Source organism: Bos indicus x Bos taurus, chromosome 19 (assembly GCF_003369695.1).
Source record: "Bos indicus x Bos taurus breed Angus x Brahman F1 hybrid chromosome 19, Bos_hybrid_MaternalHap_v2.0, whole genome shotgun sequence".
Lineage (NCBI taxonomy): Eukaryota > Metazoa > Chordata > Mammalia > Artiodactyla > Bovidae > Bos > Bos indicus x Bos taurus.
The window spans coordinates 8,684,823-8,753,529 of record NC_040094.1 but is presented as its reverse complement, the minus strand read 5'-3'; the positions used below and the strand labels follow the sequence as shown (position 1 = coordinate 8,753,529).

Genomic DNA, 68,707 nt, shown 5'->3' with positions numbered 1-68,707 from the left:
TATGCTGTATAACTGAGTCGCTTTGCTTGCAGCAGAGATTGGCATAACATTGTAGATCAACTATACTTCAATAAATGAAAAAAAAAGAAAATAATGTTTATGCTGCTGTTGTTGGGTGGAGGGTTCTGTGTCAGCTGCTCAAGTTGGTTGATAAACGTTCAGGTCTCTTACACTCTTAAAAAATGGTATCTGGCTGTGCTGGGTCTTAGTTGTGGTGTGTGGGGTCTTTCAGTTGCAGCAGGTGAGCTCTCACCTTAGTTGCGGCATGTGGGATCTAGTACCCTGACCAGGGATCGAACTCAGGCCCCCTGCACTGGGAGCATGAAATCTTAGGCACTGGATCACCAGGGAAATCCCAGGTCTTTTATGCTGCTGCTAAGTCACTTCAGTCGTGTCTGACTCTGTGTGACCCCATAGACGGCAGCCCACCAGGCTCCCCCATCCCTGGGATTCTCCAGGCAAGAACACTGGAGTGGGTTGCCATTTCCTTCTCCAATGCATGAAAGAGAAAAAGTGAAAGTAAAGTTGCTCAGTCGTGTCCGACTCTTAGTGACCCCATGGACTGCAGCCCACCAGGCTCCTCCGCCCATGGGATTTTCCAGGCAAGAGTACTGGAGTGGGGTGCCATCGCCTTCTCCAAGGTCTTTTATATTCTTACTGATTTGTGTCTACTTGTATTAATCACTGGGAGAAGGGTGTTAAAATCTCTGAAACTTTGAATGTGTCTATCTTTCCTTGAAGTCCTATCAGTCTTCATTCTGTGTAGTTTGAAGTTGCCTTGTGCTTAATCGCTCAGTCATGTCTGACTCTTGGAACCCCAGGAGGAGCCTGCGAGGCTCCTCTGCCCGTGGGATTCTCCAGGCAAGAATACTGGGGTGGGTTGCCATTTCCGTCTCCAGGGGATCTTTCCAACCCAGGAATTGAACCTGGGTCTGCCTGAAGCTGCCTTACTAACTGTATAAATACTTAGGATTTTGATGTCCTTTTGGTGATTTGACCTCTTTATGAACTGACCCTTTTTACACTGCTACTATTTTTTGCTCTGAAAAACCACTTTTTGTGATATTAATATAGACAGTCTAATTTTCTTTTGATTAATGTTAGTGTGACATATCTCTTTCTCATTCCTTTGCTTTTAACCTGTGTCATTTTATTTAAAGTGTGTTTTTATAGACAGCGTGTATTTTGGTCTTGCAGATCTGACAGTCTGCTTTTAATTGGTATGCTTAGACTATTTACTTTTAATGTAATTGAGCATGTAGAATGGGAAATAACGCTGTGGTCATCTCTGGGGAAAAAAATCTGTCATAATCCTCTGAGTCACTTCTTTCTCCTTGAAAACAGATGAAACCGTGTGACTCATATGGGGACTTTAACCCGGCCAAAACCCAGGCTGGGACTTGAACCCACAGTCTTTTAACCGAGATCACACCTGGTCTCGGGGCTTAATGAATCTGAGGTTCTTGATGTCTCATCACAGAAAGAATTCAGTGAGAGACAAAGTGATCAGTAAGAAGTGGATTTACTTAGAAAAAGACACCACAGTGTGTGGGCCATCTTAGAAGGTGAGAGAGAGCCTCGAAGTATGGCATGGTTAGTTTTTATGGGGTGGGTAATTTCATAGGCTAATAAGTGGGAGGGTTATTCCAACTGTTTTGAGGAACGGGTGGATATTTGCAGGAATTAGGCCACCACCCACTTTTTGGTCTTTGATGGTTGGCCTCGAAACTGACAAGGTGCTGATGAGTGTATCACTTAACACATGCTAATATATGATGATGAACACATGATGAGGCCCAGGGCCACTGAAAGTGATATATTCTGCCAACCAGAACCTAGTTGGTTCTAACCAGTTTTCAGCACATACTCAATGGCTATGTCATTCTTTTAAAGGTTAGGCCATGCCCCCTTCCTTCCTGTTTCACTTACACACTGGTTTCAGCTTGCCAACACCTGTAATAATTTAGTATTGTTCTATGAAAATATTGTTGTTGTTTTGAGTATAAGGGAACATTTATATATATTTATAATTACTCAGTTTGCAACTTTACATTCATCTTTGTGTAAAAGATCCAGATACACATACAAATGGCATTTGACTTTTAATACCAATATCCATGAATAATGTTAGATTATCAATCACCCTCTGATGCCACTGGGACTATCAGATATAATAACCCTTGAAGTTATAAAAAGAATCGTGTCACCTATTTAGAGCACAAAAACTAATTTCTTAAAATGCCATGCCAAAATCAACGTTTTGTTTTTTTTTTTAACAGAAACTACTTTAAAAAAAAAAAGCTCAAAAATTTATTCCCACTTTATAAAACAGTCATTGCTTATCTGTAAGAAATGGCATCTCTTTATACAACACTTAGAAAAGGCTGAATGCAATCTGTGCTGTGTTCCCTTTTTGGAAAACTGTAAGTTTTAAAACCTGTAAGTCTAAATTTTCTAATGGTGTAGGAAGTGCCAACTATCTTTAGTCGGAAATAGATTCCAGTGACGTCATTGCAACACAATTCTATGAAGTGTAAACAAAAAAGCTGCATTTATTTTCCTGTTGTGGGTTGCTGCACAATTTTGTGCTATTCTGTGAGCAGCCCTTTGGTCTATTAAATAGGAGCCCCACCTGTTAGGTGGAGTGGTTTCTGTTTTGTATTTCTAACCCTAAATGATTCATAATGACTCATGATTCTTTACGCCTAGCTGTTTAGTATGCCTCGTCAGATTTGCTTAGCAGATTGCAACAGTGGCACGCAGTGACCTTTGTCATCTTTCTGAAAGGTAGCCAACTATCAAAAACTACGGTGGTATTGGGCACTCTTGAACACTTTTAGGAAATAGTAGTTTCTACCATGAGGAAAAGAAAGGGTAATAGAAGTGATGATTCCTAATTTTATGTCAAGATGGAGACTCAGAGAAATGGAAAAGTAGAGGTTGGAATTCTATTCCACAGTCATCTTTTCTCTTGTGTGTTTTTAATCTTTCCCTTTTCCCTCTGCTGCATGGCAACCCACTCCATCTTCTTGCCTGGAGAATCCCATGGACAGAGGAACCTGGCAGGCTACAGTCCATGGGGTTGCAGAGTTGGACACGACTGAAGCGACTCAGCATGCATGTATGCTGCCAATTATGCCATTACATTTCTTTCTTAAAAAATTTTTTTTTATTTTTGACTGTGCTGTGTCTTCATTGCCTTGCATAGGCTTTCTCTAGTTGCTGTGAATGGTGGCTGCTCTTCGTTGCAGTGCATGAGCTTCGCGTTGCGGGGCTTCTCTTGTTACGGAGCTTAATAGTTGCGGCTTGTGGAGCACAGGCTCAGGAGCTGCGGCACACGGGCTTAGTTGCTCCTTGGCATGCAGAATCTCCTTGGTTTAGAGATCTCACTTGTGCCCCTACATTGGCAGGCAGGTTCTTACCCACCGCACCACCAGGGAATTCCCCTGCCACTACACTTTGTAAAAAGCACCAATATTTAATGAAAAATTGCACTAACTTGCTAATTCTGTTGTAGCCCAAGTGTTGCAGGAAAGGGGACTCCTTCCAGGGCCCGAAAGTGGGCTCTTATCTAACACTCGGAAATGAATTGTCTGAGGAGACACATGTGCTGACAAGGCAAGAGATTTTATTGGGAAAGGCACCCGGGTGGAGAGCAGTAGGGTAAGGGAACCCAGGAGAATAGCTCTCCCATGTGGCTCGCAGTCTTGGCTTTTACGGTGATGGGATTAGTTTTTGGGTTGTCTCTGACCAATCATTCTGACTCAAGGCCCTCCCTGGTGGTGCACGCATTGCTCAGCCAACATGGATGCCAGCGAGGAGGATTCTGGGAGGTGGTCAGACACGTGGTGTCTCCTTTTGATCTTTCCCAAACTCTTCCCATAGGTGGTGGCCTATTAGTTCCGTGTTCCTTACCAGGACCTCCTGTCATAAAACAGCTCTCGCAGTGGTTACTCTGGTGCCTGGCCAGGGTGGGCGGTTGCAGTCCGTGTGCTTCCCCTGACACAAGGGTCTGCCTGCCAGGTCATGGTTCATCTTCAGCTGCTCCATGTAGGACAGCTGCTCCTCTGTTACTGAACACAAGTACACGTGCCTGATGCACAGTGATGTTACCGAGCCCAAGCTTGCTCTGCTCCCTGCACAACAGGCCAGTAAATCATGAGGTGAAGTGTTGAGGCAAGAAATACAACTGTATTTGGGAAGCTGGCAGACCAAGAAGGGGGAGGGCTAGTGGTCCCCCAGGAACCATTTTATTGGGGTCTGGATGCCAGTTTCTTTTATAGAACAAAAAGGAAGACGAGAACGTAAAGTAAAATGGCAGTTAATATTACAAAACATCTCCTGGCTTGACCAGCGTCAGGGAGGGGATATGTCAATTTATTCTTTTCTGTAGCTATTTCACGGGTGGGCAGGGTCAGATGGTCTGTCTTTGAGATAAACAAAGTCACTTTAGTTTAACATTCAGACAGAGGGGCACATTTCCTGGGGCAGGCCATCATGTGTGATCGTAATAACAAAAGCAATGAGAAAAAACTCAGAGAGACAGATCCAATACAGAGTCAGATTTTGCTCTTCCCTGCTACAGTGAAGCCAAATAAATGGGAACGTCAGAGTCTGGAGCAGAGAAAGGTTTATGGCAGTGTCAAGAAAGGAGAACGGGTGGCTTGTGCTTGAAAACCTTGACGTCCCTGATGGTTTGGGAGAAGGTTTTCTTATAGGCAAATTTTGGGGTAAGCGCTGCAGGCCGTGTGACTTTCTTCTGATTGGTTGATGGTGAGGTATCGAGAAGTTACTGTCCTCCACCTTGGTAGAGACCTTTGTTTGAGCAGAAGAACTCAAAGATACTGTTATGTGTATTCATCAGGAGGAATCAGGACCCTGCCCCGAGGCTGTACTATTATTTATTGACTGCTCCTCCTCTGTTTCTGTATTCCTTCCCTTCCCTGATTAGCAACTGTTTGAATCTGCCCTTTGGAACTCTGGGAAGGTTAAGGAGGCTGAATGAAACCTATTGCCTACCAATAAGAACAGTGGACACAGAGAGAACTTGCACCCAGGAGGGTGTCACAGGGTTGTGCTGTGTCACCTCCGTATGACCTGTCCTGTCCCCACTCTCCCCCAGGTACGGCTCTGGTTCACTAGTGCGTCCTCACCTGGAACCCTGGCCCACCACCCCCCTTGAAACAATGCTCCTGTTGCTACAGTGGCCTCATGGACAGGTGACTTATTCTGTGAGCATTTTTTGAGTTCCTGTTATGTGCCAGGCATTGTTCTCATGCTGGGGACACAATGGAAACAAACAAACAAACCCCAAACCCCTGCTTTCATGGATCCTACACTCTAGCAGAGGATACAGATAATACACAAAGTATTAGCTAAGGATAAAACTACTATAAAGAAAGTAAGGGGAGAGCAAAGCTCTATACGGTCAGCAAAAACAATATCTGGAGGTGACTGTGGCTCAGATAATGAACTCCTTATTGCCAAATTCAGACTTAAGTTGAAGAAAGTAGGAAAAACCGCTAGACCATTCAGTCAGTCAGTTCAGTCACTCAGTCGTGTGTGACTCTTTGTGACCCCATGGACTGCAGCATGTCAGGCTTCCCTGTCCATATCAGCTCCTGGAGTTTACTCATATTCATGTCCATTGAGTTGGTGATGCCATCCAACCATCTCATCCTCTGTCATCCCCTTCTCCTCCTGTCTTCAATCTTTCCCAGCATCAGAGTCTTTTGCAATGAGTCAGTTCTTTGCATCAGGTGGCCAAAGTATTGGAGGTCCAGCTTCAGCATCAGTCCCTCCAATGAATACCCAGGACTGATCTCCTTTAGGATGGACTGGTTGGATCTCCTTGCAGTCCAAGGGACTCTCAAGAGTCTTCTCCAACACCACAGTTCAAAAGCATCAATTCTTTGGCACTCAGCATTCTCTATGGTCCAACTCTCACATCCATACATGACCACTGGAAAAACCATAGCTTTGACTAGATGGACCTTTGTTGACAAAGTAATGTCTCTGCTTTTTAATATGCTAAGTTGGTCCTAACTTTTCTTCCAAGGAGTAGGCATCTTTTAATTTCGTGGCTGCAGTCACCATCTGCAGTGATTTTGGAGCCCCCAAAAATAAAGTCTGTCACTGTTTCCACTGTTTCCCCATCTATTTGCCATGCAGTGATGGGACCAGATGCCATGATCTTAGTTTTCTGAATGTTGAGCTTTAGGCCAACTTTTTCACTCTCCTCTTTAACTTTCATCAAGAGGCTCTTTAGTTCTTCTTCACTTTCTGCCTAAGGGTGGTGTCATCTGCATAGCTGAGGTTATTGATATTTCTCCTGGCAGTCTTGATTCCAGCTTGTGCTTCCTCCAACCCAGCGTTTCTCATGATGTATTCTGCATATAAGTTAAATAAGCAGGGTGACAATATACAGCCTTGATGTACTCCTTTTCCTACTTGGAACCACTCTGTTGTTTCATGTCCAGTTCTAACCGTTGCTTCCTGACCTGCATACGGGTTTCTCAAGAGGCAGGTCAGGTGGTCTGATATTCCTCTTTAAGAATTTTCCAGTTTGTTGTGATCCACATAGTCAAAGGCTTTGGCATAGTCAATAAAGCAAAAGTAGATATTTTTCTCGAGCTCTCTTTTTCAATGATCCAACAGATATTGGCAATTTGATCTCTGGTTCCTCTGCCTTTTCTAAATGCAGCTTGAACATCTGGAAGTTCATGGTTCATGTACTGTTGAAAGGCTATTCAGGTATCACCTAATTCAATCCCTTACGATTATACAGTGGGATAGATTGAAGAGATTAGATCTGATAGACTAAGTGCCTGAAGAACCATGGACAGAGGTCTGTAATGAGGTAGAAATTGCTAGGCCATCAGTGTAGGACTCTGAGACCTCAGTCTTGTTTTCAATAAACATCTCACACCATTAACCTAAAGCTGTACCCCTTGTCCTGAATTTCTGGAATGTGTCCTTTGTCTGATAAATTATCAGCACTCAGATCCAGGGAAAGGCTGTGATTAACTTCTGTTCCATGTGCCTGAGGGAAAAACAACTGGTGATCACTAATCTTTAGCCCATACCTCTGTTCCATTGTAAAATGGCCAGGGGGCATTTCTTCAATCCGAGGATTAAGAGAAGCCATAGAGATATTAAGTTGACCTTTAAACTGATTGGTTAAAAATGACCTGTTTTAAGGAAAGGAGCCAATCAAAGATGTACAGATTAATAATGGTAAAGATATAAACTGTTGTAAGTCCCACCTTTGGGGGACTCTTTACCCCATCTCAGTGTCTGTGCTGAGAGTTTTGCACTTTCCTTCTCTTTAATAAATCCTATTTGCTTGTTACGTTGAGTGTTTGTGTGTTCTTAAAGTTCATCCTTCAGCTTCATGAACAAGAACTTGGATTCCTATTTCATCAACATTGTACAAGAGGTGGTGATCAAAACCATCCCCCAAGAAAGACAATTGCAAAAAGGCAAAATGATTGACTGAGGAGGCCTTCCAAATAGCTGAGAAAAGAAGAGAAGCTAAAGGCAAAGGAGAAAAGGAAAGATATACCCATCTGAATGCAAAGTACCAAAGAGTAGCAAGGAGAGATAAGAAAGCCTGCTTAAGTGAATAATGCGAAGAAATGGAGGAAAATAATAGAATGGGAAAGACTAGAGATCTCTTCAAGAAAATTAGAGATACCAAGGGAACATTTCGTGCAAAGATGGGCACAATAAAAGACAGAAACAGTATGGATCTAACGGAAGCAGAAGCTATTAAGAAGTAAGATTACACAGAACTATACAAAAAAGGTCTGAATCAACTGAACCCCCATGATGATATGGTTACTCACCTAGAGCTAGACATTCTAGAGTGAAGTCAAATGGGCCTTAGGAAGCATTACTACAAAGGTAGTACAAATGATGGAATTCCAGATGAGCTATTGCAAATCCTAAAAGACGATTCTGTTGAAATGCTGCAGTCAATATGCCAGCAAATTTGGAACACTCAGCAATGGCCACGGGACTGGAAAAGGTCAGTTTCATTCTAATTCCAAAGAAGGACAATGTCAAAGAATATTCAAACCACTGCACAATTGCACTCATTTCACATGCTAGCAAGGTAATGCTCAAAATCCTTCAAGCTAGGCTTCAGCAGTGTGTGAGCTGGGGAACATCCAGATCTATAAGCTGGGTTTAGAAAAGGCAGAGGAACCAGAGATCAAATTGCCAACATCCATCCATAGAAAAAGCAAGGGAATGCCAGAAAAACATCTGCTTCATTGACTATGCTAAAGCCTTTGTGTGGATCACAACAAATTGTGGAAAATTCTTGAAGAGATGGGACTGCAGAACTACCTTACCTGCCTCTTGAGAAACCTGTATGCAGGTCAAGAAATAACAGAACTGACATGGGACAAAAAACTGGTTCAAAATTGGGAAAGGAGTACATCAAGACTATATTGTCACCCTGCTTATTTAACTTATATGCAGAGTACATCCTGAGAAATGTTGGGTTGGATGAAGCACAAGCTGGAATCAAGATTGCAGAGAGAAATACCAGTAACTTCGGATATGCAGATGAGATAATCCTAATAGCAGAAAGCAAAGAGGAACTAAAGAGCCTCTTGATGAAGGTGAAAGAGGAGAGTGAAAAAGCTGGTTTAAAACTCATCATTTAAAAAATAAAGATCATGACATCTGGTCCCATCACTTCTTGGCAAATGGATGGGGAAAAAAATGGAAACAGTGTCAGATTTTATTTTCTTGGGCTCCAAAATCACCTTGGATAGTGACTGCAGCGATGAAATTAAAAGATGCTTACTGCTTGGAAGAAAAACTATGACAAATAGACAGCATATTAAAAAGCAGAGACATCCCTTTGCTAACAAAGATCTGTACAGCCAAAACTATGGTTTTTCCAGTAATCATGTATCGATGTGATAGTTGGACCATATAGAAGGCTGAGTGCTGAAGAATTGATGCTTTTGAACTGTGGTGTTGGAGAAGCCTTTCGAGAGTCCCTTGGACTGCAAGGAGATCAAATCAGTAAATACTGAAGGAAATCAACCCTGAATATTCACTGGAAGGACTGATGCTGATGCTGAATCTCCATGTTTGACCACCTGATGCGAAGAGCTGACTCATTGGAAAAGACCCTGATGCTGGGAAAGATTGAGGGCCAGAGGAGAAGGAGGTGACAGAAGATGAGATAGTTGGATGGCATCATGGACTCAATGGACATGAATTTGAGCAAGCTCTGGGAGATAGTGAAGGGCAGGGAAGTCTGGCGTGCTGCAGTCCATGGGGTCACAAAGAGCCAGACACGACTGAAAGACTGAACACCAACAGATTCCTGGGCTCCATCTGTGAGTCTCTGACTTGAGAATTTATACTTCTAGCAAGTTCATTGGTGTTGCTGATGCTGCTGATCTGGGAAATGTACTTTGAGAATCATTGATCTAAAAGAACACCTCAGGAGGCATCAGCACAGACATCCACCTGGGCTTTTGCATGTTGTATTTGTCCCCTTTGAGGTCTGCACTGATAAGACTGCAAGAGGATCTGCAGGATTTGTGTGGTGGAATCACCCCTTGGTATTGATAGAAGTTTCCCCTGTATCTGAAAGTAGTTGTTGTTTGTTGTTCAGTCACTGGGTTGTGTCTGACTCTTTGTGACCCCATGGACTGCAGCACACCAGGCCTCCCTGTCCTTCACTGTCTCCCGGAGTTGCTCAAATCCATGTCCATTGAATCAGTGATGCCGTCCAACCATCTCATCCTCTGTCATCACCTTCTCGTCCTGCCTTCAATCTTTCCCAGCATCAGGGTCTTTTCCAGTGAGTCAGTTCTTCGCATCAGGTGGCCGAAGTATTGGAGCTTCAGCTTCAGCATCAGTCCTTCCAATGAATATTCAGGATTGATTTCCTTTAGGATGGACTGGTTGGATCTCCTTGTAGTCCAAGGGACTCTTTAAGAGTCTTCTCCAGTTCAAGAACACAGTTCAAGAACATCCATTCTTCAGTGCTCAGCCTTCTTTATGGTCCAACACTTACATCTGTGAAAAGTAAAGCACACCTATTATGGGATAAAGTAAAGAGTATCCCCGGCTTTCAATTAGTTCCAGTTAAGATACAGACTCACAGGCTTAGATTTGGCAATGCTTATGGTTGCCATTGGAGAAGGATGGGCGGAAGGGTTAGTTACAGAGTTTGGGATGGACATGTATACACTGCTATACTTAAAATGGATAACCAACAAGGACTTACTGTATAGCACAAGGAACTCTGCTCAACATTATGTGACAGCCTGGTTGAGTGGGTGGGGTGGGGAAGTTTAGGGGAGAATGGAGACATGTATATGTATTGCTGAGTCCCTTTGCTGTCCACCTGAGACTATTAAATATTGGTAATTGGTTATACTCTAATATAAAATAAAAAGTTAAAATAATAGTTCCAGTTAGATCACTTTGATTTTACAAAAGTCCTACATTAGTACATTAATATGGCAATGACTTTTTTTGATAAGAACGAAGATTCTCTTCAGATGTCTCCAAGTTGTTGAAAACCGGGACTAAGGTGGGTGTTTTGTAAAAGCAAAATAGTGTAACGTGAACTTCCAGAAATTGAGAGATACCTGTAATATCGTCTCTGTGGCTTTCATTATGCTTCACTTCTTTCCATTCCTGGTATTTGTCACTTTGTCCATTGTTGACTTTCCCTAGCCGCTCTCCCCTAAAGTCGAGTGTTCTCGAAGTCCACAGTTTTTGCTATTCTCACCTGAGTATTCTGATTTCCAAGAATTCACCCTCTTTCTTCATCATCGTCATCATCATTGCTGATATTTATTTCTGCTTACTGTGTTCTTATGTTCCTTGTAATGCACCACACTTGATAAACATAACAGGATGTTGCTTTTGGAGGCAATGAGCAGAAAATCCAAATTTAAAAAAATAAGGAAGATGCAGAGGTGTAGGTGGATGTGGAGTACATCTCTCTCCACAGATACATCAGGAATACACCTTCAGATACAGAAGTGCGTGGAGAACACCAGCTGAGAGTGGGCAGGAGTGCCTGACCAGTGGAAAATAATATATAGAATCAGGCAAAACTCGGTAGGATGAAGGAACTAGGGGGAAAAACAGGAGTGTTAGTAGGACTGGACTTGTCCCCTGAGGGTAGGGGAATGGAAGCAGGGGTCCCATCCCCACATCTGGGCAACTGTCTTGAGTCAGAGGAGAAACAGTTAAGATTGAGAGTGAAACAGCTGATCTGTGGCGGCCTAAATGGAATGAGATACCGAGAGTCCTTGCCACAGCCATACAGGCCCCGGACAGGGACACAGGTCCCCTGGAAGGCGCAGGGAGCTGGAGTTTGGGGATTGTGGAGCAATCCCGGGATGAGCGCTGCTGTTGACTGGAGAGACGGATCAAGGGGATGTGAGGGAGGAGATTGTGGTGGGAAATGCCTGTGGAGGAAAGCCAGGGAGCCATGGAATCAAGGCGATACTGCTGAGTCATGCGTAGGGGGTAGAGCCATCACCATAGCCTCTCTCTCCCCAAAGGCCAGCATGGGCAGCTGAACAACAGAGAGGCTGGCGCATCAATCACCTGATGCACTGAACTACAGAGTAGGACCGCATAGAGGGTGCCTCTTTAGTGCGTGATGCACTGATCTATGAGTAGGACCCCAGTGAGGGGGGGCCCCCTCTGTGTGCCTGATGCACCGAACAACAGAGAAGGACCCCAGGCAAGGGAGCCCTCTAAGAGCCTCAATGGGTGGAGCTACAGGGAAAGAGTGGCCAAAGAGACCTTCTGATCCCCAGCTACAAGAGGCTCGAAAAAGACTCTGATAGGGCCGTAACTCCTGGGGTGGAGGCAGTGCGTGTCCCTGCACACCTGGCACTCCAGGGTCCTCGCAAGCCAAGCAGATGTGCTACCTTCACACTCAACCCTCACTGGGGCAGAGCTGCCACAGGCAAAATATGTCTTACGTCTACACGGACAGGGTCGCTTTAGTCGTGTCCGACTCTTTGCGACCCTGTAGACTGGCCTGCCAGGCTTGTCTGTCGAGGGGGTTCTCCAGGCAAGAATACAGGAGCGTGTGGGCCAATACTGGTTGCCATACCCTTCTAGAGCACTGTTTCCTGCTGCCCTAGCTGCCAACCCCCCTGAGTACCTGGTGCTGCCGGAACCCCTGTGACCCAAGCAGCTGCACCACCTCCACACCTGGCCCTCACGGGGGCAGACCCAAGCACTCCAGGGCAGCCTCAGGAGCAAACCCCAGTGGACGACCCCCATGCAGAGGTGGAAATAGAACCACAACTGAAACCCAGAGGCAGTGTGACAAAGGATGAAGACCCAAAACCTTCCCACCAGCTGTACAAGCTGTAGATTAAATCCACATGATCAACTAGGCAGACTGTGTCTATGGAATATATAAAAGGCCATTGAGAGCAGCCACCAAAGAAAACGCACTAGTTCTGATAGCTGCGAACATTGGAGGCAAGAACACACAGGAGTAGGACCAGATTAGGATCTGAGCTGCCGTCACAGCGGGTCCAGAGATCAGCACAGTGTTGGAGGGCATCCTAGGGAGGTGAGGTGGGCTGTGACACCTAGCGAGGGAAAGGTCTCTTAAAACATTTATTATTCTTACGTTTTGACTTGTTCTGTAGATTCGTCTGGATTTTTCTCTCTCCACCACCCCCACCCCTTTTTCTCCCTCTGTTGTAGTTGTTGATTTTATTGGCACTATGAAACCTAATGAAGCTTCTGAGGTTTTTTTTCCCCTCAGTCACACTTTTTATTGTTGTTATTAACTCTGCCTCTATGTTGGGCTTTTGCAGTTCTGGGGAGTTTTCCTTTTTTTTTTTTTTTTCTTCTTTCTTTATTTTCTCTTTTTTTAAATTTAAATTTTCAATTTTTTAAACCTATTATTACCTTTTCTACATTTATTCCTTGCTTTTCCTACTGATCTTTTCCCCTTGCAGTTAATCTTTAATGTATATAAATCTTTCTCTACCTCTATTTAACTTTGCATGTCTAGTCTTTCTTTCTTTTCTTTCTCTTCTTTCCTCTCAACATATTTGTTAGTTTTATTTTCATTGCTCCCCACTTGGCACCTTGCTTTAGTTTTGTTTTCCAATTTGTGGTTTAGTTAGTTTTGTTCTGGTAGACATACTTTTTGGTTTCCTTTTTTTTTTGCTGGGTGAATCTATTGTACTTTATTTTTGTTGGGATGTTTTGATTTTTCTTGTGGGTGTATATGTGTATGTTCAGTCAAACTTTTTATTGTTGTTATAAATCTCTGCCTCTATGTTGGGCTTTTTTTTTCTCTCTTTTTTATACTTTTAATTTTTTAAACCTATATTTTCCCAACATTTGTTCCTTTGTTTGCTTTTCCTACTGATCTTTCCCCCTTGCAGTTAATCTTTAATGTATATAAATCTTCTTCATCTACCTCTGTTTAACTTTGCATGTCTTTTCTTTCTTTCTTTTCTTTCTCTCCTTTCCTCTCAACATATTTGTTAGTTTTATTTTCGTTGCTTTATTCCCCACCTGGCACCTTGCTTTAGTTTTGTTTTCCAGTTTGTGCTCAAGTTAGTTTTGTTCTGGTAGACATAATTTTTGGTTTCCTTTTTTTGCTGGGTCAGTCTATTGTACTTTATTTTTGTTGGGCTGTTTTTTCTTATGGGTGTATATGTATATATGTACATTCAGTCACACTTTTTATTGTTATAAACCTCTGCATCTCATTGGGCTTTTGCAGTTCTATGGAGTTTTCCTTATTTTCCCCTTTTTTCTTCTTTCTATTTTTTTTCTCTTTTTTATAATTTTAACTTTTAATTTTTTAAACCTGTCATATTTTTTCTACATTTATTCCTTTGTTTGCCTTTCCTACTGATCTTATCCCCTTGCAGTTAATCTTTAATGTTTATAAATCTTCATCTACCTCTATTTAACTTTGCATATGTATTCTTCCTTTCCTCTCAACATATTTGTTAGTTTTGCTTTCGTTGCTTTATTCCCCACTTGGCACCTTGCTTTAGTTTTGTTTTTCACTTTGTTCTTTAGTTAGTTTTGATCTTAACTGGTAAATATGATTTTTCATTTCCTTTGTTCACCAGGTCAATCGATCGTACTTTATTTTTGTTGGGCTGTTTTAACTTTGCTCATGGGTGTATATGTATATGTATATGTGTATATTCCATTATTTTAATTATTATTTGCCTGATTTTGTAACTGCCATTTTTCTGGGGTTCATCTTTGGTTTCTCATTTTTGGATATTTGTTTTAACCTCACTTAATGCCATAACAAACCACTTGTGGAATCTTCGTTTCTGACCAGACATCAAGCCCTGAGCCTTTGGAGTGGGAGCACTGACTCCAAGACCCTAGACTACCAGAGAACCAACCCTAGGGAGTATCAGATAGTGAGGACTCACACAAGGGAAACCGCTTGAATACAAGACCCGGCATTGCCCAAGCACCCTCTGCAGGACGCCTCATCTAAACAGCAAACAAAACAAAAATACAAACCAAATCATTAGCGGGCAGGACTACTACCTCACTCAGCCTTGCCCATCAGAGGAAAAACAAACAAAAACTCAGCACAAATTTCATCCTATAGGAAGCTTACACAAACCACTGAACCAACCTTAGGAGGGCAGAAACCCAAAGGAAGAAAAAATTCAACCTTAAAACCTGGCAAAAGGAGACCTCAGACACAGTAAGTTAAAAAAAAAATAATGGAAAAGTGCCGGGAGCCAGCGTGAGAAGCTCCGCCCATGGCAAAGGTCATGAGGAAGGAGGCTCGGCATATGCAAAGGCGGGAGTCCCCCTGGAAATTCTCGAGCATCTACCCCCAAAACCAGAGTCTGCCTACTTTACTGCTTTGTGCTATCACCTACATCTCTGACTTTACGGGGGGCTGTCCCCCACTACCTCTCTCTGAAAAAAGAGTTAAATTACAGCTCCAGTTAATGAAGTTCCTGGGCGTGACAAGAGGGTTTTAGTTCACAACTGTGAGAGGCATGAGATGTTCTAAACTGTCTAAATACAGATTCCTTTGAGCAGTTAAAAGATTGATTAGAAATTGTATTGGTGAAGGGTTTTTCACTTGTTGGGCCAATGTTTGCTGCTAAGTCTCCATATCCCTTACCTGCTGTGTCCCTGGCAGTGTATTGATTAATATAATTGGTGTAAGTAGTAGCTTTAATGTTTGTAACCTGGGACCCTTGAGTTAATTCTTTTTCTTGTTATAGCCCACCACACCTTTGCCCTGTAGGAATGCAACTTTATTTAATGCTTTTGGAGGATGGCGCCTGACTAATCACCTTTAGAGAAAAATAAGTTTTCTGAAGAAAGAGTCTTAAAATGTTAACAGGCCTGCGGGCCAGGCGATGATGCAAATCACCTAAACTTTTGCATATGATAAGTTTGCAGGAAGAAAGCCTGGCTTACAGCATGACTCTACCCCTTCCCCCATTATCCTCTATGCATAACTTAAGGTATAAAAACTACTTTGGAAAATAAAGTGCGGGCCTTGTTCACCGAAACTTGGTCTCCCCATGTCGTTCTTTATCTCGCCTTCTGGCTGAATTATTCAGCCTCTTTTCTCCACTGAATTTCCTCACTGAGCTATCCTTATTTCACCACTCTTTATATCCTTAATTAACGTTTAATTAAGCAATTGTTTCCTGATCCTCGCCGACGCTGTCCCCGCTTCGAATTCCCTGGATCCACCGGGGCTGGACCCCGGCAGAAAAGCAGAGAAATACTATGCAAATGAAGGATCAAACTAGAAACACAGAAGTCCAAATAAATGAAGAGGAAATAAGCAAACTACCTGAAAAAGAATTCAGAATAATGATAGTAAAGATGATCAAAAACCTTGAAAACAGAATGGAGAAAAGGCAAGAATCAATTAACATAGATCTGGAGAATTAAAGAATAAACAGAGACAACCAACACCATAACTGAAATTAAAAATACTCTGCAAGGAATCAATAGCAGAATATCTGAAGCAGAAGAACCCATCAGTGAGCTGGAGGATAAAATGCTGGGATTAACTTCTGAAGAGCAGAATAAAGTGAAAAAGAATGAAAAGAACTGAGCTGAGGATAGTCTCAGAGACCTCTGGTACGATATCAAACACACCAACATTCGAATTATAGGGGTCCCAGAAGAACAGAAAAAAAGGGTATGAGAAAATTTTTGAAGAGATTGTAGTTGAAAGTTTCCCCAACATGGAAAAGGAAATAGTCAGGTCCAAGAGGCACAAACAGTCCCACACAGGATAAACCCAAGGAGAAACATACCAAGACACATACTAATCAAAGTAACAAAGACTAAGCACAAAGAAAGAATATTAAAGGCAGCAAGGGAGAAGCAACAAGTAACCTACAAGGGAAACCACAAACGCTTATCTTTAAGCAGAAATTCTGCAGGCCAGAAGGCAATGGCAGGATATGTTTAAAGTACTGAAAGGGAAAAATCTACAACCAAGATTACTGTACCTGGCAAGGATCTCATTCAAAATTGATGGAGAAATAAAAAGCTTTTCAGACAAGCAAAAGTTAAGAGATTCAGCACCACCAAACCAGCTTTACAACAAATGTTAAGTGGACTTATATAGTCAAGAAATACAAGAGAAGAAAAAGAACTACAAAATCAACCCCAAACAATTAAGAAAATGGCAGTAGGAACATATATATCAATAATTACTTTAAATGTAAGTGGATTAAATGCTCCAACCAAAAGACACAGACTGGCTGAATGGAGACAGAAACAAGATACATATATATTCTGTCTACAAGAAACCCACTTCAGACCTAAAGACACATATAGACTGAGAGGATGGAAAAATATATTCCATGCAAATGGGAAGCAAAAGAAAGCTTGAGTAGCAGTCCTCATATCAGACAAAATAGACCTTAAGATAAAGAAGATTACAAGAGATAAGGAAGGACACTACATAATGATCAAGGGGTCAATCCAAGAGGAAGACATAACATCATAAATTATCTATGCACCCAACATAGGAGCACCTCAATACATAAGACAAACACTAACAGACATAAAAGGAGAGATTGACAGTAACACAATAATAGTGGGAGACCCCACTCACACCAATGGACAGATCATCAAAACAAAATTAATAAGGAAACACAAGTCTTAAATGATATATTAAATGAGGTGGATTTCATTGATATCTTCAGGACATTCCATCCAAATTCAGAAGAGTACACCTTCTTCTCAAGTGCACATGGAACATTCTCCAGGATAGACCACATCTTGGGTCACAAATCAAACCTCAGTAAATTTAAGAAAATTGAAATCGTATCAAGCATCTTCTACAACCACAATGCTATGAGACTAGATATTAATTACAAATAAAAAGCTGTAAGAAACACAAACACATCTGGATTCAACAACATGTTTCTAAATAACCAACAGGTTACTGAGGAAATAAAAAGGGAAATAAAAAAATTTCTAGAAAGAAATGACCATGAAAACATGACAACTCAAAACCTTGGGATGCAGCAAAAGCAGTTCTAAGAGGGAAGTTTACAGCAATACAATCCTACCTCAAGAAACAAGAAAAACATCAAATAGATGACCTAACTTTACACCTGAAACAGCTGGAAAAAAAAGAACAAGAACAACAAAAAACAAAATTAGTAGAAGGAAAGAAATCATAAAGATCTGAGCAGAAATATTATGAAAAAGAAGTGAAAGAAACAGTGGTAAAGATTAATAAAGCTAAAAGCTGGTTCTTTGAGAAGATGAACAAATTGACAAACTTTTAGCCAGACTCACCAGGGAAAAAAGAAGAATCAAATCAACAAAATTAGAAATGAAAAAGGAGAGGTTACGACAGACAATGCAGAAATATGAAGAATTATAAGAGACTATTATGAACAAATATATGGCAATAAAATGAATAACCTGGAAGAAATGGACAGATTCTTAGAAAAGTTCAATCTTCCAAGACTGAACCAGGAAGAAATAGAAATTATGAACAACCCAATTACAAGCACGGAAATTGAAGCTGTGATCAAAAATCTCCCTAAAAACAAAACCCCAGGAACAGATGGCTTCACAGGAGAATTCTATCAAACATTTAGAGAAGAGCTAATGCCTATCCTTCCAAAACTCTTTCAGAAAATTGCAGAGGAAGGAACACTTCCAAACTCATTCTACAAGGCCACCATCATCCTGATACCAAAACCAAAGACACCACAAAGAATGAAAACTGCAGGCCAATATCACTGATGAACATAGATGCAAAAAATCCTCAACAAAATGTTAGCAAACTGAATTCAGCTACACATCAAAAAGCTCATACACCATGATCAAGTTGGGTTTATCCCAGGAATGCAAGGATTCTTCAATATATGCAAATTAATCAATGTGATACATCATATTAACAAATTGAGAGATAAAAACCATGCGATCATCTCAATAGATGCAGAAGAAACCTTTGACAAAATGCAGCACCCATTTATGATGAAAATTCTTCAAAAAATGGGCATAGAAGGAACCTACCTCAACATAGTAAAGGCCATATATGATAAGCCTACAGCAAAGATTATTCTCGATGAAAAACTGAAAGCGTTCCCCCTAAGATTAGGAACAAGGCAAGAGTGTCCACTTTCACCAGTATTATTCAACATAGCTCTGGAAGTCCTAGCTCCAGCAATCAGAGAAGAAAAAGAAATAAAAGGAATCCAGATCAGTAAAGAAGAAGTAAAGCTCTCACTGTTTGAAGATGACATGATACTGTACATAGAAAACCAAAATGATAATATCAAAAAATTACTAGAGCTAATCAGTGAATTTAGCAAAATTGCAGGATACAAAATCAATACACAGAAGTCACTTGCATTGCTATATACTCACAATGAAAAATCAAAACGAGAAATTAAGGAATCAATCCCATTCACCATTGCAACAAAAAGAATTAAATATCTAGGAATAAACTTACCTAAGGAGACAAAAAATTATAAGACACTGATGAAAGAAATCAAAGATGATTTGGAGAGATATACCATGTTCCTGGGTAGGAAGAATCAATATTGTGAAAATGACTATACTACCAAATGCAATCTACAGATTCACTGCTATCCCTGTCAAATTACCAATGGCATTTTTCACGGAACTAGAACAAAAAATTTCACAATTCATTTGGAAACACAAAAGACCCCAAATAGCCAAAGCAGTCTTGAGAGAGAAGAATGGAGCTGGAGGAATCAACCTTCCTGATTTCAGATTATACTACAGAGCGGCAGTCATCAAGACAGTATGGTACTGGTACAGAAACAGAAATATAGACCAATGGAACAAGATAGAAAGCCCAGAAATAAACCCACATGCCTATGCATACCTTATTTTTGACAACGGAGGAAAGAATATACAACGGGGCAAAGATAGCCTCTTCAGTAAATGGTGCTGGGAAAACTGGACAGTTACATGTAAAAGAATGAAATTAGAGCACTTCCTAACACCATACACAAAGATAAACTCAAAATGGATTAAAGACCTAAATGTAAGACCAGAAACTGTAAAACTCTTAGAGGAAAACATTGGCAGAACACTTGATGATGTAAATCAAAGCAAGATCCTCTATGACCCACCTCCTAGAGTAATGGAAATAAAAACAAAAGTAAGTAAGTGGGACCTGATTAAACTTAAAAGCTTTTGCATAACAAAGGAAACTGTAAGCAAGGTGAAAAGACAGCCCTCAGGATGGGAGAAAATAATAGCAAATGAAGCAACTGACAAAGGATTAATTTCCAAGATATATAAGCAGCTCATACAACTCAATGCCAGAAAAACAACCCAATCAAAAAGTGGGAAAAAGACCTAAGCAGACATTTCTCCAAAGAAGACATACAGATGGCTAGCAAACATGTGAAAAGATGCTCAACATCACTCATTAGAGAAATGCAAATCAAAACCTTAATGAGATATCACCTCACACCAGTCAGAATTGCCATGATCAGAAAGTCTACAAACAATAAATGCTGGAGAGGGTGTGGAGAAAAGGGAACGCTCTTGCACTGTTGATGGGAATGTAAATTGATACAGTCATATGAAAGACGATATGGAGATTCCTTAAAAAACTAGGAATAAAACCACCATATGACCCAGCAATCCCACTCCTAGGCATACACCCTGAGGAAACCAGAATTGAAGAAGACACATGTATCCCATTGTTCACTGCAGCGCTATTTACAATAGCTAGAACATGGAAGCAACCTAGATGTCCACTGACAGATGAACGGATAAAGAAGTGGTATTATGTATATACAATGGAGTATTACTCAGCCATAAAAAGGAACACATTTGAGTCAGTTCTGATGAGGTGGATGAACCTAGAATCTATTATACAGAGTGAAGTGAGTCAGAAAGAGAAAGATAAATATCGTATTCTAACGCACATATATGGAATCTAGAAAAATGGCACTGAAGAATTTACAGGGCAGCGATGGAGAAGCAGACATAGAGAATAGACTTATGGACATGGACAGAGAGGAGGAGAGGGTGAGATGTATGGAGAGAGTAACATGGAAACTTACATTACTGTATGTAAATAGATAGCCAAAGAGAAGTTGCTGTATGGCTCAGGAAACAAACAGGGCTCTGTATCAACCTAGAGGGGTGGGATGGGGAGGGAGATGAGAGGGAGGTTCTAAAGAGAGGGGATATATATATATACCTATGGCTGATTCATGTTGAGGGTTGACAAGAAACAACAAAATTCTGTAAAGCAATTGTCCTTCAAAAAAAATAAAGGAAAAAAGAAACATTTTCATCTCACATACCAAGTTATCCCAAGGAAGGGAAATTCCAGGATTGGCTGACTCGGTGGGTTAACACTGTAGTCATTGGGTCTTTCCACCTTCTCAGTGGTCTTGCCATTCTTGCCCTGTTAGCTTTGTCCTCAGTTTTGCTAACTTCCTGGTTAGAAAATGACTGCAGTGATTGCAGGCATCCCACCATCTCTTTCTTTCTGTGTCTCTTTTTAAGAGCCAGGGAGTCTTTTCTAGAAGCAGAATCTCCCTCTTAAGATTGATTGGCCAGAACTGGGTCATATGTCCACCTACAGCTGCCAAGAGAATGGGATTCCATGTTGGTTATCCCTGAGTTGGGGTGGGATCACCTTCTCTGAGTACTTGGTTATTCTTTGGGGCACAAAGATGAACAAGGAAATGGGATCAACAGCTGTCAGCTGTTCATGTGTCCTGGTTATCTACTGCTATGTAAAAGCACAAAATCTTAGAGATGAAAACAACACCAGTTTTGCTCTTGACTCTGTGACTTGCGTGAGGTTTGGTTGAAACAGCTCATTTCTGCTTCACTTGGCATCTGCGGTGGTGGCTTGAAGGCTGGGCTATATAATTGCCTTCACGCTGACTTACTCACAACATCGGGCAGTTAATGCTAGGGGGCCTTTCCTGGCAGCAGGTGGATTTTCTCTGTCTAGGACTGAAAAAAGGACTGAGTTCCAAGGACAAATGTCTCAGCAACCAGGCAAAAGTCATATCACCTTTTATGCCCCATTTCGGCTGCTTTCTCTTCAGTGGAAGCACGTCGCTAAGGTCAGACCATGTAAGTGGAATTTGATTTCATTTTTTGATGGGAGGAGAAGCAAGGAGTATTGTACATCATACTGTGTATTATCTGATTAAACCCTTCAAGCAGCCCTGTGAAGTAGGTTCCATTCTCTATCTTTTTTATGGGTGAGAATACAAGTTCATCTTAGACCCTTGAAAACATTATGCCAAGTAAAAACAAGCCAGCACCAAAGGACAAATAGTATATGGATTCCGCTTCAATGAAGTACTTAGAATAGGCACGTTTGTAGAGACAAAAAGCAGAAGAGTTGACCAGATACCGGAAGAAGTGAGAACTAGGGAGCTGTTGTTTTGTGGGCTTGGAGTTTTTGTTTGGAATGATGAAAAGCTTCTGGAGATGAGTGGCGGCGATAGTTGAATAATGTTTGTGAGTATACTTTGTTGTTGCTCAGTCACTAAATAGTGTCTGACTCTTTTCGACTCCATTGATTGCAGCACATCAGGCTTCCCTGTCCTTTGCTATCTCCTGGAGTTTGCTCAGATTCATGTCCATTGAGTCAGTGATGTTATTTAACTATCTCATCCTCTGCCACCCTCGTCTTTTTCCTTCAATCTTTCCCAGCTTCAGGGTCTTTTCCAATGAGTCAGCTCTTTGCATTAGGTGCCAAAGTATTGGAGCTTCAGTTTCAGCATGAGTCCTTTCAATGAGTATTCAGGGTTGATTTCCCTTAATCAACTCTCAAGTTGATTTCCTTGAGAGTCCAGGGGACTCTCAAGAGTCTTCTCTAGCATCACATTTTGAAGGCATCAATTCTTTGGCATTCAGCCTTCGAAAAACCATAGCTTTGACTAGACGGACCTTGGTCAGCAAAGTGATATCTCTGGTTTTTAATACACTAAGTTTGTCATAGCTTTTCTCCCAAGGAGCTAGCGTCTTAATTTCATGGCTGCTGTCTCTGTTCACAGTGATTTTGGAGCCCAAGAAAATAAAATCAGTCACTGCTTTTACTTTTTCCCCATCTGTTTGCCATAACGTGATGGGACCAGATGCCGTGATCTTAGTTTTTTAAATGTTGAGTTTTAGGCCAGCTTTTTCACTCTTCTCCTTCGCCCTCATCCAGAGTCTCTTTAGATCCTCTTTACTTTCTGCTGTTAGAGTGATATCATCTCCATATCTGAGGTTGTTGATATTTCTCCCTGCAATCTGATTCCAGCTTGTGCTTCATCCAGCCTGGCATTTTGCATGATGTGCTCTGCATATATGTTAAATAAATAGGGTGACAATACACAGCCTTGACATACTCCTTTCTCAGTTTTGAACCAGTCCATTGTTCTATCTTTGGTTCTAACTGTTGCTTCCTGACCTGCATACAGGCTTCTCAGGAGGCAGGTAAGGTGGTCTGGTATTCCCATCTCTTTAGAATTTTCCAGTTTGTTGTGATCCACACAGTCAAAGGTTTTAGCGTAGTCAGTGAAGCAGAAGTAGATGTTTTTCTGGAATTCTCTAGCTTTTACTATGATCCAACAGGTGTTGGCAATTTGATCTCTGGTTCCTCTTCCTCTTCTAAATCCAGCTTGTACACCTGGAATTCCCCGGTTCACATACTGCTAAAGCCTAACTTGAAGGATTTTGAGCAGCTTACTCACTTAGAAAATTGAAATTATTATCTGCTCTGCCGTGTCAATTGGGTTTTGTGAGGAATAAAGAAAATACTTTGTATAAAATTGCATTATAAATGATCAAATGCTCTACAAATGTAAGTTATTATGCTACTTAATTCCAGACCATATGGTTCCAGTTTACTTACTTTCTTACCACTCTTCAAATAACAGGTTCTTACTAGTCTTCTGTCTTCCCCCTGTTGTCTGGGTGTTTCATTGGCCCAGAGTCTATTGCCATTACCTGAATCGTGTTCACAAGCTTTGGTGTCAGATCCTAAAGGTCACTGCTGCTCTTAACCAAATTAAAGCAAGCCTCTTGCATTATGTTAGAGCTTATTGTTTTTCTAAGAAACAGGAACTGACTGCAGCTCGGCTCCTCCTTTCCCAAAAGAAGAAAGCGAGTTATTTAAAACAGTGCTTCTTAAACCACTTGTAGTGAAATAGCAGATGTTTTGTTTCTTTTTAAACATTTCCAGTACACTGTAAAATATTAATAAAGAGAAACACAATTAAGTAGAGTCAAGAGACAAGAAGGGAGAGCTCTGAGACCCTGTGATGATAGCAGAGCCCAAGAGGAAGAAGAAACATCCCTCTTCTTTCGTGGCCAGGACTCAGCCTTTGAAAAGCCACGGAGTCTGTGTTGACTACAGCCCTCGCAACTTCCTCCCCACCCCCGCCAATAAAAGTGTGTTCCTTGCCTTCCTCATGGTTGTAGACCTTGAGTTGCAATTCTCTGCTGATTGTGTATAAGTGTATCTTTGCTGGAGAACTAGCTGGTAGTCCAGTTTTAGATCAACAGCATCAGGTATCAATATTTTTATAAAATATAATAAGGAGAAAAATGACATAAAGAGACATACACAATAAAAAACACATTTTTATTAGGATTAGATCCAATAGCCAGCTATCAAGATAGCTATACAAATTCAAACTCTTAACTCTCAGTTTCTGCACTTAAATAGTCTAAAATAGTCTGTGGGTCAAATTTTGAGGAGGACAGATTTTAAGGGTTACAAAAGGGACTTCCCTGGTGGTGCATTGGGTATGAATCCTCCTGTCAATGCAGGGGACATGGGTTTGATCCCTGGTCCAGGAAGGTTTCACATTAAGCTCAAGCACCACGACTACAGAGCCCACGTAGTATATCCACACACCTAGAGCCTGTGCTCTGCATCGGGAGAAGCCAGCACAATGAGAGGCCTGAGCACCACCACCCAGAGTAGCTCCTGCTTGCTGCAACTAGAGAAAGCCCGGGCGAAGCAATGAAGACCCAGTGCAGCCAAAGATAAGTAAATAAAATAAATTTATTTTAAAAATAAAGGTTACATGATTATATTATTAAACAGGACAGTAAACTATTTAAAATAATGAAATAAGTTTTATCATTGATAATACTTTACCAGTATTAACTCCTATCATCTTAATAATACTGTTGTAAAATTCAAACATTATAAATCTAAAGAAAATAGCCATACATATCATGGATTGGAATACAGGTCTCCCTGAAGCATGTCTAGCACTCAATTGACTAGTATGCTTTGATAATTAATCTGATCAATTCAAAAGATACAAATATTCTATCCTTTACTTTGTTATTTACTTGAATTTACATAATTGTAAATCAGTTAATGTTCACATGAGTTTATAATTTATTATTTTAATCACATAATTAGCAAATAATTTTCAGTATATTCACATTAGGTTTCAACTGGGAAAAAGTTCTATATTGTTTTATTATTTATTATAGATATCTCTTTTTTTATTTTTAAAAATAAAAGTGTAAAAAAAATAAATAAAAATAAAGGTTACAAGAGCATTTTGTGAAAATGAAGCCCAGTAGAAAATCTGATTGCTTGCTGGTCGGTGGATGGGCTTTCTGGGTCCAATCAACTGCAGGGGAGGAATTGTCACATGTCTAAATATGGCTGTAGCATCTTGACTCTTCAGCTGGTCTAATAATTAAATTCATAAAAGACAGATTAACAGAAAAACACACAAATTTATGTACATATGGGGCCTAGTAAAGATATGAAGTCCCAAAGGACAGTCAGGTAATTGAAGCTTCTGTAACATCCTGAGCTAAGGGAAGAGGCAGGGGTACAAAGGGGAGGAAGGCCATTGGTAGGAAGGCAGAGGAGATGCTTGAAAAACAAATGTCCTGTTCTGCTGATGAGTTTCTTAGGTAATAAGGTATATCTGGTAATAGCTCTCTTTTTGGTACAGGCTCCTTTCCAACGTAAATTTAGGCAACTGAGGGGGTTGTAAGGGCTTCCCAGGTGGCGCTAGTGGTAAAGAACCTGGGTTGGGAAGATCCCCTGGAGGAGGAAATGGCAACCCACTCCAGTATTGCTGCCTGAAAAAATATTGTGGACAGAGGAGCCTGGTGGGCTGCAGTCCATAGCGTCGTGAAGAGTTGGACACGACTGAAGTGACTTAGCATGTATGCACAGGAAAGGTAAAGAAATTTTCTTGCATCTACTGGCTCTTTGACTACTGTTAGCCCAAACTAAAACTCATGCCAAAGTGGCATATATGGGAGACCCACTCTGTTCCTGTTCATGGTCCTTGGCAGAGCTTTGGTTGGAGCATTTCACAGAGAATGGAGCCTGAGATACATGTAGCCATGCTCCACGAGCACTCACAGGCTCCAGGAGAGCACACAGGCTCCAGAAGTACACACGGGCTCAGCAAGCACACACGGGCTCTGCGAGCGCACATGGGCTCCAGGGGCACTCACAGGCTCCAGGGGCAGACACGGGCTCGGCGAGTGCACATGGGCTCTGCGAGCGCACATGGGCTCCAGGGGCACTCACAGGCTCCAGAGGCAGACACGGGCTCCAGGAGTGCACACGGGCTCCGCGAGTACACACGGACTCCGCGAGCACACAGCACTGCAGTTTGCCTGGGTTGCTGAGTGCAGCCCGTCAGCAACTTCATATGTTCAAATACTGTTGGGTACTCACCTGTGCTGGAAACTGGAGGCTAAGTATTCCATAATTCATAGAATTTTCACAAAGACATGCAAATACTCATCAGTTTGAATGCAAAGATGACCAGGGTGAGCAACCTGTCATCAAGAAGCTCAGTGTACACAGATTTCTCATAGATGAATTTACCTCTGTCTCCTCACAAGTAATACAAAATTTTTATTTTCTAGTTCCCACAAATTAAATTTCTACGTATAGGCAACATGTAGCCCTTTCAGCTCCTTAAAAATCTAATTATTTCCATGTGTAGCATCCTTGTTTCTTTGTCTGGGAGAGTCCTTTTGAAGACTGTGCCCAGCACAATGGTGAAAGTGAAAGTTGCTCAGTTGTGTCTGACTCTTTGTGACCCCATGGACTATACAGCCTGTGGAATTCTCCAGGCCAGAATACTGGAGTGGGTAGCCATTCTCTTCTCCAGGGGATCTTCCCAACCCAGGGATTGAACCCAGGTCTCCCACCTTGCAGGTGGATTCTTTGCAAGCTGAGCCACAAGAGAAGCCCAAGAATACTGGAGTGGGTAGCCTATCCCTTCTCTAGTGGATCTTCCCAACCCAGGAACCGAACCAGGGTCTCCCACACTGCCGGAAGATTCTTTACCAGTTGAGCCACAAGGGAAGCCCCAGCACAATGGTATATCTGCCTATACTCAACTTTATAAAAATAATTACATTGATTAATTGTTGGCTGTGCTGGGTCTCTGACGTTGTGTGAGGGCTTTCTCCACTTTCAGAGAGCAGGGGTCACTCTCTAGTTGTATGCAGGTTCCTCACTGCTGTGGCTTGTTGCAGAGCACAGGCTCTGGGCCCACGGGCTTCAGTAGTTGGCGCACGTGGGCTCGGTAGTTCCGGCTACTGGGCTCTAGAGCACAGGCTCGATAGTGGTGATGCGTGGGCTAAGCTGTTCTGCGGCATGTGGGATCTGCCTAGGTTGGAGACTGAACCTGTGTCTCCTGAATTGGCAGGCAGAGTTCCTTATAACCAAGCCAAAAGGGAAGCCCCTATATTCAACTTTTTTAATACTGTCGGCTGTGAGGTTGATGATGAAAAAGCAGCAGGGATGAGGGCCTGGGATTAACATCCAGCCCTGAGTTATCTGTCTGTAAAATGAAGTTCATAATGTCCACCTCACAAAATTGTGGGTTATGAGATAAGGGTAAATAAAAGCCTGTAGCATGATACTCAAGTGCCCAAGCTGTAATTTCAGAAGTCAAAATGTGAGGAGTTCCCTGGCAGTCCAAGGGTTATGATAGGGTAGATTAATAGGATAGTTATAAAGACAGTTGTCGAAGTCCCAGTAGGGGACTACAGATAGAGAAACCCAGGAAGCTTTGGGATACCATTCTACGTTAATGATCTCTCAAGAAAGCTATCAGAATGTCATGGAACAAAGTGGGCTTACTTAACTATAAAGCCATAAATAAAAGCACAAGATATGCCCCAGGACATTAGGTGAAAGAAAAATGTCACCACCCTTCTGATTTAATAAGCATTCAAGCTGGTTTTAGAAAAGGCAGAGGAACCAGAGATCAAATTGCCAACATCCGCTGGATCATCAAAAAAGCAAGAGAGTTCCAGAAAAATATCTATTTCTGCTTTATTGACTATGCCAAAGCCTTTGACTGTGTGGATCACAATAAACTGTGGAAAATTCTGAAAGAGATGGGAATACCAGACCACCTGACCTGCCTCTTGAGAAACCTATATGCAGGTCAGGAAGCAACAATTAGAACTGGACATGGAACAACAGACTGGTTCCAAATAGGAAAAGGAGTACATCAAGGCTGTATATTGTCACCCTGCTTATTTAACTTATATGCAGAGTACATCATGAGAAATGCTGGGCTGGAAGAAGCACAAGCTGGAATCAAGACTGCTGGGAGAAATATCAATAACCTCAGATATGCAGATGACACCACCCTTATGGCAGAAAGTGAAGAGGAACTAAAAAGCCTCTTGATGAAAGTGCAAGAGGAGAGTGAAAAAGTTGGCCTAAAGCTCAACATTCAGAAAACTAAGATCATGGCATCTGGTCCCATCACTTCATGGCAAATAGATGGGGAAACAGTGGAAACAGTGACAGACTTTATTTTTGGGGGCTCCAAAATCACTGCAGATGTGGTTTCAGCCATGAAATTAAAAGACGCTTACTCCTTGGAAGGAAAGCTATGACCAACCTACATAGCATATTGAAAAGCAGAGACATTGCTTTGCCAACAAAGGTCCATCTAGTCAAGGCTATGGTTTTTCCAGTGGTCATGTATGGATGAGAGATGGACTGTGAAGAAAGCTGAGTGCCAAAGAATTGATGCTCTTGAACTGTGGTGTTGGAGAAGACTCTTGAGAGTCCCTTGGACTGCAAGGAGATCCAACCAGTCCATCCTAAAGGAGATCGGTCCTGGCTGTTCATTGGAAGGACTGATGCTGAAGCTGAAACTCCAATACTTTGGCCACCTCATGCAAAGAGTTGACTCATTGGAAAAGATTGTGATGCTGGGAGGGATTGGGGGCAGGAGGAGAAGGGGACGACAGAGGATGAGATGGCTGGATGGCATCACCGACTTGATGGACATGAGTTTGAGTAAATTCCGGGAGTTGGTGATGGATAGAGAGGCCTGGCATGCTGCAATTCATGGGGTCACAAAGAGTTGGACACGACTGAGCGACTGAACTGACTGACTGACTGATGGCTGGGGCTTCCCAGGCGGTACAGGGGTAACGAATCCACTGGCCGAGGCAGGAGACGCAACAGACATGGGTTCAATCTCTGCTTTGGGAAGATCCCTTATAGTAGGAAATGGCAACCCACTCCAGTATTCTTGTCTGGGAAATTCCATGGACAGAGGAGCCTGGTGGGCTATAGTCCAGGGGGTCTCAAAGAGTCAGACATGACTGAGTACACACTCACCAACATGGTAATCCCAGTTTGACCTCATAGGGTCAGACACTTTTCTGCCCAATTCGAAGGAAGAGTTAGTGATGTAAGCCCCATGTCTCCTCAAAGAAGGTGGTCTTTCCCCCTCCCCTAATTTCCTTTGATTATAAAATTGTAGCCCACTTAATCCTTGGGGTAGAGCTCTGTCACCTGCCCACTTGATCTCTTTGAAAGTGTTAGTCTTTGAAAATCTGAAAGGGTTAGTCTTTGTGACCCCATGGACTGTAGCTTGCCAGGCTCCTCTGTCCATGGAATTCTCCAGGCAAAAATACTGGAGTGGGTAGCCATTCCCTTCTCCAGGGGATTTTCCTGACCTGGAGACTGAATGCAGGTTTCCTGCATTGCAGGCAGATCCTTCACTGTCTGAGCCACCATGGAAGCCCTACTTCTTGCCTGTCACTTTGCCTCTTGCTGAATTCCTACTGCTCTGAGACACAAAAAACCTGGGCCTCAGTAAGTCCAGACACCAGGTCAGTCAGTTCAGTTACTCAGTCATGTCCAACTCTTTTTGACCCCATGGACCGCAGCACACCAGGCTTCCCTGTCCATCACCAACTCCCAGAGCTTGCTCAAACTCACATCCATTGAATGGGTGATGCCATCCAACCGTCTCATGCTCTGTTGTCCCCTTCTCCTCCTGCCCTCAACCTTTCCCAGCATCAGAGTCTTTTCCAATGAGTCAGTTCTTTGCATCCGATGGCCAAAGTATTGGCGCTTCAGCATCCGTCCTTCCAGTGAATATTCAGGACTGATTTCCTTTAGGTTTGATCTCTTTGCTGTCCAAGGGACTCTCAAGAGTCTTCTCCAACACCACAGTTCAAAAGCATCAATTCTTCAGCACTCAGTTTTCTTTATAGTCCAACTCTCACATCCATACATGACTACTGGAAAAACTATAGCTTTGACTAGATGGACCTTTGTTGGTAAAGTAATGTCTCTGCTTTTTAATATGCTATCTAGATTGGTCATAGCTTTTCTTTCAAGGAGCAAGCATCTTTTAATTTTATGGCTACAGTCACCATCTGCAGTGATTTTGGAGCCCCTCAAAATAAAGTCTCTCACTATTCCCATTGTTCTCCATCTATTTGTCATGAAGTGATGGGACTGGATGCCAAGATCTTTGTTTTTTGAATGTTGAGTTTTAAGTCATCTTTTTCTGCTCTCCTCTTCCACTTTAAGAAGCTTTGTAGTTCCTTTTTGCTTTCTGCCACAAAGGTGGTGTCATGTGCCTATCAGAGGTTATTGATATTTCTCCTGGCAGTCTTGATTCCAGCTTGTGCTTCATCCAGTTTGGAATTTCACAAGATGTACTCTGCATATAAGTTAAATAAGCAGGATGACAATATACAGCCCTGATGTACTCTTCCCAATTTGGAACCAGTCCGTTATTCTATCACACCAGCTATGTGATTCTAATTAAAAGACTGTAGGGGACTTCCTGGTGGTCCAGTGGTTAAGAATTTGCCATTCAATGCAGGGGCCTGTGGGTTTGAACCCCGGTTGCGCAACTGAGATCCTTGGGGCAACTAAGCCTGTGAGTACTAGGCCATGACTACTGAGCCTGAGAGGCACACCCAGAGAGTCCAGATATCACAACCAAGAGCCCTCATGCTGCAACTAAGACTGGACACAGCTGGAAAAAGAAGACCGTGGGTTCCAGGCCTGAGCAGGGTTTTGGCTGGGTCCCAGTCCTGGCCACATGGGCTCAAGTCCAAATCCGAGGTGCACGGTTTCCGTCTGGACTTGGTGCTTTCTCTACCATGGCCTGGATTCAATCCCTGGTTGTGAAACTGAGATCCTACAATTGTGTGATACAGCTGGAAGTTAATAAAAGAAGGTGAAAACGTAGAACTGTCAGGGGCTAGTTTCTTAATAGAGAGGCTTCCTTATGAACTTCTGTAAGTATAAAGGAATTCATGTTTCAAATCTTTGATCCAGAAAATGTGCATTATAATTGGCATAGTTAAGAAGGGCAATGAGCAATGAGTTTTATTTTCAAAAAATTGTAAAAATGGAATTTTTGTAAAGATGACCGCTTCAGCTGGACTGTAGGCTCTCCTTCCTCTAATGAAATGAATACAAACTATTTGCCACAAAATGTCATGTGAAAGCCAGATCATAGTTGTTAAACCATAAAGCTTTATAAAAATTCAAATGGGGACTTCCCTGGTGGTCCAGTGGTTAAGATTTTATTTCTGGTGCAGGGGGCTCAGACTACATCCCTGGTTGGGGTGCAGGCAAAAAAAAATAAAAATTCAAGTGGAAGGAAGTGCAAATTTCTGCCAGGTGTGATACCTTCACTTTCCCCCTAATATAATTTCATATAAGTCAGTGGGAAAGAAAGAAAGAAAGTCGCTCAGTCGTGTCCGACTCTTTGCGACCCCATGGATTGTAGCCTACCTACCAGGCTCTTCCGTCCATGGGATTTTCCAGGCAAGAATACTGGAGTGGGTTGCCATTTCCTTCTCCAGGGGATCTTCCCGACTGAGGGATTGAACCAGGGTCTCCCACATTGTAGGCAGACGCTTTGCCATCTGAGCCACCAGGGAAGTCAAAGTCAGTGGGAGGCTACAGGTAATTAGTTGCCAACCCATATTTTGTAATTTTTTTAACTTTTTATATTGTACTGGGATGTAGCCGATGAACAGTGTTGTGATAGTTTCGGGTGAACAGCTGAGGAGGACTCAGCCATGCATATCCTTGTATCTGTTCTCCCCGGAGCCTCCCTCCCACCCAGGCTGCCACATAACATTGAGCAGAGTTGTGTGTGCTACCCAATAGGTCCCTGGCCAACCCACTTTAAAATTACGGTTAATATAAAAAACCCACGTTTCTACCTTTTCTAGAAAGATGCGTTCTGCTCCCCTGTGGTCAGTGCTCTAGTTTGAACAGTCCCACCACCCTCTCCTTCATTACCTGCCTCTTTCCTCTAAGCAGCTGAATCTGCAACCTCTATGTTGGCCTATCTCCCACTTTCACAGCGGGGCTCAGGCAGAACAAGTAACTTGCCTAGTGTTAAACAGTGGCAGAGGCTGAGTTTTCAACCTAGATACTGCAAATAAATTCTATACTTCTTCCACTGTTATCAGCTGAAAATGAGATTAATTCACCTTATTTGACTTCCTTTACTGCTCTACTCTGCCCTGAGTCAGTCCTTATGTATTTTTTTATCCATTCAGGCGGATCTGACCCTGAACTTGTCACACACTGTAACCTCTGCCCTGCTGTACAAGTGCCATCTTGTGTGAAACTAACTCAAACTTGTTTTTTTCTCATTGTTGTATCAAAAAAAAACACAGAATCATACTTTTCAAATGCTGTGCTTTACATTTTATTAAAAAACAAGCAAACATCTTCAACATCAAATGCTTTAATTCATGTTTTTCTGTCAAGCATTGACCACATTATAGACCCAACACAACGAAAGCAATTAACACAGGGTAATTCGTGATAGGGACAGAGTACGGAGGCCAAGGGGGCAGAAAGTGCACAGGACCAGCTGGCTGCTTGAGCTGCTCGTCCTTGACACTGTGGTTCACAGGAGCCAGTTCAGTCAGTTCACCTGCAAGTAATCACGGCCAAGGATCTGGCTTCTCTAAACTTGCTTAAAACAGAATTAAAATCCGAGTTTGCTTACTGTTGGGCTCATTCAAGTTGATCAAATTGGAGAGAAAGAGTGCTGGCAGAGCCCAGAACGGGAGTCCTGTGTTCTCATGAGCCATCGTCACCCAAGTACACAAAGTGCCCGTCCTTACTGTAGGAGTTTGCTCAGTAGCCCAGGCTCCTCATCTGATCAGGAAGTCCCTTTGCCTGGACAACGTTAGAGCAGCAAGGAAAGCAACCTAACTTGCCAGCTCTCTTCCCCGTTTTGGGTCAGTCATCAAAAAGCACCACAAGACGGCGACTTCCTGTAGTTTACCTTGTAAAGCGCGTTCTGCTTTGACATTTCCCTTTAGCGGTGAAGTGGCTTGGGGGGCGTTTGCAGAGACTGAGGAAGCGTCCTAGGTCCACCGTCAGCAGAACACTTAAATTTATAGCCTTTAGGTGACGATTTCTGCCGACACTTCTGTAGATGACTAACCTCAATCATTAAATTTTGTGAACGTCCCTATTAGAGGGTGACAGTTTTTGATGCTTTCTCCAGAACCTTAGAACACACCTTTTTGAAACCTGTGAACCTCATGCACTGACGGCACTGTCAGGGCCGTGAGGGTAAATGTGTGTGTATTTACAAAACTAAAATGAATTAAATACATGACCATTTCTATACTTCACTAAAATCAGAAGTACGAGGAACAGAGGCTAATCAGTGCTTTGCTATTCAACAAAATGCCTTCAAAATGTGAGAAGTAGCCAAGTGGCCATATTCCAAGCAGCAACCGAGACATCCAAAATACTCTTTTTAATGTAAAAATCAGTAGAAAATGAACCAGGTGACAGAGTCATTATACTGGCTTCCAAACTCTTTGAAAGAAAATAGTGGAATTTTTTTTTTTTTTTGAAAAAAGGAAGTGCTTTGTCTACTGAAATCTGGTCTGAAGCAGCACCCCAGCATGGGGAGAAAGCAGGGGCCCTCCAGGGGTCCATTCCACCAGCCCCAAAGCACCGCCTGTCCTCCAAGACTCCACGGATCACAGCCCCAAACCCACACAGCTGCACAGGAAAACCTGGGGCTACCAACTTTTATGTAATACAGCTTATCAATCTGGATAGGATATGACAAGTTTTTCAGAGTTCCTTTAAAGGAAAAACAATTTAAGAGTATCTAATTAATTCAAATTTTCGGCATGGTATCTACCGGGCAAAAGCCCCGGGTGAACACAGGAGGTGCAGATGAGTAACTAACATTTCAGTTGCATCAGAAGCACCAGAGGTGCAGACGTCCCTCATCTCAAGACACCCTGCTTCCTGAAGTCAAGGGCTGGTTCCCGGGCTGAGGCTCCCACACTGTGAACCAGCTCGCATGGTGACTCTGATACTACAGGCAGCCTGCAGGGCATATTCTGAGAAACGGGAGACAAGCCTCCAGGAGAAATCTGAGAAAGGCAGGGGTATACTTTTAAAAGGCAAACCCAAACAACCTCTTCTCTCTTATTGCTGAGAACAGACCTTCATTCAGATTGAGATAGAGTAACAACACTATTTTTTCTTTTTAAATTTCTAGAAATTTTTAATAAATCTACCTCTACCTACATTGCTATCCCAAATTAGGTAGAATTTTTTTTTAAAAAGTCTGAATATAAAGTGCTGGTTCTTGTTTCAGTATTATCAGCTTGAGGGACAACCACATAAAATTATCACCCGTTCTATTGACCTTTTCAGCTGAACAAGTACAAATTACGTATTCGGATCCACATGTATATGTAAATTAATATCATCTTTAAATTTTTTGGTCAGTGCAAATTTAAAATTCCATAATATACATTAAGTACAATTTTGCTTTATATTACAAATGCACACTATTTTCTTTTGACATGCTGGTAGTATTCATTTTTACAGCAAAAAGGACTGTTCACAATTTCTGAGTCACAGTATATTTTCCAGCTCTAGGTAGGCAAACATTTCAAAAAGCAAATACTACACGTTTTTGACACATCCTAAAAAAATAAAAATAAATAATTTTGACTATAAAATTTCATAAACGTTAGCTACAATAGGGTTCACAGCTAATAGTTGCAGAAAACCTAAAACACCTTTAAGATCATGTAATCTTATCATTTGGCAACTTGTATGTTACAACACAAGTCAGTTTGATTTCCATTAAACAAAAAAAAGCACTGAAAATTCTCATCATCTACTTATGGGATCCCTAAGAAGCTGCCAGGGATTCAGTATTTAACCTACTAAGATTGCAAGGAGCTAGGAATTGTATTAGAATAAAAGGAGAAATCTGAAAACAGACATGAATACAAGCTTTACTTCACATATTTCTTCCTGAGAATTTAGAAGTTACTATTTTTAAATCAGAATAGTTTGAAATGGAACAGAAAAATTCTATGGCAAATCATTTTTTATAAAGTATGGACTCTCTGGTAATGTCAACAATTGCTACCCTAATATATAACTTGCAAACATGAGTCTTATAAATTGTATTTATTTAAAACAAGGTACATGCCTATCCATTTATTTGAAATGCTGGGTAAATGTGCCTAAAAAGAGAATTTTTCTAAAATATGTTATATGATATGATATTCTGAAGTAACTTTCCTAAAAAAATTAAGTCTGAATGAGTGAATAAGGTTAACAGATAAACTTCGTGAAGGTCAAACTTCAGTGGATTATGAAAATGAAAGACCAGTTTGTTTTTAAGTAAATGAGGGTGTTTTATATGACTCTGTTCTAAATCCAATGTAACATTATAGCTAGAATACAGTTTTAAAAGTAAAAAAAAAACTATAAAGTTATTTTGATTATTTTAATTCTGATACCCCCTATTAACTATTTACTTTGATTATTCTATAATTAGTACTATGAATTATAGATAAAATATAGCCTAAAGCAAAGTGAATCTAACAGTATATTTGTAAAATGTGGTATCGGTAACAATTCTGATCACAAATTAAACAATGAAGCTCATTATACTCAAAACATGATCAGCCCATGAAAGAAAATCTGCAGACTCTCCCAACCACCACCACAGGTAGCTACTGTGAATGGTGTGTGAGTAAGGTGAAAACAGATCTTCTCACAAAATCTTACAATACTAGAATTTAGCTGCTCACATTGAGATCTGGGAAGAGATTAATTTAAGCAAAATAAAAGCATTCTAATGTAACTGACTACTACTGTATACATTTCTTAGTTGTTCCTTCAAAACATGGCCTGGGCCTGAAGGTGACTGAAATTTAAGCTTCTGGCAACTCATAACAGACAACAGATTCATCCACAGATCTTTAAGGGGAGCTAATGGTGTTTGGTGGAAGATACATTCTAGTTCTTCAGATTAATGGCATAAAAGACCACCAAATCCACAAATGGGCCATCTGTCCTAAAAATACCAGGCTGGGGGCCCCCTGGGGCAGCCTCGCTGTGGAACCTGAGGGAGCAGACTGGGGAGCAGCAGAGGAGCACCCTCGGAATATTTCTGAAGAATAAGAATATCCAGATAATATATCTATCAGAAGAATTATGGGTTTTAATTATTACTTAGGCTACATTTCTATCTGTGAGTAGCAGAATTTATGATCAATTTAACTTATTAAATAAAGCAACACATTGTAAACACTAAACACAGGTATACCACAGTGAAGAAAATAAATAAGTAAAAAAAATATATCTCTCATTTTAAAATAAATATGATACAAACATTTTAGCAGAGGATTCTATCCATTTCCCCAAGGGAAAATTCTGTTAAGTATTTTGGATATACTGCTGTATTTCAAAATACTGTAAGACCACCAATTTTTAAAAATGTATCAATCAATACTGAACTTGTTTTGAGCAATTAACCTGACTGGTAAATTCTCCTTAGTATATATTTTTTGAATTGTTGACACTGTCTTTTAATCAGAAGAGAATTTGGTGAACAGTCCGATTTGAAACTTGTAACTTTTTTTTTTTTTTGACTGCCACTCCGCACGATTTTAGTTCCCTGACAGGGGATTGAACCCCATACCCTCTGCAGTGGAAGCATAGAGTCTTAACCACTAGAATGCCAGGGAAGTCCTGAAACTTATAACTTTCAATGCAAAGTGCTCTGAATGTTGATTTTTACAACTTGCCTAGGCGGTCCCCTTTTGGCTATACTGGAGTATAACAAGATGGCAGATTGCAGCTCAACTCGGTCATTAACAGAGTTAACCAAACAACAGTAGGAGACTGAAAGTGTCCTTAAAATAAAATTTAAAACAAAAAATCTGAGTGTTGCCTTCCTTTTACATTTCTCCTTTTAGGGTTTCCTGGAAATAGATATTTATGTGTCCACTTGGTGCTGGGCTGCAAGAAGTCTTGAGACATGCTGCAGGAGGATGCCCAGCATGACACCAACCATCTCCTTTCAAAAAAGCAAGTCATTTTTAAATGTTACAGTGTCATCACACTCAACATTAAAATGGCAATGATTTTCCACCCACACCTGGCTGGATATACGTGTCTGATCCACTGTGTGGTTCAAGAATAAGGACCGGGAGGGAGCGCACAGGTCAGCGAGCCTACCCGCAGACACAGAGCCTTTGTGGAATGTTCTGTGACTTTCTGCTAGTGCTGTACGGTCAAAGTGTTTGCTGCAAAAAGAGCAGGCATTTGTAAACAACCGGAGGTCTGGCTGTTTTTGGAATGCTGTTTACATAAATGCATACCCACTCTACTACTGATGAAGTGAAGACTAAGCTAGTTGACAGCTCTTTTTTGGATGAATGGGTATCTAGTTGTTTGCGAGGATTCTACACTAAGTCCTCACGTCCTCCTCCATCTACTCCGTTTCCTTTGTATCCTCTTGATCTGAAGTACTAGAGACGTCGTCATCCGTTTGTTCTCCAGAGAAATACAACATCAGTGCGTGTGTCTTGTGGGTTATGGTGACAGTGCAGGGCCCCTGGGCCCACGGCTCCCCATCTACCTGCATTGGCATCATCGAGCACTTCAAGATCAGCTAGAATTATGGGGAAAAATGGGAAAACAGTTAGTCCCCAGAAAGCTCAGACAAATCTTCCTTAATAACATCTTGAGTCCTTTAACCCATCTTAGGGACATTTCTTAGCACTGTACTCTTAGAAAATTAATCTGAATATATTTTATTCTTCAATTGTTTAAAGGATTCTTTTTCATTGGACACTTCACTTCTTCAACTGGACTGAGGGCCATATTTCCTGTCTTTCCCCATCCTACTCAGCCCGGGTACAGGATGACCGATAGCATGGGCTGTAAACCACGTTTGTTTAGGGAAAGCTATAGTATATTATCTTCTAAACCTCAATGGCTTAGAAATGAGACAAATTATCCACTATAGCAATATTTCACCTACTCGCACTGTATGTGCTTGTCCTATTCGAAAAGGATTCGCCAGTTTCACTTGAATCTGAGCACAGTGGAAAGACCCATATACTCCGACGACTTCCAATAAACCATCATCATGCCTAAAATTGGACAAAGGAAACATGGATTATGTGATGCGGTAAAATAGAACTAGCCACAATAGGACAATTACTTTTCAGCATAGGTGGACCGTCAGCTTATTAACTACTGACATTAATGAGGTATACAAAAAAGAAAATCTGAGGTAAAAATGTTAAAAGTCTACAAAGAACAGACTGCTTTAAAGAAACCAGTGACATAAAAAACCAGTTGCAAATGTACATACCTGGCTAGAGGGTAAGTCTCGTCTCCCATCCCTTCCCACAGTCTGCAGCCACCACCCCAGTAGCCGATATTCAGAACGATAATGCCTTCCAAATTCGGCAGTTCTACTCGCTCACCATCCAGCTCTAGCTTTAAAGAAATACAAGGAGTAAGTTACTTTAGGGCACACTACTTTCAGACACAGCCACTCAGAATCCTATCCACTTTCACATACATGTGAAAGCTGGTTGGAAGACTGCTTCCTACCCAGGTAATCTAGCCTTTCTCATTTGTTCAATGTTTATTGTAATAAATGAATAACAGTGAATTTTTTTAAATCAACGACATCCTTTTTCTTACATCCCATTATTTTTTCAGGCTTTATCTAACTTGCTGTTTTAACAGCATCGCACACTGCCAACCCCTTACTCTTTCCCTGAAATATTCTCTTCCTTTGCTTTCTGGGAACCAGACTACTTCTCTGGGCGTCCCTCTGCCACTGCTGAGAGCTCCACTCTCAGCCTCACACTGAAGGCATTTCACACAGCCATGTACTGGGCTCCCTTCTCTTCTCTACACACTCTGGATGGAAAGCTGAGCCACTTCTGTCTTGCTAATTGCCATCTCTGTGCTGAAGGCTCTATTTTTTGTTGGTGCAGGAAAGTGAACTGGGCTAGATCTGTATATCCAACTGCCCACAAAACATTTCCCACTGACTGTGGCTCCTAAAACTCTCATGCACAAAGCTGAGTTAAGCATCTTCTCTGCCATCTACTTTCCCAGGAAAGGTTAGCACCAGCTGTCCTCACCCCCTAACTAGAAACCTGGAAATTATCTTTGACCTCTGTCTCTTCACCTTCCATACCAATTAAGCACTAAAAACCACTGATGCTACTTCTAAGTCTCCATCCCTTGCCGTCATTCCTGACCACACCCTAGTCCAGCAGCCACCGTTTCTCTAGCTCTGCTCTCCTCTTATTCACCTCTCAAAGGCTGGTTAGACTGACACTTATCCCGATTACGTCCCTTCAATGGCTGGACTCAGTGTTCACGATGAACTCCAAGTGCCTTTATAACAAGTCACCAGTTTCTCTGTGACCTCAGCCTCTGCCTGGTTCTCCAGCATCAGCTCTCGCCACTGTCTCTCCTGTAGGTTACACTCCAGCCCGAACACACTCAAATATGCTATGTTCTCTCCTGCCTCTGGGCCTTTGCCCATGTTGTTCTTAGCCCAGAATAACGTTTATCTCCTTCATTTAGCTAAGTTTTAATTTGCAGATTACAGTTTGTAACTTCTTCCAGAAAGACTTCCTCATCAGTCACTTTCCCTAGACAGTTTCCAGTCTGTGGGTTATGTTCAGCTCAGTTCAGTTCAGTCACTCAGTCATGTCCAACTCTTTGTGAGCCCATGCACTGCACCACACCAGGCTTCCCTGTCCATTACCAACTCCCGGAGCTTGATCAAACACAAGTCCAATGTGTTGGTGATGCCATCCAATCATCTCATCCTCTGTTGTCCCCTTCTCCTCCTGCCCTCAATCTTTCCCAGCATCAGGGTCTTTTCCAATGAGTCGGTTCTTCCCATCAAGTGGCCAAAGCACTGGAGTTTCAGCTTCAGCATCAGTCCTTCCAATAAATATTCAGGATTGATTTCCTTTAGGATGCACTGGTTGGATCTCCTTGCTGTCCAAGGGACTTTCAAGAGTCTTCTCCAACACCACAGTTCAGAAGCATCAGTTCTTCAGTGCTCAGCTTTCTTTATAGTCCAACATCCATACATGACTACTGGAAAAACCACAGCTTTGACTAGACGGACCTTTGTGGGCAAAGTTAATGTCTCTGCTTTTTAGTATGTAGTCTAGGTTGGTCATTGCTTTTCTTCCAAGGAGCAAGCATCTTTTAATTTCATGGCTGTGGTCACCATCTGCAGTGATTTTGAAGCCCCCCCAAATAAAGCCTCTGTTTCCACTGTTTCTCCATCTATTTGCCATGAAGTGATGGAACAGGATGCCATAATCTTAGTTTTCTGAATGTTGAGTTTTAAGCCAACTTTTTCATTCTCCTCCTTCACTTTTATCAAGAGGCTCTTTAGTAGTTCTTCGCTTTCTGCCATTAAGTGGGGTGTTGTCTGCATATCTGACGTTATTGATATTTCTCCCAGCAATCTTGATTCCAGCTTGTGCTTCATCCAGTTTGGCATTTTGCATGATGTGTTCTGCATATAAGGTAAATAAACAGGGTGACAATATACACCCTTATGTACTCCCTTCCCGATTTGGAATCAGTCTGTTATTCCATGTCCAGTTCTTTTTTTTTTTCCCCATGTCCAGTTCTAATTGTTGCTTCTTGACCTGCATACATATTTCTCAGGAGGCAGGTAAGGTGGTCTGGTGTTCCCATCTCTTGAAGAATTTTCCACAGTTTGTTGTGATCCACACAGTTAAAGGCTTTGGCATAGTCGATAAAGCAGAAGTAGATGTTTTCCTGGGACTCTCTTGCTTTTTTATGATCCAATGGATGTTGGCAATTTGATCTCTGCTTCTTTTGCCTTTTCTAAATTCAGCCTGAACATCTGGAAGTTCACGGTTCACATACTGTTGAAGCCTGGCATGGAGAATGTTGAGCATTACTTTGCTAGCATGTGAGATGAATGCAATTGTGTGGTAGTCTGAACATTCTTTGGCATTGCCTTTCTTTGGGATTGGTATGAGAACTGACCTTTTCCAGTCCTGTGGTCACTGCTGAGTTTTCCAAATTTGCTGGCATATTGAGTGCAGCACTTTCACAGGATCATCTTTTAGGATTTGAAAAAGTTCAATTAGAATTCCATCACCTCCACTAATTTTGTTCGCATTGTAAGGCCCACTTGACTTCATATTCCATGATGTCTGGCTCTAGATGAGTGATCACACCATTGTGGTTATCTGAGTCTTTAAGATCTTTTTTGTACAGTTCTTCTGTGTATATAATTCCTGTAAGACTCCATATTTTCCTTATATTATTTCTTATGCCATATTACAATGTGGTTTAAATGTCTTTCTTCTCTCCAGACTGCAAACTTAGTGACAGTGAGAGATTTGTTACTGTATGTCTAGTACCTAACACTGTGCCTGGCATTTAATGGGTGGTTTCACAGGTGATTTTTGTATAAACAGACGATTAGACAAAAAAATGTGCTACCTCATACGCTTTACTCTACCCAAGTAATCAAAGTCCAGGAAAAAGGAAATAGGATAAAGCAGAAGGGAACATTCTTCACAGCCAATCTCACCATTCCCCCTGTGCCGTGAGCTCAGAGTCTGTCTAACCAGAGCAGCAGCTTTCCGAGCTGAGTGTGCTTTGAGGCTCCTCCTTCTCTGCTCATTTTCCACTCTTTCCCTAAGCTGTTTATTGTCTGGCTCTTTCCTTACTTTTTTTTGGCCATGCTGCACGGCACAGAACAAAGATACATTACAACCATAACAGGAATTAAACTCTGGGCTTCATCTTCTCCGAGAGTCCGTGACTCAGGCACTGTTGTCACAGAGCTTCACACTGGTCATCACACATGATGAACAGCATACAGACGCTGTTCAGTATAAGAGTTAAACAGACTCTGGAGTTACATAAACCTGGGTTTAAATGCTGGTTACCTGTATCCTTGGGCACTCTGTGAACCTGGGCAAGTTATTTAATTTCAAATAGCTTCATGAGTGATGGGAATATAGTAGTATCTGCCTTACAGGCTGTGGTGAAAATTTAGTGGGAAAATGTGTATAAAGCACTTAGAGGTGTCTGGTACACAATAAATACTCCATTTGTGTTATCGAAATAAGTTAATAGAAAATTCAGCATTTTTGTTTAAAAAAAGTTCATAGTCCAGAGACCACCTAAAAGTTTAAAAGCTTACCTCAACTTTTTTATTCAAATCTTTACATTCTTGCACTAAACAATCTTTGGTTCCATAAAATAAGTAAACAGCCTATGAGAAATGGACAGAAAATATGATATTAAAGCAATCTAACAAGCCCTGTAAGCTAGAAAAAGACACTGAACCAAAGCTCCCTGATGTGACGACTGAGTCATGTATCCACAGAGTGGACTAGAGACTGATGGGAGAAGGAACCATTATTACTACAGAGTTCAGCCCATTTTTTTAGGGGAATGTAGGATTAGGTGGTTTGTGCTTAAATGGTGTTTTCTCCCAGTTTATCCAAACAGCTACACCTTATAAAGAAAATTTTGCCTTTTCCTAGTACTTAACATTACTTAATGAAAGTAATGCAGGCAAATCTAGCAAACATTTTATAATCACTTTTGAATATACAAAGGTTGATGGAAGCATTGAGATGCTAATTACCATACTGTATAAACAGCAATACTATTGTGTTGGTAACTATATTAATAAAAGGGAGCTATTCATAAATTTCAAATATTTGTAAAACAGAACCAGGAACAGATAACTGTAAAACAGAACCAGCATCTATTTGTCACATCCTGTTGCTCAATCACCAAAAGTCATTAAAAAAAATTCCAAGACAAATGTTCCACCAAAGGAATCAATTGTACTAGAAACCAGTTAAAACTATGGTAAACAAACTGCTCCTTTTCTTACCTCATTTGCCTTTTAGAGTCTTTTCAGGCCTATGCAATCTATTTTTCCACTAATGGCTTCATCAAAAATTTATCTTGCCTAAATTTACTTCCAATTCTAGTTGCCATTTAAGTAAGATAAGCTACCATATATTCCATTTAGTAGGCATCTAAGCAAAATATGCTCTAAAACATTGCAACTGGGAGTTAAAAAATTTTGTCATGGATACTTTAATAAAATACATTTAAGGATCTAATTTGACAGTCTTATACAAAATGGAGCAGGCAAATGTTTCCGTAAGTTAGTTCTATCTCAATCTAGTTGAAAGAGTGCTAGGTATAATTGAACTATCGATTTTTACTGTACCTTAGGTGATAAGCAGGAAATGTTATTTTATCCAACACACCTTATTAAGAATTCTGCTAGAAAACAGAGATGGGGCCTTCTCACGATGAGCGTGAAAATTGAGGGCCATGAGAGCATCAGGTCCAATAGAAAAATAGTTGTTCATTGTGAATTCCTGTGGAAAAGGGTAAACAACAGATTATGCTTCCATCCATGCCTGTGTCATTTATTAAACATATAAATCTTAGTCTTTATGTTCTTTATGAAAACTGAGTCATTTACTTTTTACATAAGCTATTTTATGCTATCCAATGACATTTCCAGAGATAAAGCTTCAGTTTAAAGGCTGATTCTTTAAGACAAAATTTCACTTTCCATTTCTGGTTAATATGCTACATCTAAACAGCTCTACTCTACACCCAGGCTTTCAAATCCTGTGTTCTCAATATTTGCTTGTACTTCCAGCACTTCTCAGGTTCTCAGCTTTTTCAGTCTCCATTAGGCTATTGGTGCTTGCTCAGTTTATCTTACTTCCCAGTCCAGCCTGGGTTCCTCAACTGAGCTGCACTTGGTCTTCTCCCTGAGCAATAGCTTGCATATCTGACTTCTTGTTCAGTGGGTCAGACTCAAGGTTGACATGCCCCGAATATTAATGCATTTTCTTCCTATTCAAACCTGAAACCCTATTTTTCTTATTTTGGTTAATGTCATTTTCACGTATCCTGTCATAAAAACTAGAAATCTTGTAGTAAAGTTTTTTTTCCCCCCGCTTCCCCTAATAGCAATCAGTTGCCAAGCCTTGATCAATACTACTTCTAAAATGTCTCTGAACAGGGAAAGTGCTGAGTCATGGTCTGGAAATGCTGAGTCATAGTGAGGAAGGTGCTGTGTTATGGTGAGGCAGTAAGTAGTTCTCCTCCTAAGATTCCCTTTGTTTTGTCACAGTGCAGGTTTCTTCCCTATTTTCACGTTATCCCCAGTATTTTTCTTTTTCTTATTTTCTTTCTTGTTTTTATATATTATTAATTTTAAATTGGGGTTTAGCTGCTTTACAATGTTACATTAGTTTCCACTGTACAACCAAGTGAATCAGCTCTATGTATACACACGTCCCCTCGCTCTTGGACATCTCTCCCCATAGCCACTCCCCACCCCACCCATCTAGGTCACCGCAGAGCACCAAACTGAGCTCCCTATATTATACAGAAGCTTCCCACTAGCTAGCGATTTTACACACGGTAGTGTGTAGATATGTCAATGCTCTCGATTCATCCCACCGTCTCCTCCCTTGTTGCGTCCCCAGGTCCATTCTCTATGTCTGTAGCTCTACTCCTGACTTGCAAATCAGGAGTTGCAAGGTTCATCAGTACCATTTTTCTAGATTCTACATATATGCATTAATATACAGTATTTGCTTTTCTCTCTGACTTACCTCACTATGTATGACAGACTCTAGGGCCATTCACATCTCTATAAATGACCCAACATAATTCCTTTTTATGGCTGAGTATAGAAAGAGCGCCTGAAGAACCATGGATGGAGGTTCGTAACATTGTACAGGAGGCGGTGATCAAAACCATCCCAAGAAGAAGAAATGCAAAAAGGTAAAATGGCATTTTTATCTCCTCTGAGGAGACCTTGCAAATAGCTGAAAAAATAAGAGAAGTGGAAGGCAAAGGAGAAAAGGAAAAATATACCCATCTGAATGCAGATTTCCAAAGAATAGTAAGGAGAGATAAGAAAGCCTTCCTCAGTGATTAATGCGAAGAAATAGAGGAAAACAATAGAATGAAAAAGACTAAAGATCTCTTCAAGAAAATTAAGAGATACCAAAGGAACATTTCATGCAAAGATGGGCACAATAAAGGACAGAAAAGGTATGGACCTAATAGAAGCAGAAGATATTAAGAAGAGGTGGCAAGAATACACAGAAGAACTATACAAAAAAGATCTTCATGACCCAGATAATCACGATGGTGTGATCACTCACCTAGAGCCAGACAGCCTGAAATGTGAAGTCAAGTGGGCCTTAGAAAGCATCACTACGAACAAATCTAGTGGAGGTGATGGAATTCCAGCTAAACTATTTCAAATCCTGAAAGATGATGCTGTGAAAGTGCTGCACTCAATATGCCAGCAGATTTGGAAAACTCAGCAATGGCCACAGGACTGGAAAAGGTTTGTTTTCATTCCAATCCCAAAGAAAGGTAATGCCAAAGAATGCTCAAACTACCGCACAATTGTACTCATCTCACACACTAGCAAAGTAATGCTTGAAATTCTCTAAATGAGGCTTCAACAGTACGTGAACTGTGAACTTCCAGATGTTCAGGCTGGATTTAGAAAAGGCAGAAGCAGCAGAGATCAAATTGCCAACATCCATTGGATTATAGAAAAAGCAAGAGAATCCCAGAAAAACATCTGCTTCACTGACTATACTAAAGCCTTTAACTGTGTGGATCACAAAACACTGTGGAAAATTCTTCAAGAGATGGGAATACCAGACCATCTTATCTGCCTCCTGAGAAATCGCTATGCAGGTCAAGAAGCAACAGTTAGAACTGAACATGGAACAACAGACTGGTTCAAAATTTGGAAAGGTGTATGTCAAGGCTGTATATTGTCACCCTGTTTATTTAACTTATATGCAGAGTACATCATGCAAAATGCTGAACTGGATGAAGCAGAAGCTGGAATCAAGACTGAAGGGAGAAACATCAATAATCTCAGATATGCAGATGACGACATTCTAACGGCAGAAAGCAAAGAGGAACTACAGAGCCTCTTGATGAAGGTGAAAGAAGAGAGCGAAAAAGTTGGCTTAAAACTCAACATTCAGAAAAGTAAGATCATGGCATTCGGTCCCATCACTTCATGGCAAATAGATGGGGGAACATGGAAACAGTGACACACTTTATTTTTGTGGTCTCCCAAATCACTGCAGATGGTGACTGCAGCCATGAAGTTCAAAGATGCTTGCTCCTTGGAAGAAAAGTGATGACCAACTTAGAGAGCATATTAAAAAGCAGAGATATTACTTTGTTGACAAAGGTCAGTATAGTCAAAGCTATGTTTTTTTCAGTAGTCATGTGTGGATATGAGAGTTGGACTATAAAGAAAGCTGAGCACCAAAGAATTGATGCTTTTGAACTATGGTGTTGGAGAAGACTCTTGAGAGTCCCTTGGACTGCAAGGAGATCAAACCAGTCAATCCTAAAGGAAATCAGTCCTGAATATTCATTGGAAGGACTGATGCTGAAGCTGAAGCTCCAATACTTTGGCCACCTGATGTGAAGAGTTGACTCATTGGAAAAGACCCTGATTCTGGGAAAGATTGAAGGTAGGAGGAGAAGGGGATGACAGAGGATGAGGTGGTTGGATGGCATCATTGACTCTATGGACATGAGTTTGAGTAAACTCTGGGAGTTGGTGATGGACAGGGAAACATGGTGTACTGCAGTCCATGGGGTCACAGAGTCAGACACGACTGAGGGACTGAACTGAAATAATGTTCCACTGTACACATTTACCACATCTTCTTTATCAATGCATCTGTCGCTGGACATTTAGGTTGCTTTCATGTAAATAGTGCTGTAATGAACACTGGCATGTGTTTATGATTTTCTACAAGGAAGACAATACAGATGGCGAAGAGGCACATGAAAAGATGCTTAACATCAGTAAGTATTAGAGAAATGCAGACCAAAACTATAATGAGGTATCATCTCCCACTAGTAAGAATGACCATCATCATAAAATCTACAAACAATAAATGCTGGAGAGGGTGTAGAGAAAAGGGAACCCTCTTGCACTGTTGGTAGGAATGTAAACTGATAGAGCCACTATGGAGGACAGTATGGAGGTTCCTTAAAAAACTAAAAATAGAACTACCATATGGTCCAGCAATCCCACTACTGGGCATATACTCTGAGAAAACCATAATCCAATGTATCTTTTTAAAACTATAGACTTGCTATCTCTGTGCTACCTCTGTATTATTTGCTATTTACTAACCATGATGTGCACCCTCCAGTCTATTTCCTCTACCTGGGGAGTCTTTTGTTTCTTTCTCTGTTGATCTAAATTGTATTTACACTTTAAGGACCGACTCCCATGTCACTTGCCCTGAAATCTTTCCCGCCTGATCCACCAGGGTAGAAGCAGGCACACCTGCAGCCTGTTCCATAACCAGCTCCCCAGAGACAAGCACCTGTTGCCGTGTCCCACCGCAGTGCCACAATGGAAGCACTCCACCATGTCTGTTGAAACCACTAGCAACTGCAGCCCCAAAAACATACCTTGGGTTTTCTTAAGTTGTAGTATCCTTTATTTGTTACTTGAACTTTCCATCTAAAAAATAAAAGTTTAAAAAAATCAGTAATTACTAACGAATTAATTGTCAGTTAATTATAATTATTACCAATCAACTCTGGATGTCTGGTAGATAAGGTTCTTCTATTAAAATAGCTTATGGGAAATGAATACATTTAAATGACTATGTAAATCTTGAGAGGAGTACTCAGCCTAACTTGTTACCTAACCTATGATTTACATAACAACACAATATACAGCAACAAAATAAAACACCAGTGTCCACACATAAGTACAACTGACATAGTCTTTTACATTTAAACTACATTTAACTTTAGAACTACACAAGTCTTCATTTATAATTCAAGGAATATTCCCAAAGCTCAAGAAATCACTTTTGAGGGTAAGTATAACTTACCTATCTAGTTTAACTCCATCTGCTTCCATCACGTTTCTTAAGACTTGTGCAACTGGGATTTCTCCCGCATAACCTGTACCCCACCCCAAGGTGTTGGAGAGATCATTGCCTGTTCCCAGAGGCAAGACTGCAACTTGTGGAACGTATTTCTCTTGTCCCTACAATACAGAAGATTAGTTTAGATTTTTCCCTTCAGACTATTTGGAGGGTAATAATATTTGGTAAAATTCAAAGCCCAAAGCAATAAAGATACAAATAATAACTACTCAATCACAATATTCAAGGTTGGCAAGGTCTTCTAATATTCACCTGCATAATAAAAAATATAACCACAAATACTTTGTAACTTTCTTGGAAGTGCTTCTGTGAGAGGCAAGGAGATCTTAAGGATGGATACCTTAATTTTCATTTCGTCAAGGGCATCCAGGACCCAGCCGACAGTCCCATCCCCTCCACAGACAAGCACTCGAGCTGAGTCATAGGGAAGAAGAGTACAAAGTTGTAGGGCTTTGGTGGGGGGAGTTTTAGTAACATCAAAAACCTATAACGTGAAAGAAAAGGAAAAAATTATTTTACCCAACACTGTCACCCACCTGTGAGGATAATTTCCCTCTAGATGAGGACCTAGATGTGCTTAAATAACAATGCTGGCATTTATCTTTATGCTGGGCAGTATACCAGACTATAATCACTGTGGCTCATCCTGAGTGAAGTGAGTGAAAGTCGCTCAGTCGTGTCCGACTCTTTGCGATCCCATGGACTATACAGTCCATGGAATTCTCCAGACCACAATACTGGAGTGGGTAGCTTTTACCTTCTCCAGGGGAGCTTCCCAACCCAGTGATCGAAACCAGGTCTCCCAAATGGCAGGTGGATTCTTTACCAGGTGAGCCACCAGGGAAGCCCTAATGCTGCCCCTAAAAAGCACGAGCAAACAGCATTCTACTGGAAATGGAGACATAGGAAGGTTAAATAACTTGCCCATGCTTCCTCTGATAATTAAGTGCTGACATAGAAATCCAATCCTGTATTCTATCCACTGTACAATACTGCCACCTTTATGTTCACATAAAACCAGGCTATGCTCAGTTCACCTTTAACCAGTGCTTCCTATTCTATATGGGATTTAAAAAATCCATTACTAGTGCAAGTCAGTACACATTTCTGGAAAACAATTTTGCAATATGAGTAAAATGACATAAAGATGAAAGGATCCATAATACCTATAATTCTATAAACAATCTAGGAAAATATTTCAAAAGATGAAAAAACTGTGTATAGATAATCAGTGCAGCATTATTTATAATCATACAAGTGTAGAGACAAACTCGACTGCCATCAGCAGGAGACTATAAATATGGACACATCCATTTGATGGTTTCTTAGTCATCACATATATAATTATGAGGACTAGGCTGCAACACTGGAGAAAGCAATGGCAACCCACTCCAGTACTCTTGCCTGGCAAATCCCATGGATGGGATTTAGTTGAAAAACTAAACAACCCATTATGCAGCAATCATTCTTTCCAATTTGTAATTTTCTCTTTCAACATTACACAACTTAAGAAAATATAAAAATAATTTTAAAAGGAAAGAGAAAGGGAAGTTCCCTGGGAGTTCAGTGGTTAGGACTTGGTATTTTCCCTGCCATGGCCTGGGGTTCAATCCCTGGTTGTTTAGTTTTTCAAATCCCATGGAGGAGCCTGGTGGGCTGCAGTCCATGGGGTCGCTAAGAGTCAGACATGACTGAGCGACTTCACTTTCACTTTTCACTTTCCTGCATTGGAGAAGGAAATGGCAACCCACTCCAGTGTTCTTGCCTGGAGAATCCCAGGGATGGCGGAGCCTGGTGGGCTGTCGTCTATGGAGTCGCACAGAGTCGGACACGACTGAAGTGACTTAGCAGCAGCAGTAGCAGCAGCAGGTTGCAACACGGGAGAACATACTTTCAGGTAAATGCAAAGTTAGATTACGTTGAAAGAAATCCCAATATATGAATACATGCACAATTCATGGAAAGAACATGGACAAATGAAAACAACTGATGTATCTGTGTAGAGGTACTGCAGGTGATTTTCTCTTTTTATTTTTAAATTTTACTTATTTTGGCTTTGCTGCGAGGCTTGTGTGATCTTAGGTCCCCAAACAGGAACTGAACCCCAGGCCATGGCAGGGAAAATGCCAAGTCCTAACCACTGAACTCCCAGGGAACTTCCCTTTCTCTTTCCTTTTAAAATTATTTTTATATTTTCTTAAGTTGTATAATGTTGAAAGGGAAAATTACAAATTGGAAAGAATGATTGCTGCACAATGGGTTGTTTAGTTTTACAAAGTAGAAGCTGCTAGCATGTCATCTCAGTCTCAATGGCATGAACCTTTTATTCTTACTTTTAAAACTGAGGTATAAATTACATATAGTGAAATTACTGATTTAAAGTCAACAATTAAATGAGTTTTAGGAAGCTTAGTGAGCTGTGCATTATTCAGTTTAGAACATTTTCGCTGCTCCAGTAAGATTTCCCATTAGTAAGTGTCCATTAGTCACTCCTAATTTCCAGCCCTAGTCTTAGGCAATCACTGTACTCTCTGGCTCTACAGATTTACCCTTTCTGAACAGATCAATAAGGAATCATACAGTATTGATCCCCTGCATTGTGCTTCTTTCACTCAGCATGTTTTTGAGGTTCATTTAATTTGTAGTATGTATGTACTAGCATTCCTTTTTATCACTGAATATTCCATTCGTATGGGTACGTCACATTTTGTTTTATCCAGCCACTGACTGATGGGCTTTTCTTTTGGGCTATCATGAAAAATGCTGCTATGAAAATCTGCATAAAAGTATTTGTGGGATATGTTTTCGTTTCTGTTGGGTAGATTCCTAGAAGTGCTATGTGGTTTGGGAAATTTAAGTTTGAATTTTTAAGAGACTGTCCAAGTAGTTGCTAAAGTTGCTGCACCATTTACATCCCTACCATGAGAATCCCTCTTTCTCCACAAATTCAGATGGCTCAATACTATTTTCATAATTATTCTTCTTCCCTATAACCAGGTGATTACTGGCTTAAAGCATTAACAACCATTACAATTTAGGGAAAATGTACAACTAAAAATGAAAAGATTACTACAGAAAGCAAGGTCTCCTCTTTGGTTACCTGGACGGGATTTAGGAGGATCCTGAACTCTCCCAGCAGTCCTTCTCCCATGTTAGTCCCACTACGAGAGTTGGCCAGGATTATTAATGGAGTCCACTGCTTTCCAAGTTTAGAGGCTAGCTAAAAAATTAATGTGCGTTAAAAGACCTTAACATCTCAAAGACAGTTTTTCATTTCTTATTAACAACAGTGCTGTAAATCTGCTGAGAGAAAAATCAACTATCCCAGTCAGTACAATATAAAAATGAAAGAATTCTAAGAATGGAAAGAGATGAATTAATTTCTGCTTAATATATTAATATAAATTTCTTCTCCATTATTCTAGATAAGTTATCCAGTATACACTTGGGTACTCAATGTAAGAAGGAACTCACTTAACAAGGAATTCCACTGCTAAATCAAATTACTAGAAAGTTTTGACTTAAACTGAGTTAAACATCTGTGTTTCAGTAACTTTCCACTTTTGATTCCTGAAGTAAGGAATAATCTCATTTGTTCTTCCATATAACTGTTGTGTTCAATCACTTGAAACATTATATCATTTATTGGTCTTGCCTCCCAGGCAACACATTTCAGTCCTTCATAGAAGGGACATTGATCTTCTCTGCTCTCTAAACCCTGACTGTGCTTTTCTGGCTGTACTCTAATTTTCAAGCTTTTTAATTTTTTTGAATGGTGTATTCAGAAATATATTCAAGAATCCAGATTTGCACAAAACCCTAAATCAAATTAAATTCATGTTTCTCTACTCTAACCACTTCTTTCCTCTCCCCTTCTCCTCGTGGGTATAAACATTAATGAAGACGTTCCCTGGTTTTACTTAGTGATCCTCAGTCTCCTATGTCAGACTGAAATCAGAGACATAAGGGGTTGTGTATTTTTTTAAAAAAGTATCACAATAACATTAAACATAATGTTTTTAAGTTTTAAAATGTCTATTTTGGACTTCCCTTGTGGGAATGTTCACTATTATTTGTGGCAGGATCTAATGTGCAACAAATTCTCGTCTCCAGGTACCCTATATGAGGTTCCACAGGAAAACATTCTTCAGAACAACGTGTGACTAAAAATCTACCTTCTTTTTACTGACAATAATGAGTTCCAAACCTGGCTGTTCATCAATCATCTGAAAACTTAAAACAAATACAGATTCTGGGGACTTATGGCTACCTGCTCCAGTATTCTTCCCTGGAAAATCCCAGGGACAGAGGAGCCTGAAGGGCTCCTGGAGGGCTGGAGGGTACAGTCCACGGAATCACAAAGAGCTGGACACCACTGAGCGACTAACACTTTCACAATATGGTGGTGGTGGTTTAGTCGCTAAGTTGTCCAGGCTCCTCTGTCCGTGGGATTTTCCAGGCAAGAATACTGGAGTGGGTTGCCATTTCCTTCTCCAGGGGATCTTCCCAACCTGGGAATCGAACCCGGGTCTCCTGCACTATAGGCAGATTCTTTACCAACTGAACTATGAGGGAAGCCCAAAATATAACACATCCCAATTTCTCCTTAGACCTGAAGGAACTCAAGTGCCAAAGTTCCTGGCACATCTTTAGGAAGTGGGTAGGGTATCATGGCTTACCATAATGATTTTTCGCACACACATAGTTCTCAGTGTTTCACACTGACTTAAATAACTTTGTGGAAATAAATTATGTAAAGAAAAATAAACTCTGATTACCATTTCATAATCTGTTTTTTTGTCTTTACGCATATGATTAATGGAGGTTAAATAACTTGGTGGAATGATGAGGTTTTTGAATTCTCCAAAATCACACTTTTCATTCCTTAAGCTATTTTTCATACACTCATCATGTACTGTTTTTTGACACCAAACGCACCTGAGGGAAGGAAAAAAACAGATAATAATTAACTGGAAACAATAATCATACTAATCTGCAAACCAATCATTTTTGTCAAAAAAACAAATTGTAATCTTATCACCAATGAAAAAATCTGGCAAGTAAAAATTTATAATTGCTTTCTACACGTCAAAATAGAGCAATAAACTTTGAATAAACTTGTTTAACAGTAGTTCTTAAAGTGTGGTCTGGGGAAGATCATTTCTGGGTGTCTCTGAGGTTGAAACCATTTTAATAATAATATAAGATGTTATTTCACCTTCATTTCTATCAAAAGCATATAGTAGAATTTTCTGGAAGCTTTATGGTATGTGCCAAATCCACAGACTGAATGCAGAAAGAGATACAAGCCTCTAGCTGACTTCCACGCCAAAGAAATGTACCAAAAATATAAAACGATGTCACTTTCCTCTATTTTCACAAAATATTTTGTTACCAGTATTATTTTTAAAGTGAATATTTTAACCGTTTCTCAGTTTTAATTTATAATGTGGTAAATACCAATAGATGTAATCCACATAAGCAAAGCTGGTCTAGAATATGGTTCTGTGTACTATATATTTGGGCTTTGGCTGGAACAGGATCATTAGGCCTAAAGGCCTACAGCTTAAACACCCAACTGGCCCCAGTACTTGAAGAGTTCTTCAAGGTTCAGTCTGAAAACCTCCTGATTTATAACCATCTATGACCACTTCAGCAAAGTTAGCAAAACAGTCAATTTCTTATTGGCAGTTAATATGAAACAAATCTATACGTTTACATCTAAATTACAGGCAGAGACATTTATGTTCAAATTTGTTTCTGTGTTTAAATCATATGAAACGAGAATAGTGCTGGCCAAGGTCTTAGGTTTCTATTATTAATCTACTAAGTATTTAATCCACTCACGGATAAGGCAGATCTGACTGTACAGATAGAGCAGGCCAACAGAAAACAATGGCTGTAACTAAATAAAAAAAAAAAAAAGAGGATACAAACTCTTTCACCCCAAGGTCAACTCTCTTGGACTTCTATTTTAAGGCTGTTTTTTTCCGGTTGGATGTTCAGTTTTGTCAAATAATTACTGCTATTGACTCAAGAATCCTAATTACTGCTCAAATTATAATTATCTGCCTGATCTGTTAGAGGGAAAATGTAAAACAACTTGCACCAGACTTTGTTAACACTTGCTTTCAACCTAAGCTTGAGAAATTACAATTGATTGCTTATGTAGCCAAAGTATTTTACCTCCACCTACTGTGCTACTGTACACTTTAAACTAGTGCATTGTTACTGAAAATAATCTGAAAGGAAACCCCACTGAATTATTTCACAACGGTTTCCTCTGGGAAGAAAAGTGGGACTGAGGAATGAGAAGAACACTCACTTTTTACTCTACGTTCTTTTGTATTGTTTGAGTTTTAAACATCAGTATATATACATAAACTACTTGAATAAATTTTTAGAAGTGTATTTTAGGTGATCTTAGCTTTAAAGTAAAAGTGTTAGTCGCTCAGTTGTGTCTGACACTTTGAGACCCCATGGTCTATAGTCTGCCAGATTCCTCTGTCCATGGAATTCTCCAGGTAAGAATACTCTAGTTGGTAGCCATTCCCCTTCTCCAGAGGATCTTCCTGACCCAGGGACTGAACCCACATCTCCTGCATTGCAGGTGGATTCTATACCGCTGAGCCACTGGAAGCCCAAATTAAACTAGTAATCTGCAACAAAGCACAAATCAAATTAAGCAGTAATTCACCATATCAGTGGAGGATTTTTGATTTTAAGTGAAAGTGAAAATGAAGTTGCTTAGTCGTGTCTGACTCTGCGACCCCGTGGACTGTAGCCCACCAAGCTATCAATTTTCAAGACAGAATAAAATTTGCTGGTATGGGAGGCACTTCATGCAAGTGGGTATTCTAGAATCTAGATCTTCCCGACCCAGCAATTAAACCCAGGACTCCTGCATTGCAGGCAGATTCTTTCCTGTCTGAGCCACCAGGGAAGCCTGTAATGCTTGAGAATTTAGAAAATATAGAAAGACATAAAAGTCATCTAGAGATACTTACTCTTAACTTTTTGATATATTTAATCTCAGTTTTATAGTCCTCATATATTTATTTTTCATGTTAGGGGTAACAATGTATATATGTCTGGAGGTACTTCTCCTTGAAATTGTATCATGAATTCTGTCCTATGCCATTAAGTATTTTTTTTCAAAACATAGCTTGTAAAGATGTATAATATCACATCACATGGACATAATTCATTTAATCCTCCCCCCTCTAAAAAATTTAGATAGTTTGTCTAAGTATAAACAACCTGATGCACAACCTTAAACATAAATGAAATTATTTCCCTGGAATCTTTAGAAGTCAAATTACTGAATCAAAGGGCATGCGTTTTTCTAAGTTTCTTGAGATGTCTGTCCAGAATGCTTGATACCAGCACACAAAGGTGTCCATCATATTTAATACTCGCTCAACACTTTTCCTTGATAATTTGATGAGTGGAAAAGTACTTTGTTGTTTTAATTTGGAGATCTTTGATCACTAGATGAAGCGGAATAATTTTTCTGCCTTGTTTTATGAATTGATTCATAGCCTATCTTTTACTAGGTTTTAATAACTGCACGCACTGTTATGTAGGATATCAACTTCTTTTCTGTCATAGTTCCTGCAAATATTTCAGTTTTCTCTTAAATTTACTATTTAATGTACTTAAGTTTATTTTTTGCTAGACAGATCTATATTCCCTTTGTGGTTTATTTAAATGCTTTCAAGCTTTGAAGACCTTTACCTTTCCAAATTAGATAAATATTCACCTATAGCTATTTTCCCCCTCACAATTCAGCTTTAATCCAGTGCTTCTTAACCTTCTGGGGCTACAGATTCCACTGAGAATCTCATGAAAGTGTTAGGCTTCCTGGAACCTTATCTATGAATTAACAATTTCTGCTTCAATCCATCTGGAGTTTATTTTGGTATAGAGTGTGATATGAAGCGTTAACTGTTTTCCTCTCAAAGAGCACTTGTCCAAGCACGACTGATAAAGTCATCTTTTCTATCCCATTGATTTGTGACACCTTTATCATTCACTAAATTCTCATAAATTTCAGAAAAGACTGTTTTAACCAAGATGATGGCTATTATCAGCCTTTGTTCTGTTAAAGTAAAGCCAACATACTCACTCCTTAGGCAGCACTCTATTTTTCCTGAGAAATACCATAATCAAAATCGAGACCTGTTTTCTTTATATATTTTGTAACTGGTGTTTTACTTGATCTAGATTTCAAATCTGATAGGAAAATAAGACATTAATAGCAATATTTTAGTTTTAGCAGTCATGTTTTTGAGTGACTGTTTATGATCTTTATTCTTTTCCTATTTTGAAAAATTTTAAACCCTTACACAGATGTCAAAAGAATAGCAAAATGAATACCTTTAAACCAACCCTTAGCTCTGATTCATAATTAACATTTTTCTCTCATATTTTCTTTCTTTCAAAATAAACTCATATTTTGATGTATCATTTGGAAAGAAAATTGTGGACATTATGAAATTTCACCTTTCAATACTTCAGCAACTATTTCCAAAAATACAAGGGTAGTCTCCTTGCTTTTTTAAATGTTTTGCATTAGAAAAAAAATTTTTTAACAGCAACACAGGTAAGCCCATCACCCGTATTCCAGCATTAGTAACTTATTGTAATTACTTTGCTTCATTTCTGTATATCCATTTCATGTGTGCTTAGCCACTCAGTCATGCCCGACTCTCTGCAAACCCATGGACTGTAGCCTGTGAGGCTCCTCTGCCCATGGGATTCTCCAGGCAAGAATACTGGAGTGGGTCGCCATTCCCTTCTTTGATCTTTCTAACCCAGGGATCAAACCTGGGGTCTCCTGCACTACAGGTGGATTCTTTACCATCTGAGCTGCCTGGGAAGGCTCTATTTTTTGGTGCACAAAAGTAAATTACAGACATTAGAATATCTCCTAAATACCTCAGCAAGCAGGGATATCACTGTTTAGATTTTTTTCTTTTGATTTTACATATGATGAAATCTACAAATACGTACATTTTCTGAGTTTTGACAAGTAAATATAATCATGAATCATAATCATGTTCATCATCTTATGAACACATAGAACATTACCCTATGAGTATTTTTGTGCAGGAGTATGACTGCTTTATTAAAAAAAAGTTCACAAGGGAAGAAAAAACACTTCCTGGCAACACTGCTTATTAGTTTCTCTAAAGTTGCCTGTTAGTAACTTTACCAAAAGGTACCAATTCTCAGTATGCTGAAAGAGGCAACAGAATTATATGTGAAACTGAGATGGTCACCTAAGAAATTCATGTTAGAATGGGGTTCAAACTACAAACATACGTGCTTCCTAATTTGGGGAATATGTTTTATTGGAATATAGATCCTCATTCATTTATGTACTGTCTCTTGCTACTTTTGTACTGTGACAGATGGTAGAGTGAATTAATTATGACAGACCATATGCTCTGCAAAGCCTGAAATACTTAGCTTGGCTCTTTATAGGAAAAGTTTGCCCATCTCTGCTCCAGAAGATAACTTGTTATCTTTCATTGTTTCACATAATTAATGAAGTGAATAAACACATACCAATAGAACATAAAATCAAAAAGTTAAGATCAAAGCCTAAAGTTGCCAACATTGCCTTCAAAGAGTCAGAAGTTTTGTATTATTAATCACAGTGGGTATGTATGTGGGGTGGGGTGTAGTGAAGAAAAGGATATAAATAAAAATATAATGTAAACCAAAAAGTTTTCTTAACAGGAGACAGAACACAGTTTTATTCAATAACATAATGAATACTTAGAAAAGAGAACCCAACTTCCTACTTTAGTCAGACGAGAGGTGAGAAGAAAGAAAAGCAGCAAGGGGCGAGAAATGAGAGGATACGAGGTGCAAACACACTCTGCCATGGGTGAGGTGGAAGCAGGAAAACACAAGAAAGAAAGAAGGCTACAGGGAAAATAGGATCCAACACAGTACCTGGCACAAAATAGATGTTTAATATGTGAAACCTAAATAATGACAATGGGACTAAATTAAAAGTCCTTTGCCACTTATTCTGTAGTTTTTAACTGGGTTGCAGGTTTTAAAATCAGCTATCACATGGCCCTTTGAAATTCTATCTCGTTGAATAGTCTTCATGGTTTACTTGAAATCTTGGACTTCCTAAGAATGTGAGGCAGTCACAGAAGGAGCCCTCCCCAGGGCTGGATAAAATCCAAAGAAGGACAGTCTGGTCTGTGTTTAAAGATTATAAATATTTAGTTTCTTTATCTGAAATATCTCATTCCTGCAGAAGGTCACAGCAGACTGTAATCCTACATAAAATGATCAGCTAAAATAAATCAGAGCATTGCAGAATACATACTATTAATACTTCAGGTCACTGCTCTTTTCTTCTGGGAATAATAAACATTTCCTAAATTGTAAAGAAACCATTTTTACCACGGGTTAAGGGTTCTAGCATGCTAGGAAGAGACTGCTCAGTAACCCGGAGAACAAGCTAAGGAGGAAAAGGAGGTCTTTAAGGACAAAGGCTCATGTTTAAGAAGTACATAAATATAGCAGTAATTCTTAAACTTTAGAATCACCTGCAGGGACTGTTAAAGCAAAGATTATTGGTTCCCAGCCCAAGTTTCTGATCCAGTGGGTCTGGGGTGAGGCTAACGCCAGGAAAAATAGAAGATGCTCAGTTAAATCTGGATTGTAGATAAACAACAAATAATTTTTTGGTTTAAGTATGTCTCAAATAATGCAAATATTTTTATTTCATTTTGTGTTAGATGCAAATCTCTGATTTTTATTCTGTGTGCTAATCTAAATCTGTGTTAGAATTTGCATTTCTAACAAGTTTCTGAGTGATACTGATGCTGCTAGTCTGGGGACCTTACTTCAAGAACCACTGATACACAGGATATTATGTCATCATCAAAAAGGAAAAATTAGGAGCAGGGATGAGTAGATTAGGGACGGATTCCTGGAGGAAAGGGCACAAGATAGTCATTAAGGATGCCAAGAAGCTAGCCAGGAGAATACTTCAGCCTTGAGGAAAAGAAGGGTGATATGAAAAGTTGGTATTTAAAGGAAACCACAACCAGCCTGATGTTGCTGGTGCATAAAGCTTAATGCAGACAGTGGTAGAGAAGACTAAAAGGGCAGGCACGGTCCAGAGAGCACAAGGACCTTATATACCACGTTAAGCACCTGGAGTTTATTCTGAAAGACCATCATTGTAAGTGATGGGGGTTATGGGAGGGTTTTAAACAGAGACCCCATCAGATATGTATTTCTAGAAAGACCACTTAATTGGAGAATCAGAGCACTGTGATTATTTGCTAAGAGTAACTGAAATGCAGTTAAGATATTTACAGACATCATTTTAATCTAATTCTGCACAGACAAAAAGAAGGGAAGGAAATAATACTTCATGTCTTCTTTTAAACCAATCCCAATTCTCTAAGACTAAAGTTTAACTAGGAAGAGAATTATGAAAAATTTTAAAAAAGATACTGGTAACTGAGCTCTCACTGAAGCCAAAAGGACACCTAAATTTGAAAGATATCAAGTAAAAATGGTTATAAAACTGTAGTTGTTGAAAGCATATTTTTAAAGTCTTAATCTGATGTGTAAGATGTTAGAAATAATTGTTGATATAACAGTGCTCATGCTAATTTAAAAAAAGGACTTTTAAAAACAAAATACAAACAAAAAAAGTAACCTGCTATCTCATGCCAGTTTTCTATTTCTGTTCTTAAACATGGCTAGGGACTTTTCAACTTGTCAGAAACAAAATCCAACACAATGAAGATGTCCAGACTTAAGGCAGAGACAAGACTGAACTGGAAGTTAGAAATTCTGGAGGCCAATTCTATTTTACCACTGAGTAAAATTCTCTATCAAATTCTCTCAAATGTAAAATGAATTAGCAAAGATAATCTGCAGAGAAGCATCCCCTTTTATTACCAATGTCTAACACGAGCAAAGAACAGCTTCACCTATTTTCGGACGATATTTAAGTACACACATGTGTATTTAAAAGCTATTAAAATATTCTTGGCTTAATCAAAGTCGCTTGGCTAAGATGCCAAAGGTCCTGAAAGACCATCTGGCAAAAGGAGTATTCCTTTAAGTGTTCTTTCGGAGTGTGCACTATAGCACCAACCTATATTAAAAAAAAGATAACTAAAGTGCTGCCCTGGAATGACACCTGTTTTCATTGTACATTCATAATACAGAACCCAAGATGAATCAGTTTTGCAATTTTAGGGAAAAATTAACTGGTCCATACTTCGTTTTTCTTTATGCAAAATGGAACTAATCAATAATTAACAAAAGTTAAAATATAACATACATTGGCCATAAAGTCTGCAGCACTTAGAGACCTCTGGATGAAAGTTAAGAGCCAAGTTTTACCCCAAAAGGGCAGGTTGGCTAAGGAGTGTGGGCCAGAAGCACTCGATAAATTACTGCAAATCTGCCTCGTTCTACCATTCTAGGGCTATATATTAACTTGTTTCCTTCAAGTGGGCAGGTGAAGTCTTTTGTGGCGATCAAAGCAGGCCGCTGACACCCACTCTGAAAAGCTTGACTCCCTCCAAACACTGTGGGGCAATCAGGCCCCACGGAAGCCGTACCTGTAATCGCAGAGCTTGGGCTGGTTGCCGCACTGTTGCTTGCAAACCACACAGTAACTGCACAGGGGGACGTTTCCCCGGATCCAGTGGTGGGGCATGGCGTCCACGGCCTTGCTGTCACTCTTGAGCATGATCTCCTTGCAGGGGAAGCGCTTGTCGGCCTTCTTGAGGCAGCCCTCGTCCACGCGCAGCCCACAGCAGTCGCAGAAGGCGCCCTGCAGGATGTGCTGCGCGCACACACAGCAGTAGGTGGGCTGGCTGAACAGATCCGTGTCGCGCCAGCCGTGCTTGCTCTTGCGGAAGATGTCCCTGCGGTGCAGCTGCCGGCGCGACCGCTGGACGCTGCACCAGAAGGTGAAGAACACGGGCAGCAGCACCGAGCACAGCGTCCACAGGACCAGGTGCCCATCCGCAAACAGGCTGGCGGGGGGCGCCGGCCGCTCCTGGCCTTCCATCTTCTCCAAGGACGGCGTCTGACTGGGAGAGACGCGGGCGGGTCCCCCACGGGCTCGCTGTCCCCCTGCAGCCCCCCTCCCTGTCTGTCAGGTGGCCCCGCTCGCCCCAAGAAGGCGCGCGCGCCCCGCCTTCCCCACGGCCGGACCCCGGAGCCTCGGGGTCGCCGACGCGCCTAGTCGAAGGGGAGGCGCCCGGGGCCGTCACACTCCCCTCCCCGCCCAGTCCTCGCCAGGCCGCGGGGAGGGGAGCGACCCCACTGTGGAGGAAGGCGGCGCGGCGCCCGGCCTTGGGGCGCCATGGTGCACGGGCCTCGCCCGCAGCCGTTAACCCAGGCCCGGCACACGCGCGCCTCGGGGGCTCAGGGCCCCACGGGCCCGCCCACCGCGCGGCCTCAGCGACCAGGGTGCCCTCCCCGCCCGCGCGCCCGGCCTACCTCGTGTAGGGCTGGGGGTTCGGCTCCGGGGCCTAGGCCTCCGGCCTTGCTGTCGCCCTCGCGTCGCCGCGAGTCCCGCGGGTGTGCGGACTCCGCGGGAGAGGCCGGCACCGCCGCGGCCGCGGGTTATGGGGCGGGGCCTCAGCCGGAGTGCTTGGACTGCGAGGTGTGAGGTGCGCCCGCGAGGCCGCGGGGCCTGACGGGGCGGTGCCTGACGGGGCGGGGCTAGATCGTGGGGGCGGGGCCTCGGCGGGAGCACCCGGGCTGCGAGAAGGTGTGAGTGAGACTGCGAGGCCGCGGGGCCTGACGGGGCGGCGCCCGACGGGGCGGGGCTAGATTGGGGGCGGGGCCTCGGCGGGAGAGCCCGGGCTGAGGGGAGGCGTGAGGTGTGACCGCGAGGCTGCGGGGCCTGACGGGGCGGGGCCTCGACACGGAGAGGGGTTAGATCCGGGGACGGGGCCTCGGCAGGAGCGCAGGGGCTGTGAGGAGGTGTGAGATGCGACCGCTAGGCCGCGGGGCCCGACGGGGCGGGGCCTCGAGGACAGGGAGGGGCCTCGCGGGAGGGGCGGGGCTAGATCGAGGGCCGGCCCAAGGGCGGGCCGGTGAGCGGGAGGACAGAGGGCGGAGGAACACTAGAGGGGGCTTTGCTGCTGCTGCTGCTAAGTCGCTTCAGTCGTGTCCGACTCTGTGCGACCCCATAGACGGCAGCCCACGAGGCTCCCCCGTCCCTGGGATTCTCCAGGCAAGAATACTGGAGTGGGTTGCCATTTCCTTCTCCAATGCATGAAACTGAAAAGTGAAAAGTCGCTGAGTCTTCTCCGACTCTTAGCGACCACATGGGCTGCGGTCCACCAGGCTCCTCTGTCCATGGGATTTTCCAGGCAAGAGTGCTGGAGTGGGGTGCCATTGCCTTCTCCAAGAGGGGGCTTTAGAGGCTTCCAATCCCATGGACGGAGGAGCCTGGTGGGCTGCACTCCATGGGGTCGCTACGAGTCGGACACGAAATGAGCGACTTCACTTTCACTTTTCACTTTCATGCATTGGAGAAGGACATGGCAACCCACTCCAGTGTTCTTGCCTGGAGAATGCCAGGGACGGGGGAGCCTGGTGGGGTGCTGTCTCTGGGGTCTCACAGTCGGACACGACTGAAGCGACTTAGCAGCAGCAGCAGCAGCAGCAGCAACAGCCTGTAATCACAGGGAGCTCTGGCATGAATGATTTATTTACAAAGTATACGTTTTTCTATGACCTGTAGCCTCACTCCTCCTCACTATCAGAAGAAGGTGGAACCTGGCACAGTTTTGAACACGGAAAGGGAGAAAACTGGCAGTTTTGAGTGTGCTATATAGTGATTGAAGGGGACAATCCAAGTCAAAAATTGGTGGCTGTTGCCTGCGCTCTTACTAGTTACTTATTAGACACACACTGGCTGCGGGCTCACTGTGTGCCAAGCACTGTGCGAGGAGCTCCAGCTTTCTTGTAGTGCCAGGACTGTTGAAATCTGCTTAACAAGGAGAATTTGGTAGCCTTTTTTAATGACTTACAGCACCTTAGCTTCCATCTTTGCACTTAGCAGGGGCCATGCTAAACTTATCATGCCCATTTTACAGATGAGGAAAGCCAAGGTAAAGAGAGGTTGAGAAATACGCTTGATGTCATAACTCAGTGTTGGGACTGATATCACCTTAACTTCATCATTGAAGTTCAGTTCAGTTCAGTCGCTCAGTCGTGTCCGTCTTTTTGCGACCCTATGAACTTCAGCATGCCAGGCCTCCCTGTCCATCACCAACTCCCAGGGCCCACCCAAACTCATGTCCATTGAATCGGTGATGCCATCCAACCGTCTCATCCTCTGTTGTCCCCTTCTCCTCCTGCCCTCAATCTTTCCCAGCATCAAGGTCTTTTCAAATGAGTCAGCTTTATGCATCAGGTGGCCAAAGTACTGGAGTTTCAGCTTCAACATCAGTCCTTCCAATGAACACCCAGGACTGATCTCCTTTAGGATGGGCTGGTTAGATCTTGCAGTCCAAGGGACTCTCAAGAGTCTTCTCCAACACCACAGTTCAAAAGCATCAATTCTTTGGTGCTCAGTTTTCTTCACAGTCCAACTCTCACATCCATACATGACCACTGGAAAAACCATAACCTTGACTAGATGGACCTTTGTTGGCAAAGTAACGTCTCTGCTTTCTAACAGGCTGTCTAGGTTGGTCATAACTTTCCTTCCATGGAGTAAGCGTCTTTTAATTTCATGGCTGCAATCACCATCTGCAGTGATTTTGGAGCCCCCCAAAATAAAGTCTGACACTGTTTCCACTGTTTCCCCATCTACTTGCCATGAAGTGATGCGACTGGATGCCATGATCTTCATTTTCTGAATGTTGAGCTTTAAGCCAACTTTTTCACTCTCTTCTTTCACTTTCATCAAGAGACTCTTTAGTTCTTCACTTTCTGCCATAAGGGTGGTGTCATCTGCATATCTGAGGTTATTGATATTTCTCCTGGCAATCTTGATTCCAGCTTTTGCTTCATCCAGCCCAGCCTTTCTCATGATGTACTCTTCATGTAAGTTAAATAAGCAGGGTGACAATATACAGCCTTGACGTACTCCTTTTCCTATTTGGAACCAGTCTGTTGTTCCATGTCCTGTATGCTTCCTGACCTGCATACAGGTGTCTCAAGAGGCAGGTCAGGTGGTCTGGTATTGAAGTTAGCATCAGTCTAAATGATCAAAGGGGCTTCCCTGGTGGCTCAGTGGCTTCTTGTTGTGGAGCACAAGCTCTGGGGCACGCAGGCTTCAGTACTTATGGCACACGGACTCAGTTGCCCTGTGGCATGTGGGATCTTCCTGGATCAAAGATCGAGTTGGTATTCCTTGAATTGTGAGGTGGATTCTTAACCAGTGGACCACCAGGGAAACCCAAGGTGTGATCTTTGACCACCTCCATTGGCATCATCTTAAAATATGGGTTCCCAGGTCTTCATCAGATCCCTGGATCAGAATTGTACTGGAGTTAGGAGTCTACCCCCTTAACAAGCTCCCCAGATAATTTATTTACTTATTTATTCAAACATTTGTTCGGTTTAAATTGTGAAATGTATATATCACACATACAAAAGATTTTTATAAAACATACGCACAGTTAAAAAAATAATAAGCACATGTATGCCCGCCATGTAGATTACTGTATTGAACATTAAGAGCCTTTCCTGTGCCCACCTGATGGCTATGCCTCCTCCCCATCAGGAAACTGTCATCTCATTTTTTGTGTTCTCCATTCCTCGTTTTTCTTTATAGTTTTACCCTTCCTGAAAGTGTCTCTACACAATATACTTTTGTTTAAGCCCAAGCCTGGCCCTGTCAGGAAGTAGCAGTGAAGCCAGTAACACGCGAGGGCTCCCAGGATGACAAGATACACTGAGCTGGGTCTGGGACAGAATCTGGGCTCAGTTTCCTCCCTGAGAAGATCCCACCTGGAGAAATCAGTGGGGGTGGGCTTGGGAAGATTGTTCATCACCATGGGCGTCAGCTGGGCCGGGCTGTAGTTTGAATATCTGGAAAAATATGGCTGGGGAAGGGGATGCTTTCTAGTTTTGCTTCTCAGCTTGGTAAGACTTCCTTCAAGGTCTTAGAAAAAGATCCACATAGAATGCTGCTCAGGGAGGAATGAGTATCTTTAGCTGATCCAGGCAATACGCATGGTCATTAAGATAAACAAGATACAGATAGTCTGTCCCAGGCTTACCCAGCCGCCTGTCCTCAGTGTGTCTCCGTATCGTGATGCTGACCTGGACCGCCTGTCCCCCATGTCAGAACACAGAGGTCGTCTTGGGATCCTCTTCACTGCCCTCCTGTTTGCATCTTCGGTTTCCTGGGTCATGTGACTTCCCCTTTCTTGGTGAATTCTCTACGGTTTGTGGAGCACATCCTTCAGTAGCTTTGAGAGCAAAGATACATGGGAAGCATATTTTGAGTCCTTGCATGTTTACAAATGTCTTTATTCCACCTTCTATACCTGATTGTTTATCTGCATGTACAATTCGAAGTTGAAGAAATTTTCCTTCACACCACTGAAGACAGTGCTCCATTTCTGCTTTCTTTCACTGTTGCTTTAGAGATGTCTGAGTGTTGCTGATGGGCTTCCCTGGCGTCTCAGGAGGTAAAGAATCCTCCTGCCAGAGCAGAAGACACCGGTTCAATACCTGGGTCGGGAAGATCCCCTGGAGAAGGGAATGGCTACCCACTCTAGTATTCTTGCCTGGAGAATTCCATGGACAGAGGAGCCTGGTGGGCTACAGTCCATGGAGTTGCAAAGAACTGGACATGATTTGACATCTAAACCACACCATTAGGAGATGTCTGATGTTATTCCTGATCCCTACAATGTGACTTGTTTTTGCTTTCCTGAAGCTTGTAGAATCCTCTCTTTTTCTTCAATGTTCTGAAATTTCACAAAGATGTGCCTTGGCACGGGTCTGTTTTCATCTGTTTTGCCAGACTTGCCTGGCCCTTTCAGTCTGGAAGCTCACGTCCTTCAGTGCTGGAATTACTTTGTTGATTTCCTCCTCTTTACTGTCTGTGTTCTTTTTGAAACTTCTGTTATCCGGATGTTGGACCTCCTAGACTGTTCTCTCTCTTTTTAAAATAGACTTAATTTTTTAGATTGGTTTTAGATTCACAGCAAAATGGAGCAGAAAGTGCAGAAAATTCCCTTATATCCCCACATGCACACCCTCCCTCATCATCAACGTTCCCCACCAGAGTGGTGCGTTTGTTAGAACAATCGATAAACGTACCTGGACACCGAATCATCACTCAAAGTCCATGGTTTGCAATAGAGTTCACCATTGATGCTGTGCATCCACTGGGTTTGGACAAATGTAGGATGACACGTATCCACTATTATCGTGCCAACACAGGACAGTTTCACACACACACAGACACACACACAGAATTCATTCAGTCGTGTCTGACTCTTTGCGACCCCATGGATTGTAGCCCACCAGGCTCCTCAGTCCATGGGATTTTTCCAGGCATGAATACTGAAGTGGGTTGCCGTTTCCTTCTCCAGGGGATCTTTCTGACCCAGGGATTGAACCCCAGTCTCCCGCATTGTAGGCAGACGCTTTACCGTCTGAGCCACCAGGGAAGTCCATCAAAAATACAGAAGAGTAGGAGTAAGTTTCAAAAGGATGTCAGTTGAGATCTTTTTTTATAGATGAAATCTACTTCCTAGAAGTCAACTTGCCAATTATATGCACCGCGGGAAACAAGAGGCTGCAAAAAAAGGTCCAACTGGAAAATATCTTGGGTACCCAATTAGATCCAGTTATTCTGCGTCTGTGGATTTAAAATGACCATCATCCACGGTGGAATAGATGTGTCCCTTGTTGCTTAGAAAATCCACAGCTAGCTTGATTGAGGCTACGGACATGTGTTGGAGTTGGTTCTTGAGATCCTGAAAGTTCAATCCTTCAGGTCTTGGCAAGCCTTGATCAAATTCAGCACCTGCTTCTGGGCCACAGTGAGGCCATTTGCTGCCCTACAAATCCTCTGGGTTCTGCCTGTTCCTCACCCCTGGTAACCACTGATCCTTTTCCTGTTTCCATAGTTTTGCCTTTTCCAGAATGTAATATAGTTGGAATCCTAGGATATGTAGCCTTTTCAGATTGGCTTCTTTCATGTAGTAATGTGCATTTAAGTTTCCTCCATGTCTTTTCATGGCTTGATAGCTTATTCCTTTTTCGTGCCAAGTTGGAGAAGCCAATGGCACCCCACTCCAGTACTCTTGCCTGGAAAATCCTATGGACGGAGGAGCCTGGTAGGCTGCAGTCCATGGGGTCGCAAAGAGTCGGACACGACTGAGCGACTTCACTTTCACTGTTCACTTTCATGCATTGGAGAAAGAAATGGCAACCCACTCCAGTGTTCTTGCCTGGAGAATCTCAGGGACGGGGGAGCCTGGTGGGCTGCCGTCTATGGGATTGCACAGAGTCGGACACGACTGAAGCGACTTAGCAGTAGCACTTTAAATTTAGGGCTAAGGAATTGTCTGGATGTGATACTATAGTTTATTTACCCTGTGACCTACTGAAGGACATCTTGGTAGCTTCTAGGTTTTGGCAGTTATGAGTAAAGCTCCTAGAAATATCTGAAAGCAGTTTTGTTTGGACATACATTTACAACTCCTTTGGATAAAAGTCCTCTCTGTAAATATTCTAAAAGACTTCCATCGCTTTATTCTTGAATCTTTTTATTGAGTTTTTAATTTCTAAGAACTTTTTTGTTGATTTTTTAAAATGAATGTTCCTTTCCTTACAGCATCCTATTCACACCTCCTGGGAGCAAAATCTTTCATCTCTCCAAGGATACTCTGTGTGTGTGTTTCCTTCTGTTTTTGCATTGCCTGTGATTACCCCAAGTTGCTTTTTCCTGTAGCTTCTTTTGTCTTCATCTTCCACATCAGAGTCTTTCTCAGATGTCTGATGACCCTCCTGGTGAGTCTTTGGCATCTTAAGATTTGAGAACCACGGCTAGAGTGTCTCTTTATCCCTCAAGCTTGTCATCCCAACTGAAATCCCACAGAGAAAAACAGCACATATTTCAGTAATTTTTTTTCTCCAGGAAAATTGGAGCTTTTCTGTTCTAGTTACAGGCCTTGCCCTTTTCCTGAATGAAATACGACAGAGGCCTTAGAGGTGGTTTCCCGAGTTAGTCAGTGCACGCGCCACCCCTCGTGTGTTTATTTGCATTGTCTTACATTCCTCTGCCTTTGCCAGTGCCGCGAGCGTTCCTGTTTAATTAGGCTGGAGAGGCGCTGGCACCGGCAGCCAGGGACCTGGTGAGATCTTGGCCGTCCTTACCTGCTGGGCAGATGTAAGTTGAAGCCGGTGTCCGGGCCCAGAGCAGACTTTGCAGCCTGCTTGGAAAGGGTCCTGTCCAAGGCCATTTTATTGCTGCTTCAGAGAGGAAGGTGTGTGTGTGTGCAGCAGTCCTGAGGCTGTGGGAAGAGAAACCCAGGACATGGTGTGCAGAGACAATTGGGGAGAGGTAGGAGATGGG

At 41.6% G+C, this 68,707-nt stretch overlaps 1 protein-coding gene across 1 annotated transcript; it reads right to left on the bottom strand.

Annotated features, from left to right (window-relative positions):
• Window positions 1-32,459: 32,459 nt before the first annotated feature.
• DGKE (diacylglycerol kinase epsilon) lies at window positions 32,460-61,865 on the bottom strand. The gene is made up of 12 exons (XM_027516892.1): window positions 61,645-61,865; window positions 60,756-61,232; window positions 52,914-53,073; window positions 51,236-51,355; window positions 48,476-48,619; window positions 48,079-48,236; window positions 47,648-47,699; window positions 43,411-43,524; window positions 42,321-42,392; window positions 38,454-38,581; window positions 38,118-38,229; window positions 32,460-37,745 (listed from the first exon to the last, which is right to left on the bottom strand). Exons 2-12 carry the CDS (start codon window positions 61,208-61,210, stop codon window positions 37,566-37,568), a joined length of 1,695 nt encoding a protein of 564 aa, XP_027372693.1. The 5' UTR covers window positions 61,211-61,232; window positions 61,645-61,865; the 3' UTR covers window positions 32,460-37,565.
• Window positions 61,866-68,707: the final 6,842 nt, after the last annotated feature.

Coding starts and splice junctions, on each gene's coding strand:
- DGKE (XM_027516892.1), bottom strand. CDS start 61,210: ATGGAAGGCCAGGAGCGGCCGGCGCCCCCCGCCAGCCTGTTTGCGGAT. Junction 51,356..52,913: donor AAAAAACAGATTATGAAATG/GTAATCAGAGTT, acceptor TTAATTTTTTAG/CTAGCCTCTAAACTTGGAAA. Junction 38,230..38,453: donor GAGACTTACCCTCTAGCCAG/GTATGTACATTT, acceptor GTCCAATTTTAG/GCATGATGATGGTTTATTGG.